The sequence below is a fragment of the Myodes glareolus genome, chromosome 22, assembly GCF_982192425.1.
Source record: "Myodes glareolus chromosome 22, mMyoGla1.1, whole genome shotgun sequence".
In the NCBI taxonomy this organism is placed as follows: domain Eukaryota; kingdom Metazoa; phylum Chordata; class Mammalia; order Rodentia; family Cricetidae; genus Myodes; species Myodes glareolus.
Genome location: NC_142047.1, coordinates 18705406 through 18777494, shown reverse-complemented (window position 1 = coordinate 18777494; position 72089 = coordinate 18705406). Strand labels below are relative to the sequence as shown.

At 43.8% G+C, this 72089-nt stretch overlaps 1 long non-coding RNA gene across 1 annotated transcript; it reads right to left on the bottom strand.

Annotated features, from left to right (window-relative positions):
- Nucleotides 1-22252: 22252 nt before the first annotated feature.
- On the bottom strand, nt 22253-29056 carry LOC146890283 (uncharacterized). Its single transcript, XR_014999160.2, has 4 exons — nt 28883-29056; nt 27590-27693; nt 26433-26468; nt 22253-23258 (listed from the first exon to the last, which is right to left on the bottom strand). It is a non-coding gene; the product is annotated as an uncharacterized LOC146890283 (long non-coding RNA).
- Nucleotides 29057-72089: the final 43033 nt, after the last annotated feature.

Genomic DNA, 72089 nt, shown 5'->3' with positions numbered 1-72089 from the left:
ACATTACCAATATTACTTATGTACATCCCTTAAATGATTCAACATTTATGGTTCTGCATTTGTATTCCTGTACTATACACAGTATAGCATGTATACATATAGTTTATGAATTCACGTTCACATATAAAACACGGGTGGACTATGGGCATTAACTTGGTACATTATAATCATTTATCTCTCTTTTGAATGTTGTACAAGTAACTCAACTTGATTATTTGAAAGCCCTAATGGATAGGGGCTAGATAGGCGACTCTGTGGATTAGAGCACTGGGTCTCATGGATGACCTGGGTTCAGTTCCCAGCTCCCACAAGGCAGCTGGCAACCATCTGTAATTCCAGTTCCAGAGGACCCAACGGCTTCTTCTGGTCTCCTTTTATATTGCACATAAGTGGTGCAAAGACACACATGCAGTTTAACACACACACACACACACACACACACACACAAATAAAATTTAAAAGTAATTTTTTTTTATAAAAAGCCCAATGTGTGAAGGTCTACCCCAGTCTGTATTTTTTACTATGTGACTGATGTTCAGTTCCTACAATGGTCTGTTGGTGCTAACAGCGATAACAAATGTGATCCTTCTGCAAATCCACTCTCAGTTCCCAGGACAAGAGAAACACCCTGTCCCCAAGAGGAACCTATGTAATGGTGTGTGCATAACTTCCTGATGGACAAGATGCTACTCTCCTCAGTAGCAGAGGTGATGACCACGGAGCTGCCCGCATCATCTATTTACCAAGAGCCACGTACTGTTCTTCATAGTGTCTGTACAACATTTCACTTAACAAGGACCAGGGCAGCAGCTCGGTAGATGGCCTGTGGTTTGTTGACCTTCATTGCAACCAAGAAGGCAGACAGTTAGATGAGTAAGACAACTGAATGGATACTGAAACTGTGGGGGATGAGGGGGAATCATGGGAAAGCTGGCTTCAAAATTGCATTCTGAAAATATCACTGTTCATCTGCTTTCTGGGGCTGTCACCAAACACTGTGACCAAAAGCAACCAAGGGGAGGAAAGGGTTTATTTCATCGTATACTTTCTGGTCACAGTCTGAAGCCCAGGGAAATGGCCGAGACTCAAGGCAGGAACTGGAAGCAGCAAGCATGGAAGAATGCCGTTATTATGCCAACTCACTGGCTCAAGCTCGGCTAGTTTTCTGATACATCCTAGACTCACCTGACAAAGGATGGCTCTTCCCGCAGTGGGCTTGGCCCTCTCACATCAATCATCAATCAAGACAATTTCTACAGACATACCCAAAGGTCTGTTGAGGTCGAGGTTCCTTCTTCCCTGGTGACTCTTGGCTGTGTCAAGCTGATAATAAAAACTCACTAGCACAGACCCTCTGGCTGTGACTCTTAGATCTCAGGGTCATAATCCATAGAACAAGGTCAAGTTTATTAAATAGCATAGGGAACACTACACAGAAATGCAGAGAGTGTTATAACAGTAGCTATCCAAGGGCACCGGCAGTGAAGGGAGGCATCGCTTCCTCTGGAAAGGAAATGAAAATGTCAACATATAAGGATCTTCTAGACTTCAACCCATGCAGAGAAGGATTTGAAAAACATAACAAATGATGTTTACTGTGGTCTTCTCTTATCTTGCCAATAGTAATTATGGGTACCAAAGGCTGAAGTCATATGTGATCCAGGGAACATGCCCTGTGTGTCCTGCTCTGCCCTCTCACATGTCAATAGGTATTTGGGTAACAAATGAATGAGTGAGACAATTAACTTAATGTACATTACCTAGAATGCTTTAAAAGGCTAAAGGAAGAATAAACCTGAGAAGCCAAACCATGACTGTATAGTGACCGGCATGGAAGAGTGGTGTAGGAGGTTCTTCTGTTTGTGTGTTGCTTTCATTGGTTGAATAAAGAGACTGCGTTGGCCTTTTGATAGGGCAGCCCTTAGGTGGGCAGAGTAGATGGAACAGAATGCTGGAAAGAAGGACAATGTGGCAGACGCCATGAAGCTCCGGCCTGAGATGGAGGTAGGTTAGAATCTTTCCCGGTAAGCCACGACCTCGCAGTGATATACAGATTATTAGAAATGGGTTAAACTAATATGGGAGAGTTAGCCAATAAGAGGCTAAAAATCATGGGCCAAGCAGTGTTTAAATGAATACAGTTTCTGTGTAATTATTTCGGGGCTAAGCTAGCCCAGCAGCAGGACAAAGCCTACCGTCCTTCTACTATAGAAGAGAATATGACAATGTGTGGCTAGAGACAGACGTTCTGTGGGAAGATTTCAGAAAGCTAGAAGCTGATCAACTTCATCTACCATATGAGAACCCTCTTTGCTGGTATATTATTGATACAGCCAATTTCATCACCTCAGGGGGCCAAATCTCCTAGTGGGCAGGGCTATGTTTAGTTATCCCTAAAGTAGTTAGGTACAGGGAGTCAAATCCCATAGCTACTGCACATAGTTCTATTTACTGAATGTTAACTCTGACTCAAACATAGAAAGATCCTAATTGTATCCTCCGTTCAGGATGGAAGATAGAAGAAAAATAAGGTTCAAACTGATGCTGCAACTCCACACGTGGGGAACGTCTGAATCACAGTTCTCCCTGGCATGACTACACACATGGGAACGTCTGAACCACAGTGCTCCCTGGCATGACTACACATGTGGGGAACATATGAATCACAGTGCTCCCTGGCATGACTACACACGTGGGGAACGTCTGAATCATAGTGCTCCCTGGCATGACTACATACGAGGGGAACATCTGAATCACAGTGCTCCCTGGCATGACTACACACGTGGGGAACGTCTGAATCACAGTGCTCCCTGGCATGACTACACACGTGGGGAACGTCTGGATCATAGTGCTCCCTGGCATGACTACACACGTGGGGAACGTCTGAATCATAGTGCTCCCTGGCATGACTTCCAGGCTGACTGAAGGTTGTCGCCCTAGGACTGAGCCTGTTTCCTATCACCGTCCTCTTTCCTTTCCACACCCCTGTGTCCCTGAGGTGCCAGCAATCCACCAGGGACCTTTTCAGTGTCCTCAAAGAGAAATGATGATGCAATCTATCCAATCTATCACTCCTATTTAAAGCTACAGAAAAAGAACGGCTGAAGCTTTAGAAGCAGGCACAGCAGGCTACTCTGAGGGAGGCAAGCCAACACAAGTATCAGAAGGTCAGTCTCTCAAACCCACCAAACACCTCAGTGGAGATGAACTTTCTTGGGGGATCTCGGGGCTATGATGGAGTAGCGAGCTTCCTTCTTTTTGAGGCAGAAATCTTGACTGGGCACACAGGTAACAAAACAACAGCCTTTGGCCATGTTGATATGCCTACATCTTACTTGTAAGGTCACGGTCTCAAGAGAACATCCTTCAAGGGCAACTATAACTCTTTAACCCCTGGGCTCCGTGCCAATCTCTCGTCCTTGCTCAGTGAGTTCTATCTGCCAGTGTAGACATCACCCAAGGGGGTCATTGCCATTCTCCATCTCATGGCACAGTCCACTGAAGAACGGTGACATATGACAACATTTTCGGAGAATCAGAATGACAAGGTTTTATTTAAGGGAGAGAAAAGGAGGAATGAAGAAAGGAAGGGGGGGAGCTCATGTTAATGAATTTATTAGGGCCAGGGCAAAGGAAGGGGGTTTGGTTACAATGTTAAAAAACATTTTTTCCTATGCTACTAAAATACGCAGAGGCTAGGCTCTCCATATTTGGTGGAGTTTGTGGGTTCTCCCTGAAGTGTGGATGAGATTCATTTTTTAATTCCATAACATTTTCTGTAACTGACATGTGATTATAATGCCGCCGTTCCCTTTAATGCAGTCTGTAAAAACACATTGATTTTATAGCTCCCCAAACCGATTACATTAATATCTGTGCATAATTAGTTTACACATTACTAAATTACTGACAGATTAAAAGTGAAATAGTGCAGTTCATACTCAGCGGCATAACTGCCAGAAAGGAAATTAATATGGATTCAAATGGTCCTCAGAGACCCACACTGAAATAGCAGAGATCTATAAAGACTGCTTGCATTAGGAAATTTCTATCAGCAACATGTTTGTGGTTGATGCTTTCCCAAGTCGGCTAATATGAGCTGAGCGGTGCAGGAAACAATATGTGAGCAATGCTTTGGCCCTTCCACGCTCAAGACTGCGTTTATTAAAAAGCAAACTCTACGTTGTGGTTATTGATGTCCAGGAAAGGCAAGCTTTCATGTTGTAAATGAACACTGCCTTCCCTTGCCTGTAATAACCTGAGCTCTCGGCTGCAGCTGTAGTATACACTAACCTAGCCTTCTTGTACTGAAGTACACATTTTATGGCCTCTCCAAGCCCCCGTAGAAGGTTTGTTTCCAGGGTGCCGATTTTATCCTGCATCCTACAGCAGCCTGGTTGGTCAGGTGAGGATGAGGTGATTGGAAGGGAAGCATGAATAAGTTAAGGAAAAAAGGATATTACCTCCATTTTTAGTCCGTCATTGATTCTAGTCTGCATCATGTGGACCCATCCTGGTTGTGGGAGCATGCAGCAGAAATGACTTATGTCAGAGCGTGTAGGAGGCAGGGAACTGTGGGAAGGGAGGAGCCGTGGATAAACTATCCTCCAGGACCCGCCCCCCAGTGGCCTACTTCCTACATCGCAGCCACACCTCCCAGTGTTCCTAGAACCTTCGGGAATTAGGCACCAGCTGGGGCCAAGAATCCAACATGCGAGCTTGTAGGGACATCTTTATATTCAAACCACAGCAAATTGTACGCCGATCCTCAGAATGTGCCTTTGGAAAAGTGTTACGTAGGCTCAAACTTTAAAACATCTCCTGTTTAGTTTTTTTGCTGCTCCGTGGATACCACAGCTAGTCAGCCCACCTACAAGGCCTCCAGGGTGGACACTTTTTTTTCTCTGCCTGTATTCGATACGAAAGGACTTCTGAACTCATTTCCCTACGGGAGATACCAAAGAGGATGCAGGTTATAATCCCTGTTCGAAAATGTGGCCGAGCGGCTCTGAAGGACAGGAGCCAGCACCTACCGCATGTTTTATGTGCCCCAGATTCTCTGTGTGGTGTCTTGTGTGGTCTCGCCACCGTAGCACGCACAGTACTCTGGTGAACGAGGCCTCGCTGCCTCCACTTCTTAAGGGATGAACGCTGCTCACAGCGGCAGAGCAACTTAGCTGTGTCCATACAGCGAGTCACGAGACATGGGTTCTTACTTCTTTTCCATTGGCCTCCACATCTCAAGCAAGTAGGGAGAAGGCAGAAACAGGGGAGGGGACCCGAAGATTCTGGGAGTGCTTAAAGATTGTTCCTGAACCAGGAACAAGATTCCTCTATTTAAAAGAAGCCATCCTCGGGAATCCCCAGAGCGTTCTATGCTGCACAGTCGTCTTCGTCAATGCACTAATTACCACTTGCTGCATGAAAATGATCCCCAAACTCAGAAATGTAAAAGGAAGTTCTCGATCTCAGTTTCCATGGCACAGGAATCTAGAGGCAACTTCGCTGTATCCTGTGGCTCAAGGTGTTCCAGGAGGCTAAAATCAGGGCATCTGCCCAAGGTGCCCTGTCTCAAAAGGCAGCTAGGAGGACACACTACCAACTCTACTGATGGCTCTTGACTTTTCATTACTCAGTGGCTGCTGGGAAGAGAACAAGCAGGAAAAAGCAGTAGGGGTGAAGGCACAAGGCCAGGGTCCTGAATGTGTCATCCTCTCCCTCCACTTTGACTGACGTTTGTACGTAAGATGCATCCTAGGTTTACCTGGACTCTAGGATATAAATGCCAGAAGGCAAAGGCCCCTGGACTCCAGCTTAGTTGTCTACCGTACCTTTGAATTCATTTTTCATAGAATGGTTTATTTGCTTCACAAACAAACAACTGCTGAATAAAACCATTTTTATTTGGAGGCAAAGATACACCAACAAGCAGAAAGATATTAAAAGAATATCTAGAAAAAAATAGAAATGGAAAAAAAATGCAGGTTAGCATCCCAGAAAACACTCTGCACACATGCTGTCAGTCAACTGAATGCTCGTAATAATCCTGGGAAGTAAGTAACATTATTATTCCCATTTTGCATATGGGGAGAAACGAGGCACAGCAACGTTAGGGTAACTTGGCCAGATCACGCAACAAGCAAAATGCAGAGTGGACACTCAACCCCATGGAATGTTATCTTCTGAGTCGTGAAACTTTGTCTCGTCTCTCATGAACATATTATCTGGTCTTGGGACCAATTGAGTCCTGGCCTTCAGCTGCGCTTCCCTGTCTAGAGCCTTCTAATTGAAGTTATTAGAAGCTGTGCCTAGCCTAGAGGATCAGAGGATGGGATTTTCACCTGTTGGCCATTGACTGCAGGGTATTTAAGCCTCCATGGTGCTGTTAAAGAGGGGCTTTTGTACCAGCGATTAGAGGTCAGTGTGGTGGTCTGTCTCTGTGTGTGTTTCCTCAACCTCCAGCCCCTTGCCTGAGGCTCGCGAACTGGATTCTAGTGCATAAAGCGCAGGGGGGCGGAGGGGGGGGGGTTCTGGTAGGATTCTGGAGAAAACAAATTGGACCTGACATGAGATGGAAGCAAGAAAACTGGCCGCTGGTTTCAAGGCTACCGCAGAAGCCTGAGTAGAAACGAAGGTGCCAGGAATAAGATTATGGCAGAGGCCGGAGAGAAGTGGCTATTGCTGACATCCATGTTAAATGAGAAAAGGGTTTGGTTTTTTTTAAGAATCATAACCATCACAGTCTGGCGTGAATGGAGAAGGTGTGAGAAGGGTTTGGGTATTTGTCTCTGCAGCAAGGGGAGAGAAAGAGAAGGTGTTACTTTCCACTGCCACCAGAGGAAATGGGGAAAATGATTGCCGAGTCACTTCTCAATGAGCATATGGTCACAAAAACCGGTTTTGTTGGAGTTCTGGATTCACACCTCCGAATGGAATACATCAGAAGCACAAATGGCTCCAGCAATGTCCACAGGAGGGGTCATCAGAAGGACCCTTTACTGGTCCCTCCCTCTTCCACTCTTGGTGCAGGGTTATAGCTCCTTTTGACACACCAGAAAGCTTCCTCCATCTAATGAATGCAAATGAAAAGGAAATGGATGTCACTTCCTAATAGAAGTTTTGAGAGGCAGAATGAGGTCTCCCACACCACTTCTCCCTCTGCCATGATCCTGGGAGCATGGTTGAGATGAGGCCTCTAGCTGGAGCCTTGCGTGACTGACTTGAAGGCCCTAAATCGGTCTAGCCAGGTGATATGGAGAACAAATGAGTAATGTGAGTAAGGAGGAGGATGTCTAAAGGAAAGAGGGGGAATGAGCACCAGACGGAAGAAGAATGAGTACTGAGTTAACCATACAGCTATGGTGCCTGGGAGCTCAGAACTGTGGGGCAGGCTGGTAAACTGGAGATCTCATCAGACACCAAAGTACCCTTGATCTAAAGGCAATCTGGATGCAGAACACTGTCCTTCTCAGGAGATTACATCTTTTTCTCTTGAAAGGCCTCCTGAAGGGATTGAGTCTTCCTGTATTATAGAAACAGTGTTTGATCAAATAACCAAGCATCACAGCCTGCCACGTTGACAACCACACACGACAAGGGAGGGATGCCTGCTACCACACCACTGCCCACCCACCCCTGTGCTGAGATAGGCTCCTACCCCTTCCCTTTGCAAAGGAAATGAAATGTAGGTTTCATAAATATTACAACTATAAGGGCTTTGCATTTTTTTTTCTTAGCAACACGAGTCTCCATCCATCTCTTTTTATGGAACATTGAAAGATGCTAGAGAGAGACAAGCACCTAGACATCTTTGACTTCTGCTCACCAGAGTTCACGAATCCAAAAAGAACAATCAACTGTCATCCCACAAAGTATGACAGCAATTCGAGTGGCCTCTTCAAAGGGCCACTTGGCCACATATGGGTTAATGGGGACTCAGGCTCTTGAGAGAACACTAATGAAGCAGTCACAGATGCTGAAAATGGTCTCACCTGGCTCTGGTTGCCATGGAAACCCATTTTCCTTATTTATGGTTTTTTTTTCTTCTCTTCCCTAAATTACTAATAGTAATAATTTGGCCAGTTATTAAAAAAGACAAGGAATGGGCCATGTGAACCCAGGCAAGAAATGAAAGGTGGGGGTGAGGAAAGTAGTGTTAAATAGAAAAGTGGTCGCATCGTTGCAACAGGCTCCATTAGCCAGCAGGGTAGCTCCTTCTCTGAGGTATAAATGTTTGGTGCTTTGGGGTAGAAGGGAATAGTATAATTCAATATTGAATGCTTTATTTTCTTTAAGAACTAAGGCTTCAAAATGAACTCCCTCCAGAAAAGATTTATGTATCAGTTTGAATGTGCGATTCTTACTTCTGCCGTCAATTTGTATATGCATTCTCATTCGTTACCACGTTCTCCTGACTTCAGAGCAAATCCCCAATATTTCATACTGTCTTGCTTTTCCTCCTGCATAATTTGAGGGTAGAAGCTTCTAGATCAGTCTTTAGTCCTTTGTGGTCATAGACTCCATGGTAAATTTCAGAAAACAATTATCTTCTTACATAATACACAGGACACGGTTGTGCACAGTGGCCCATCTCACAAAGATGCTGGACTTTCCAAAATCCATTCAAGGTCTTCAGGCAGATAATCCTATCATCAAAGAAAGGGATTGTGTGACTATTGGAGTCTCCACAGTTATATTATTTTCTTATCAACTATTTTCACCCTGTCTACTACTTTGTTATCTTACTAAGAACATCAGGGCTGTCAGGATGCAGTACTGAGTTCAGGCTCTTGATGCACCAAGACCTCTCATCAGAGGTCATCACCAAACTCTGGGACGACAGGAGAGGATGGAAGTGTGTACAATCAGACTGTGGGTGGGAGAGCCGGAGGAGAGCCAGACCTGAGGACTCCAGCTCCTCATATCTGTCTTCCCATTCCCCTTACAAGACCCTTTTCTTTGAGAAGGTGGAGTGTGGAAACAAGCTATGACTAGCTTGGCTGTGTTGTATCTCTCTCGTGATAATTGTAGAGCAGTATAATGTGTGACAGAAATCTATCAGAAAGAACTAAGGGAAGTCATATTTTCTAGCCCTATTAGAGTCTTGCAGGAGGAATGTCCTCCTTTCATCTCATTTCTGCCACCATCTAACAGCTTGCATTTCCCCATTTCACAGAGAAATAAAATTTCTTTAAAGTGAAGTGGCCCATTTCAAGACAGCTGTTCACAGGCTCACCAATGGCATTAGAGGTGAGGTGTGTGCAGGTGTGCAGGTGACTTCCTTACCCTTCATTACATCATAGTTCCTAGAGAAGGTGAGGCATCTGAGGAAGAAAGAGTGCTTCCCCAGAGGAGGCAAGCTGTCTAGAGCCCTTCTGAAAATGGCTACAGACAGGAAGGCCCAGTCAGTAGCCAGTTAGCATACTAGGAACCCTTCCTGTCGATGTGTGTGGTGGTTGGCACATGAGACTTGGAGTGCAATAAAGGGAAGTTAAAACTGTGTGTTGTTTAGCACCAATAGACCGCAGTTTCTCCACTATAGCTTTGTGGACATAATTGTATGTCACTGTCAGATCTTTATATGGATTGTGGAAATAATATATTATAGAACAAAATATGCCTAGCACCAAGCTTGGCTCTGGAGTGTGTGTGTGTGTGTGTGTGTGTGTGTGTGTGTGTGTGTGTGTGCATGCTCTATTGGACAGAAAAGGATTTCAGATACACCAAGATAGCCGGAATGAGAACAAACAATAAATGTAGATTCATACTTTTAAGAAATGACCAAATAGAAGACTCAAAAAGACGGAGAAGTGAAGTAAGGAAGTCAATTCAGGACCCTCACAAGAAAAATAACCAAAGTGAAGAAAACAGCAACATAGGAGAAAAAAGAAATGGAAAGACATGGAGGGAACACCCAGAAAGGAAGCTGAAACACCGAAGAAGAACCAGATAGAAATTATGGACATGAATGAAAGAACCAAATAAAAATAACACACATCAGAGATCATCATCAACAGACAAGACCAAGAAGATGATGGTTTCTGATGTGTGTTATTTCCAGACAAAGAATTCAAAGCCATTATAACTATGCCTAGTCTCAAGCAACTCAAGGAAGATATGAATTGATCCAAGAGAACAAAACAAAAGAGCTGAGTAAAATAAGAAAATCAATCCGCTACACAAAAATAAAATTCAATGAAAAAATAGAATTGCTGATGCAAACAGACTGAAATGATGCTTAGAACGAAAAACCCAATAATCCAACACGTAGCCTCGGTGGAAGCCCGAGCTGTAGAACAGATCTTATAGAAAACAGAGTATCAGTGTTGGAAGACAAAGCATATGAAGCTGGAAGGTCAGTTGTTGGAAGACAGGCTGATCCAAGGCTTTCTCAGAGGACCTGAGAATGGACAAAGAGAACACTAGTTCTGAGTCTTTGCCCAGGGGTAGACTTGGAAAGGTTCAGTGTGGTTCTGGGTCTAATGCCTCAAAGGAGTAAAGTTTTCAGCTCCTGGGAACTTGCCTTAACACTCTCCCACTCCACGAAGGTACTTGAGTTGCCAGTCCCAAAGTCTGTGTACATGACATGAGATGCACTTGAAATACCCTTTGTTCATTGAACATCATTACTTGACTACTTTCCTACTGACTTCATCCCACAACATGATGGTTCTCTGCTGACTCTGTCCCATTTTTCCTCTATAAACTGTACACAAGATGCTGTACTTCCTAGTAAACTTGCTTGCATGAAGTCGTGAGCTTTTTAAAGACTTTCTGACCCCCAAATTTCCTATCTTCTTTATTTTCTCATCTTTTGTTCTTTGGCTCAGGGTCCTGTCACTGAAGAATGATCTGCTATTCCAGGTCAATCAATAAGAAATAAAAAAAAGGAATGAAACGCTGGAAAATGTTGAGAAATGGTGAAAAGACCCAACTATCAAATTATGGGAGTAGACATGGAATAGCATTCTGAAAGCATAGTGAATATTTTCAATAGAAATCAGTTTCCCAAACCTAGAGTACAATAAGTCTACATAACAACAAATAGACAGGACCAAAAAAAATTACTTCCCAGGACATATTACAGTTAAAACAGTAAAATAAACAAGCATATTAAAAGCTACAAAGGGCAAAAATCAAGTTGTTTATAAAGTCAGACGCATTATAGGACAACTGATTATTAGACAAACTTTTAAGGCTGAGAACTCTTAAAAAGATGAGTCTAAACTTCTGAAAGACTACAGCTGCCGACCAAGACTATTATACCCTGTAAAACTATCCACTAAAGTTTAAGGATAAATATAAACTTTTCACAGTAAAATTAGACTAAAAAAAGTTATGATCACTGTGTCAGGTCTACTTAGGATAATGTAAGGAATACTTTGGGATAAAGAAAAGGATACACATTTAGGTGGCCACAAGGAACAAATAATCCCACAATAGTTAATCAAAAGTGGTCCATGAAAACACCACACACATACACAACCAAAGACAGGCATTGAGATCCAACTTTCATAGCCTTATTAATGGTCACAATTTCCTCAATAAAAAGATAGATTATCAGACTAGAATTAGAAGACAGGATTCATCTTTTGCTACCTCTAAGAAATAAATTTTACTATCACTAATAAATGTCTAGATATCACCTTTGGGTAAAAAGATGGGAAAAGGGTATTCCAAGAAAATAGAACTAACAAAAAAGTAGGTATAGCTAGCCTAATATCTGATAAAATGAACTTTAATTCAAAACAAGCCAGAAGTTATAAGATAGGTCCTAGATACTCATTAAAAGGACAATTCACTAAGAGGATATAACGGTTCTCAATATATATGCACCAAACACAGCATCCAATTTTATTACTACTAGATGAAATCAAATAACCCTCATATAATGATAGTGGGTAACCCCATTCTCACCAATAGACAGGTCATCTGAACAAAAGCTAAACAGAGAAACATTAGAGTTCAATGACATCATAAACGAAATGAGTCTAACAATTATCTACAGAAGAGTCTGCCCAAACACCAAAGAGTATTCATATTTCTCAGCAGCTTGTAGAATATCCTCCAAAACTGATCACATATTCAAAAACAAAGTAACTATCAATAACTACAGGAAATTTGAAATAATTTTTATATTCTATCTAACTAGAGTAGAATAAAACTATTTATCAAGAGCAATAGGAACTATGCAAAAGAAATGTAAGGTAATAGATACTAAAATATACACTATTGGATGATAAGTGGTCACTGAAGAAAAAAAAAGAAAAAAAATTAAATTCCTATAACTGAATAAAAATGAAACCAAACATACCAAAGTGTTGTAGAAACTGTGGATACTTTTGCAGAGGAAGATTTATAGAGATAAGTAATTGCTGACTTAAAAAATTCAAGACATTTCAAATTAATAACTTTATGATACACATTAGCCTTAGGAATTCAAGAATAAATCAAACCTCAAAGCAGAAGACAGGAAGAAATAATCAAAATCAGAATAAAATTAATGAAATATAAGCAAAATAAATCAATGAAACAAAAAGTTGATTCTTTGAAAAGATAAACAGGATTGGCAAACTGTTACCCAAACTACTCACAAGAAAAAGAGGGAAGACCCAAATTAATAAAATTGTAAACAAAAAGGGAGACATCATAATAGGCACCAATGACATTTAATAAATTATAAAGGTGTGCTTTCCAAACTCTATTTCACTAAGCTGGAAAACCAAAATAGTAGCAGTGAATTTATGGATACATATGGCATGCCAAAATTAAACCAGCAAGAAAAAATGATTCAAATAGTTCCATAATCAGCAACAGTATCAAAACAGAAATAAAAAGTTTCCCAACTAAAAATGCCCAGGACCAGATGGATTCACAGCAGACTTCCGTCATTCTATTAAGCTTCAACTAAGACTTGATATCAATACTACTCATTCTATTCCATGAAACAGAAAAAGAAGGAAGGCTTCCAAACTATTTACTAAGCTAACATTACCCTGATACCAAAACAAGATAGCAACAGAAAGAAAAGAGAGAGAGAAAGAGATGAAGAGAGAAAGAGAGAAAAAGAAAGAAAGAAAGGAAGGAAGGGAGGGAGGGAGGGAGGGAGGGAGGAAGGAAGGAAGGAAGGAAGGAAGGAAGGAAGGAAGGAAGGAAGGAAGAAAGAAAGAAAGAAAGAAAGAAAGAAAGAAAGAAAGAAAGAAAGAAAGAAAGGGAAAGGAAGAAATAGAAGACCAATTTCCATGGTGGAAATAAATGTAGAAATTCTCAATAAAACACTTTCAAACCAAATTTAAGAACACATCAAACTGATCATTCACCATGATAAAGTTGGCTTCCCTGCAGACTTGTAAAGATGGTTTAACATTATACAAATTAATTAATGTTTTCCATTACAAAAATAGATACAAAGAGAAAAATCATATAATCATTCCAATAATTGTAGAAAAGGGTTTTGATAAAAGTCAATACCCTTCTGTGATAAGATTCACAGAGATACTAGGGATAGAGGGATCATATTTTTAACACATCTAAGGTATTGTGTGGTGGTATCTTCCAAGATTGAAGCATTCCATCCTGCTGGTAAGCTTCTTAAACAGGAAGGCAGACAACTCCAAACAGCTCCAGGAAGTCCCTTAAATTGATGAGATTCACTAGGCCCCTTCCTCCAAGAGTAAGCAATCAAGATGGCTGACACTCTCATACAAACCAAGCTGCAATGAAGAGACTGAGAGCAGACCAGTTGCCTGAAGGGAACCAGAAACCAGCCAAGCTGCATGTAAGAGTTTTAGACCAACTGAGGAACTTGGAAAGGACACTCTCCAACTCAGTGAGCTGCCTGAAGGCTATGCAATGTGTTCCATGTTTCCAACTTTTACGAGCCATGCAACAATAGGCTTTGGTGATGCAACAGCCTTTGAGTCAGTTCTGTTCCTGTAAGTAACCCCAATAATACTCATCAGTTCACTAAGCTGAACTTTTGGGATATCTATGCTTAGATTTGTTGTGGACTCCCTATCTGAGGTGAGCAGACATAGGTGTTTCATCTCTGCAGGAAAAGCTTTGTCAAACAGCAAAAGGCTATGTACAGTACCCTTTGGTCAACATTATGCTGAATAAAGAGAATCCCAAAGCATTACCTACTCTTTCCACACCTATTCAAAAGAGTGCTTGAAGTTTAGCGTAGAAGGGGCTAAACCTAGAACCTGGATTAAGTACAAACCAAACCCAAACACACACACACACACACACACACACACACACACTTGTGTGAACACATATATTTAGTTTGAGCAATTCTGCTTTTAGAAGATATGGATTATTAAATGAAATTTTCAGTGCTAGGCATAAGATCCCTCTCTAATAGCTACTAGTTGGAAGCCCCTGAGGCACCCTAAACAACAGAGGCTATTGCCGTTCTTATCGCTTACCTGTCATAACTAGATGGTAGGACTCTATTGCTCAATACACCACTCATTTTGGACACTGGCCAGGTAACTCTTTCTCTTTCCTGGCTTACACAGCACCAAAAGATGTTTTGTTGTAGAATATTATTTTAAGGTGCATTACATTCGTTTGTGATGTGGAACATCTGTTTAATGAGGCAAAGATGTGTTGCATTTTTCCATGTTGCATTTGTTTAACTTTGTGAAACTGTGTTACTTTGCCTGTCTAAGACACCTGATTGATCTAATAAAGAGCAGAATGGTCAATTGTGAGGCAGGATAAGCAGGGTTGGCAGGCAGAAAGAATAAATAGAAGGAGAAATTTGAGAAGAGAAGATCAAGGAGCAGGAAAAGGAGAGAGGACACCAGCAGCCCAGTCACCTAGCTACACAGCAAGCAAGCCATGGAGTAAGAAGTAAAGAAAGTTATATAGAGCAATAATAAAAGCCCAGAGGCAGAAGGTAGATGGGATCATTTCAGTTAAGAAAAAGTGGTTAGAAATAAGCCAAGCTAAGGCTGGGCATTCATAAGAAAGAATAGGCCTTCATGTGATTTATATGGGATGGGTGGTAGACCCCTCAAAGAGTAAGAGCCAAAGAGTAAAATAAAAAAAAAATCTACAATGTTATGCAGATTACGAGGACAGAATGAAAACTTGGGACAATGAATGCTGCAATACTCACCTACCAGCAAAATATGTCTGCTGGTGTTAATAGTGACATGATAGTTAGAGACGTAACCAACCACTTTTCTAATTAATTATAAAATCTTTTCCACAGAAAAGATTGCATGCTTGGTACTATAATCCTGGTCAAAAGCCTATGACTGGCAATATCATAGTCTCTAGTGGGGGAACTGACTATTGTTTTATTAAATGGGCAAACTGTCAACCTACCTTATAAACATTTATATTTATACTTATAGATTTATGTTGCTCTCAGCTTCTGTCAGAAAGCTTCTTGCATAGGTAGTTGTTAATGTAAAGTTTCATAACTGGTCAAAGTGCTTAGTAAAAGTAACTGTGAACACTCAGCCATGGATAGGTCGTCTATTCTGGTATTTTTGCCCCGTCCAAGACTCAGAGAGCACGATGGAAGAAGAGGGAGAAAGAATATAAGAGCTGGCAGTTGGGAGAAAGAGCTGTAACGTGCCGAGTTCTGCAAATTTCATTGCTGTTGAGTTTATCACCTCCTAGCAGCTGTAGTGACCTACATTAGATAAATATAGTCAAATTCTGGCATGGGTGAGAAGGGGTTCCCACTCCTAGCCAGGGAGCTATTAGCAGTTAATGGTTGCTAAAGGAGGAAGAGTCACTTTCATTTGGAAATATGGCTACTGGTAGATGACCCATGCCACACTGGATGGTCACACATCCACGTGCATGCAAACAGGTAGCAATAATTGGACTCGAGTAGTGTTATGTCAATTACCACTTAAAAAGAGAATATAAATTTTGGGGAAATACAGGATTGGGAACAGCAGGAAGAACTGTGAGAAGGTAGTGCTGATGACTATAATTAAAATACATTGTACAAGTGTATGAAATAGTCAAGGAATAAATAAAACAAATTATTTGAAAAGCTAATGCTTCTATTAGGAAAACATTTAGAGTAGAAAACATGACCCAAACTTCCCAGAAGTCAAGGATGAAGTCAAGGATATATATGTTCAAGAAACAAAACCTAAGAATCAGAGAAGAGTGGAGAAAAAGTCAAAAGTTACAGGGAATGTATTGAATGGAATGGGAGAACGTCTTCCAAATCTGGAGAGAGAAAACATCCAAAGAGAGGGAAATTCGACCCCTGAGAGACCGATAGAAACACAGGAAGGAGGAACACGCTCCATGAGAGGAAGAGAGTAACCGAGGGCAGCCTAGACAGATCAAACACATCCAACACAGCAAACCCCTAATACTAACCAGAGAAAACAACATGTGCCAATAACCAACCAACCATAACATCAGTCAACAAATCACAGGAAATAGCCAACTGCTTTTTATAAGAACTTTATATGCAAATGGCCTGAACTCATCAGCAAAAAGACACAGACTGGGTGACTGGATTAGAAATAAGATCCTGCTATCTGTTGTAGTAGCTAAGGAACGTATTTAGCTGGCAAAGACGTCTGGAACCTGAGTCAGAGGATACAAACTTAACCACCAAATGTAAGCAGCAAAGAAGCAACACCATTATTATATCTGATAAAAATTGACCCAAAGGAAAGCCACTCAGAAGAGAAAAAAAGCCATTGCACAGTAATAAAGGACCCAAACTATAAAGAAGATACAACCGTTGTATTTATACACCAAACATGGGATTCTCAATGTCATGAAATAATCACTAAACGACATTTAAAAAAAAAGGTTGCAGAGGATCTGAGACAACACTTGTGGGAGACATAAACAAACCCCTTTCATATCTAGATAGATCTTATAGTTAAATTGTATTTAGGTCTGCAGTTATTTTCTTAACAAACACTTCTGAGAGGGCCATTGCTAGACTAACAAGCAGGCACAAATATAAACCATTGCATTTAAGAACCTATATTCATTTATCTTGTCATCATCGGTGTGTGAGGATTAATATCTTCCCATAGCTTTGCTATTTGTAAATATCAAAATGTTCAAAATGCTCCTTGGGTGATAAGTTATTTGACATTGCATTTTTAAATGAATTATCCACATTAATCTTTTTCTTATTGAAATACTGAGCATAGCTACATTACTTATTTTGTCCTTTCCTGTTGGTAATTTTTGGTAGGTTTTAATGAGGATATTTTTGATATTCATATAATAAACTATATTAATGGCCTTCATGGTCTGTCATGTATATACACATATATACATGCATACAATATATATATTTCGCCAATCCAATAGCGTACATATCCACCTCTGTATTCTTAAGCACTCTTTTTATATTTACAAGCACTTTTATGTGTGTGAATCTGTCTTTCTAACGGTATGATTTAGGATAACCTATGCTATTATTCTAAGAGAATAACTAGTTGTAACAAAACTAAAATTGAATAAAATATTTATCTTTTGCTGATTTTTCAATGTCACTTTTTGAAATCATAGTTCTTATATTTTCCTGGAAAGGATGAGTCTGTTGTTTCTTCGGTCCTGCATCAACACCCCACTGATTCAGATATTGTTTCCTAAAATGTTCTTATTTGTGGTATAACAACTTATTTCTCCCTTATTCCTTACCCAAATATTTTTGATTATTGCTATGGGTCAATTCATTAGCTTTGTGATTCTTCTATACGGTGAAAACATTATGAGCAACAGAGATTATTTAAACTCTAATTTGGAGACATTATAGTTAGTAGCGTGATGGAGCTATCGTCTGCGGTTGGGAGTAAGGGTCAGTATTTTTCTCTGAAATCGTATAACTGGACATTTTGTCCAATTCAGAAAATGAATAACTTCCTGACAAACAGCCCTTTGATACATTTTTAGTGTTAGAGAAACTGGGTACACAAATGGACTAGTTTTGGATTCCCCTTAAAAACATTTTTTTTTTGCAAATTTCATGCAGCAAATCATGCAGAAACAGCAGCAGATAGCACTGGGAGAGGAACTGGGGAGAGGAGTCTAATTTAGAGAAGAAAATGTTAATGAAAATTCGATCTGGAAGTGGTCCTGTTTGACTGACAGCTAGCTGGACAGCACTTGCTTCTTCAGATGTGGCAGCCCGGTTCCTTCCTTTCCTAAAAGAGCAAATGTTTGGTATAGAGTGGTCTTTTTCCTCTTGACATGTAAAGGTGTACATCAATGATCTTGCCATTGGTTTGAAAACTTGCCTAAGGCCGGAGAAGAAACAGTTTTAAAAGCCACATTAAACTGTCCCTTTTCCTTTTGGTTCTATTGCTACTGGAGGGGTTACTTAATGGCGAGAAAGTTTTCCAGCCGTGTAAGAAAGATCTGTCCCCTCTCTTCTGCAAAATGTCAGGAGGAGTTGATGCGATTGGGTGACAATGTGATGCTTGCACGGTTGTGTGGACTGTGCAGAGGACGGAGAGACAGGGGAGGGTGCATTGGCGAGTCCAGGAAAACACCCCAAGGCACGAGCAGAAATGTGTTCCCCATGATGCCACGCTATCCCACAGGTAACTCGCGTATAACCGGTCACTAGGCACCAGTGGGAATAAGACATTGGAGAATGCAATGCGTGGGCTGAAAATCTGGATCCACAGTTCTTTCATGGCATATCGACTCAAGATGCAAAATTCCTCACTGGAGATATTAATTTGGCATGAACCAAATGCTGGAAAGTTCTTAAAATATAGCTGTCCAAACCGAGAAAACTCAGAACTGATCCTGGCAATGACTTGTGGTGGTGTAGCTGGTGATGACAGCCCTCCAGAAGCAGAGGCAAGGGCACATGCAGCGAAATAGTAAAGAAATGTACCAAAGCTGGGGTGGTGGCTCACGTGCTGTGGGAGGTTGAGGTGGAATGCTTGCCGGAGTGCGAGGCCAACTAGAAGAGCCTGGGTGGAACCTTGTACAGAAAGCTAGTGTCTCTATTTTGTCGTAGACTTGCTTATACGTTTCTCTGCAGAGGAGGATGCTTAGCATCTCCCCAGAATCCCCATCCCTCCTATGAGTTTTCTGTTCACTCTCCTTCTCTGCGAGAATAGATATCTGAAGGACAGAAGACAGTTCACAGAAATGCCAGGACACGTGTCAAGCAGCGCCTTCAGTCCGGTACACCATTCAGACAATCTCCTTCTGCGTTCGAAACTTGTGAAATGGCTTGTGCTGAGTCCATGGAGGAGTTATGATTGACACACTGGGCGAGCACTGAGATGCCTTGGCCCCTGGAACAAACCAGATCCAATACTTCCCTTACTTAGTGCTGATTGTGTTAGCTTATCAGATTCCCTGGACTGGGACCATACCAAAAAGAAAAGTTTTTTAAAAGTATGTATGCGTAGATGTTGTATGAATATGTGTATAGGTCTGTTTGAGTGTGTAGGGACTCACATATTGTGCAAGTGTGTGTGTGTGTGTGTGTGTGTGTGTGTGTGTGTGTGTGTGTGTGTATGTGTGTGTGTGTGTGTGTGTGTGGCCCGCAAGATGCTGCAGGTCTTTTTCTGAAGACTGGATGGAGAGCAGATAGCCTGAGATCTCTGCTCAATGTGTTTCTCACGCTATCTGGGCCCTCCAAACAGAGCCTTCCTCTTCCTTTCTTGTCCTATCTCAGCTCCTTCATAGTATCTTTCCCAGACTCTCTCTTTGTTTATTGAAGCTGTATTTCTCCCTGAACTTGGAGTTTACCAATTCTGGGTCTCTATTACCAATTCCCTGTCTCTGCCTTGTGCACTGGGATTATAGGCAGTTGCCATTCCTACCACAATTTTATGTGGATTCCAGATATCTCACTCCAGGCCTCACATTTGCACAAGTGATTTATACGCTGCGCTATTGTCACAGTCCCTAGCCATAATTTCTACGTGGAGTTGCTATCAGACTTTAGATAACTACACATAGATAACAGAACCGTCCATAGTTGTTCTCTGGTGTCTGTGGGTATCCCTGAATTTGTACACGGAATAGATATGCAGATGTTTGCTGAATTTGGTGTGGATCTCCCTATTTACAGAAATTCAGAATGCATTTGTTTTACCTGGTGGCTATTAAATACTCTAATTGGGCTGTAGACTCGTTAACAAGTGTGTTGAAGTTGTGCATTATAATTTAAAAGAGTTAATTGAATACTAATCCAATGCGCAGCACAAAAAAATTATTTGAAACATTGCAAGGGAAGCCGGAAATCCCCCCAGCTGCCTTGGTCCTGTTAAATCCCCTTCCCTGTGAAACGGAGAAAATGAATATTCAATATTTTTTCCATTTGAGTCTCTTGACATTCTATTGATTCACCTTATTTTCCCAACAATTTTCTGACAGGTTTCCCAATGTGGATTCTGCGGGTTCTTTGATATTCATCTTGTGATTGCCTTTGAAAACGAGAGTTCTGGCTAAGTTTGGGCTGGGGCTTAGAACTCCAGAGCCCCAAGCCCCCTGCCTCCCAGAAACCTGCTCAGTGGTAGAATTTGCACTGCTTTACCAAGAGAGGAGGGAGGAAGTACCGGAAGTACGTGACACTTAGTTGTGTTGGTGAACCTGGGTACTCTTCTGGAGGGCGGGGTGCAGACAGAAGTGGGCAGCCTGTGTCTCTCAGCGGAACTGCAGGGGCAGGAAGAGCAAAGCCTACGAGGTCAACAACAGCAGTAAGAAGTACAGAGGAGCTGGGCCGGAAGGTTCTGCCCAGGCTGGGTTATAAAGGGAGACGTCCACCAGGTGAGGCAGAAGTGAGGAAAGAACCCATACCGGAAGCGTGCCAGAGGTGACAAGGCTCTCTGACCTCTCAGGTGCCTTCATTTTCCTTGACCTTGGTGAGTTTCTGAATCCCAAGGTCTGGCACATTTCACCAAGGCTCTGCCACCGAGCTACATCCCAGCCCTAACATTGTCTTTTTCTAAAAAATTTGACCTTGGTAAATACCAAAAGTTGAGTGTAAGTCAGGGTGACAAACGAGTCAAGTGTCTAACTGTGGTCTCAGCCAGACAGCCACGCCGTGCCTTCCGTGGAGCTTCTGCGGACGGTCCCGGAGTGGGTGTGAGCTCCACCCTTAATTTACATTTGTGGTTTCTTAACACGTATGTCCAGGAAATGCTGACATGACATGGTCAGCAGTAGCTCTAACAGGAAGAGATGAGTGAGCCTGGAAAATATCCGATTGGCCTCCCATCAAACCAAATAGGGGCCAGCTCGGCTCAGAGGAGGATGGGCTCAGTGAAGCAGCTGCTTAGCTACTTGTGTGTAATTGACCTCACTGACCTTGAAGTCTAGTTGAGAAAGATAGATGAAAGCAGATAGGCAGGCAGACAGACAGAGAGATGATAGACAGGCAGACGGGTGGTAGGTGGTCTTCGACACACCTCTCGCGCTTTGCAGTGTTGGATATCTGTGGAGTTCCATCATGGGGTTGTGGTTGCTGTGTTCGACTTGGGATTTTCATAGTCAGTCTCTCAGTCTTCTTCATCTTCAAGTCCCGGGTTGAATTCAAGAGCCCTCTCCAAACACAGCAAAGCTGCTATTCTGACCGTCCCAGCACTGACTTGGGCAAGCTGGCAGAGAGCAGACCAGGAGCCCCGACTTTCCTATCCATCGATCTAGCTTCTCCAGAGGCACCCTAGTCAGTTTCAGCGCAGCATAGTGGTACCCACTTGTGTTTGTCTCAAAAAATAGAAATAATCTAACATTCAGGCAAGTAGAAAGAGTTTCTGACTTGCTTTCCTAGGGTGAAGTTGGGATATTACAATACAAAGGTAAGTAATTCCGATGACACGTTATAAGAGCCAAAGCTATGTTTTTAAGTTGTAATTACTGCATCTAAGAGAGGCATGAAACAAAAATGCCTCTAACCTGTAAGCCCCTTGCTCACGGAGAGATGGTTCCTGAAATGCTGGGAGCTATTGTTTATGGGAGACAACAAGCCCACATGCTTTCCCTTCTCTAAACAAGTTTGTTTGACTCAACTACACCCTATGTGTTGATCGCATAGACAGGAAGTGTGTGGGCAGGAAACACGTCAGGATGTATGCTTGACCCTGATTGGACCTGAGGGGGATACAGTGGCCTTGCGAGTTTGCCTGTATAAGCCTCTGCACAATGTGACTCATCACCATTTCCTAAGAACCCTGGGAGGATCCTGGCCAGTAGTTAAATAAAGCGTGCATCAAATTTGTCTCAAAATGTGGTAGTGGTCTTATTCTCTCCCCGGATAGTTGACAACATGTAACACCAGATTTTATAGCTTTTAATTTCTTATCTCTTTTGTGTAGAGTGGGCCTCCATATAAGGCTCTGACAAGATGCCTCCCTTCATCTCGTCCTTTCAGGACAGAGACCATAGCTTCTTATTTGTTCACAATTCTTCCTGTGTCCCAGCTCAGTCACATGGGACCTGTCATAAATGCTGTTGACATTCAGCTATTAGTCACATTAACAAACAAGTATCAGGAAGCTACAAGCCAAGAGCCAGCTCTACCACTTGTTCCTGTGAATAAAGATTTATTAGAACACCCTCATATGATTCATTCCCATATGGCCTGTGGCTGCTTCCAGGCTAAAACGCAGCTAAGCAGTTGGAGTCAACACTACATGGTCCACAACGCCGAAAACACTTTCCGTCTATTTTTAGAAATTGTTCAATGACCCTGGCTCTCAGGCTCTGTGCAGGCTTGTTGTGGGTGACTGCCTCTATTTGTCCCAGAAATTCCCAGTGATATATGTTTAAGTATCTCCACCTGACAGACGAGAGAACAGGGTGGCGGCATCCGAAGCAGTGTGCAGTGAATCCGGTCCCATAGTCCACAAGGCAGCATGTCTGGGTCTCTCCAGGATGAGAAAATGGTCCCCTCTACCTTTCTTACCCAGTCACTGGAGTTGAGTGACTGACTTGGGGCTCAGGTTTGCTCCAGGAAGGACCTCTAGGAACCTGATGGAAGATGGGTAGCTGGGAATGCTTACCAGAAATCACCAGGGTTGCAGAAACCGGGAGAGTGAGGAGCTTGGCCACAGGGATAGATCTCCTGAGTGGACTCCACCAGACTGGATATGACCGTCTCTGGCAGACTGTTAGCTGTCCCCTGGCTCTGAAAGCCAATGAGAAAGATGTTGGACCTTTTCCTGAGATTTTCTGTCAGGCATCAGTCTCTACAGAGAAGGTATCGGCTATCACCTCCTCCCAGGATTGGTGTCCCCGCAGTGTGTAGAGACCCCAGGTGGGTGGCAGCGAGTCATCTGAAATCAGAAAAAATGAGGAAGATAACAGGGAACAAACAAATAGTCATAATATGGGTGAGGTATTTTGGGGAGTTGTTTTTAAAGCATGGACCTCCTTTCCCTTGTCTCGTTGTCTCTCCCCATAGAAAATGTCCTGATTTGAAAAGTTCTGTGAAGGTGACTGTTTTCTCTCTGTCACTGTGCTCGTGGTGGTGGCCGTGAGCTTTGATTATGGTACACTCTGGCCCTAAGGGTGGCCACTTAGCCGGCCAGTCTGAGGTTATTATGAGAGCTTGGAGCTCAGAATCCAGTCCTCAGCATCCATGGATTCAGTGTCTTTAACCTGAAATGCAACGCTGCTGTTGCTTACCTGCAAACTCGATGGAAAGTTCCAGAAATTGCATCTGCAAGACGTTCTGATTGATGAAGAATTTTAATGTATTCTATCTGACTGTCTGACTATCCAGTAGCCATCCTTCTGTCTTTCTTCTCCCCTGTACTTGTGTATGTGTCTGTGTGTTTGTGTATATGTGTATATGTGTGTGTATGTGTGTGTATGTGTGTGTGTATGTGTGTGTATGTGTGTGTGTGTGTATATGTGTGTGTATGTGTGTGTATATGTGTGTATGTGTCTGTGTGTTTGTGTATATGTGTATATGTGTGTGTGTATGTGTGTGTATGTGTGTATGTGTGTGTATGTGTGTGTGTGTATATGTGTGTGTATGTGTGTGTATGTGTGTGTATGTGTGTGTGTGTATGTGTGTGTATGTGTGTGTGTGTGTGTGTATGTGTGTGTGTGTGTGTGTATGTGGTGTGGTGTTTGTAGATCACAGAAGAAAGAATGACGAGGACTAGAAAAGACAAAGAAAGAGAGACAGAGACAGAGGTCGTGTACTAGCTGGGGTTTTATTACACATTTGACCAGGGGAGACACCAACAGTCTCCATAAATCCAGCAGGATGTACAAATTGGTGGCTGAAGTCCCCACCCTTTCACTTAATCTCGGCGCCTCATAATCTGCATCCCTAAAATTGGCCCAATGGTCGAACGGCTGCACTAAATTCTAGGGGAGTGATTGAGATATCTGCCGCAAGTGAGGCTGGGGATAGCTCAGTGGTAAAGTCTTTTCCTGTTATATGCAAGACCCCGAGTTTCATTCCAACACTACTGAAACCACAACAGAAAATACTCCAAAGTGAATCGCAGTTTACACTTTCTACTCAGAAGCCATTGAAAGTGTGTGTGTTTTGGTAACGAAAGACTTTCCAGTCCTGTCTCCCTTCTTAGTAGCACTTTGATCATCCCAGTTGCTAAGTTTCCTGAAGCCTCAGTTTACTCCTCTGTAAAGTGGGACTGAAGTCCTGTCCAGGAAGGGCTGAATGCAAAGAGCAACATGCACAGCAGGGTCTTCCCAGTGTTAACCAACGGCACTAAGAAAGAGTTTTCTAGTTTTCGAGCCCTAATAGTCAACTTGGTCAAATTGTTCCAATTAAGTCGCTTCCAATTAAGAGTTCTTTAATTCTTAGTCACTAAATAGTTAACAGTTGCCCAGTCCTGCCTGCAGTGTTGGTTAAGTCCAAACTTGGCCAATAACCTCTTGAAATGGAATATGAAAAGAGATAAAGTCGCTACACAGAGGGAAAGTTCCCAGGATGGCCCAAGTGACCGGAAGACATCTCAGAGGGAGACATCTCAGCTGCAGGGTTGCAGAGCCCATTGACCAAGTGCTATAAGCACTCCAGGGCATGGTACCTGCGGTGAGGGAGTCAGGGATGCAAGCAGAAGTCCCATCTCAGGAAACAAGACCCGGCCCACACAAGACTCTGCAAAGGCAGCCTGTGCTCTCCAGCCCTCTGACTCTGCCCCACCCCTTGCTAATTTTGCTTCTTCTCACAGAAGCAAGTTAAGACTGACACATGGAGAGAGATTAAGGAAAGATGGGAGAAAGAGAGTGAGGGAGACAGGGCCTTAATCACCTCCCCATCCCCTCACTTGCTCTTCTTCCTGGCGAATGAGAAAGCACAGCTCTCGCACACAGCAGCCATACACCATACCTGCTCTTCTGTTGGGCAGAACAGGGGCAGCCCTGTATGGCGATCCACGCCTGAACCTTTGGGATGTGGGTCTAAAAGACCCAGCCCTTCCCTGGAACTTCTTGTTGCTATGGCCCATTTTGCCCCTCGAGAGGAGCACTTGACAGAAAAATCTTTAAAACAACTGAAGCAATGGTCACAGGAAAAGAAAAAGAAAAGTTCGGGGACCACCCAAAGAGGGTATGCTACGTAACAATCTACTCTGGCAGGGTTGTTTATAGATGAACGGGGTGGGGACTTACAATGAGTGTCATTTTGTTTGAAAGTTCTTGGTACCTGGGATGATTCTCTAAGGCCTGGCTCAGTGACTGGATGCCCCACCCTGTGGGCTGTCCTGAGGAAGAAGAGGTTATATGGGTGACCAAAACCCAGTCTGAATTTAGAGAGCTAATTTCTGGTTCTGCCGCCTTGACCCCGCCATGTATCAGGGCAAATTACTTTGTCTCTGTCAATTTTGGTTCCTATCTAAAGACTTGTATTAGAGGGCCCTGATGGGGCACCGAGTTTAGAAAATAAACAAAGGAAGAAAGCAGGAAACAAGGAGAGAGGGGATGAAGAAGGAAGGGAGAGAGGAAGAGAGTGACAGAGAAATGGAGATAAGGTGGGAAAGAAAAGGAAGAAAAGCGGGAAGAGGGTAGAGGGACGCCAGGACAAACAGAGGAAGAGAAGGAAGACAGAAAGGGAAAGAGGAAGAGGGGGCACAGAAGAGAAATGGGAGGAAGAGGGAGGGAAGGGAGAGAGGAAGAGAGAAAGACAGAGAGGGAGGCAAAAACGGGAAGGGAGGAAAGAAAAGAGACAAAGAAGGAAAAAAAAACAGAAAGGAAGGACATTTATGTGGCAACAAAACACCTTGGCTTTTTTTTTTTCCTGAAATTCAAATTTGCTTGCATGACTTGTCTTCTCGGGCAAACTTAGCTGCTCAAGTCCTTGTATTCCTTTCTGAGAATTCTGCGCGGTTGGGGGAAAGATGGGGAGCAACTGAGTGCAGTGCGAAAGTGGAAATTAGTTATCCCATCATCAAACCCAACCTTCCACCAAGGCCCAGAGAACAGGGTCGGAGCAAAGGGCCCCTGGAAGTTGGGAATGGAGCTGCGCTCACCTTTGCTTCTAAGTGCAGCACCCACGCCGGTCTATGCTGTGAGGGAGAGTTGGAGAAAAAGAGACCTTAGGAGGGAGACCACCGCTCTGAAAGGGCAAGATGAAAATGCTAAGAGCCTGCCACCCCTACACAGGGGCCTTTAAAAAGCTAGCGCACCCAAGGTGTCACTAGCGGTCACCGGGCGGGGAGGGGGGGAGCTTTTTTTAGATAGACAATCTGCTGGTCCTTGTAAGTCTTTTCCCATTTATCTGTGAAGAGTTCCTGAATGGGGGACCCTTGAGAGCATGAGTGTTGAGTCCCCTGGGCCTCAGATTCTACCCTTAGGAAAGACCGCCCTGCAGGGTCATGAACTGGCAGGGAAAGGCATCCCGGTGTACCCTCCCTCCAGCTAGGGAGCAACAGCCTAGAGCCCAAGGCGGTCTCCGGGAACTGCTCAACCACTCCAGAGCACGGAGTGGGATGTGAAGACAGGCCTGCGGGTACGGCGCTGACAGACAGAAAGAAGGGGAGAGGTACTTCTGTGCTTGCACGGAGTGAAATCCCTCTTCTTTAGTGCTGGAAACCTGGGCGAGATCTCTGGGGACGGCCTGCAAACCTATCCATCTCCCCTTGTTTACACGCCCAACAGGTCTTGGGACACAGCTTCTCCTGCGCAGTTTTCTTTCCTGCTCAGCGTCGTTCGCCAGCTTTTTCTGGTTTTGTGCAGGAAAGGGCTGGTCTGCAGCTGGAACCCCAAAGAAGGAAGGTGCTGATCCCCTACACGTGACTTACAGAGGCCCCTGCAATGCACGGTGCTTTTGCCGATGCACCGCCGCCAGCAGATGGCGATGCGCCGCACGTTATGATCCTTATGTGGGACTGTCGCTGGGGAGGGGACCACTTAAAGGGCCTGATTCTGATGTTTTCTTTTTTGGTGTGTGTGTGTGTGTGTGTGTGTGTGTGTGTGTGTGTGTGTGTGTGTGTGTGTGTGTGTGTGCGTGTGTGTGCGCGCCTGCCATTCCTGGGCTGCAGCAATGTTTGTGGAATTAAGTAGTGATTTTCTTTAGTCTGTGTCATTCGTTTTGGTGGTGTATGTTCAGGCCTAGATGTTAGCGTTTATCATACGATGATTTTTTTTTTCTTGTGAAGCCAGGAGTTTCAAACACACATATCCTCACCCTCACAGTGTCCTTGCCAGCTAGCACAGGTCTGCACTTTCTGATCAGATCACTTGTGCAACTTCCATATTAGCAGCCAACTTGCTTGGGAAGACAAAGAAGTTCTGAAAAAAAAAATGTAAGTAAGAAGAACACCTAAGATTTTCTTTCTAAACAAACAAGGGAGTCTTTCTTCTCCTTCTTCTCCTCCTTCTTTTCTTTTCATTTTTTAAAATTGGGCTAAAATATATAAATAAATAAACCCTGAATTTTGTTAGGAGGAAAATCAAGACCTTTTCAAGAAAAGAAAGAAAAAGCCCTTGGCTGCTTTAAGACAGGGCTGTGTTTTGTGACTGTTGGAAACACATGATCATAAATGTAAAATTGTGACTGTGGGGGAGAACCAGGGTTTAAGGACCAAGTTAAACAGCGATGGAGCAAGTCAGATAGAAGGTGCCGATAGGATGGATTCACTATGCCAAGTGGCTCCATTGGTGAGGTTTCACTATGCATTTGATGTTGCCATAAAATTCGTCTTCTCAATGTAAACAAGGCCAGTCTGAATGCATCTCCAACAAGACATATGTAGCTTTGTTTGGGATAATGGATTTGATGGGAGTAAAAAACGGAGGGGATTAAATGGGCCCAGAAGGGATAAATACAACTAATTGACATCTTCTCTATCAGCATAAACATGGCTGGCATGGTAGAATGGGAAGAAACGGCAGAGCCGGGGGCCACTGCAGACCCTACTCCTAACTGACTGATGACGCAGGGGTGGGTTGAACTCTAAAGACTTTCCCTCTGCTCCCCCCTCCCGCCCCATTTATTCGGCTTTTACCATCCCCCCCCTTCTGTAGAGAGCACACAGCTGTACTGTCTTGAGCAGGGTAACTTCAAACTTCTTTTCCAGCAATGCTGCTTAAACCTTTGAAGCCTGGAGAAGAAACCCAACCGACCACCTTTTGTACCAAAGCACAAGGCTGAGTTCTTGTTCTGGTTTCCAACAAGGACGTTTGGTTATTACATCTGTGCACATGGGGATAATATTAATGGTCGCAATCCATATTTACTGCTTTGTTTCTATAAATCATGAACTATCGCTACACGCTTAGATAGCGCACAGACAGACACTAACACTAACGACTTTCAAAACTTGTCACCTGACACAGTGGCTCCATTTGCGATGATTCAGTATACTGTTTAACATTTGATGCCTCTCTACATCTGTTCCCACTTCTTTTAAGCTAAAGTTCAAAGATATTCTTTTTTTTGCAACCCAGTGTCACTTATTACCAAGTATGCTATTCATACCTGAACATTGTCAGCGTGGAAAATAAAACCGCCGGTCTGTGAGTCATAGCGATGTCTGAGGCTTGCACAGTATTGCCAACCTGGCAACCTCTATCCGGAATCTCCAGAAGCTGATTTGGGGATCAAACTTTAGAGCTGTCTTTCAAACAGAATCATCTCAAATCTAAAATTAGCCGAGGATTGCGGTTGGCGAGAAGGCAGGTCTCCACCCCCAGTGTGAGCCAGTGTCATCGGAGTGAAAAGGGGGGAAAGGAAAGAAAGGGGAAACTGTGATTGTTTTGACACACGCAGGAGAAGCTTGGTGTCGCTTCAGTTTTAACTTCATTTCAAATTATCTTCTCACTGCCTTGGTATTTCGGCATGGAGACAATCACATCCCGTCCGCTTTCTCCAAACCCGGCAGCTACGTAGCCAGAGTTAATGTGACTCCTTCAATCGTATCACTAAACATACTGTTCCAGCTCCATAGAAAATGGATGGAAATCGGAGTGGTTGGGCGCCGCCCCCCCCTCACCATTTCAATTTTATTTCTTTCCTTAGGTAATTTTCATTGTATATAAGGTGTGTGATCCCCTCCACCCCGGTAAGGAAAGCCACAAGGTTAAAAAAAACGCATAACAAATCTGCCCGAGGGGAGGCAGTAATGAAGATGGGGACCTGTTGACTACTTATGGGATACTGTGCACATGGACACACGCCCACACCAACCAGAGAATCCTCTTCTTAGGAAAAGTAAAAAGGCATGGTCTTTCGAAGAAGGAAAGGTGACCCTGGCTTTAGACGAAGGCCATCAATTACTCCCGACATCATTTTGGGAATTCCTTGTCACTGAGCTTGAATGGGGAAGTGGGGATGATTTGTTTTAACACTGTTGCACTGACACATGGAAAAAACAAGCCCCACCCCCCCACACACACCCGCTTAACGTTTGAAAAACCCGTATGTAAATGATTGACTGCCTTATCTTTACACCATTTGCCTTAACTTCGCTTCCTCTCTCTTCAGTCATTTAATTTGTATGGCTTCCAAATCAGAGTGACTGTCGTCTATTAGTCTCCTTGGTGACAGAGGGCAGGGCGCTGTTGTATTGGAGTTAATAAAGCAGAAACACAAGCCTAATTATTGGGGAGATAAGCCATGCTGCCAGGGTTTTGTCCTCTAGGGCCGGAAGTCTCAGGACCCAGACATTTTGGAGTTGAGTCTGTGCACAGGGCACACAGTTGGCAGCAGGTGGGGACACTTGTTTTCAGATTAGCGATACTGGTGCATTTCAACAATCAGCATCCCCCGAGGATGGGGCAGCACTGCCGGGGAGCAAGCCCATCATCATTAATCAAATGAGATCTGTGAAGGGGCACAGCGGCCTCAGAAATGCAAGGGGCGAAGCAAGTAGAAAATTGTGTTTCTGTTACAAGGGTAAGCATGTATGTTTAAGTACAGCCTGCATACACATACTTTAAATAGCTCAGTGTAGTGTAGTGTGTGTGTGTGTGTGTGTGTGTGTGTGTCAGTGTGTGTGAGAGAGGGAGAAAGAGAATCTTGTCAATACTTAACTTGTGGAAAAATTAAAATATGCATATTAATGTGCATACATACACACGTACATGATGTAACACACATATGTTAGAATATATGATGCAAGGATATGTACAGTGTAGTGATGAAATATATTGATGACTGAAAGCCTGCTTTATTGGTTATTGAAAGGTACAGTCATGGTTCTGTAGGCTAATACAAACATATGACTGCATCTTACCTATGCAAGTTGCTCGTGTCTGAGAAATTTTGCCAGCATAGGTGCTTTTTCGTTTGCTTTCATGGCGACTCCAGTGTTACCCATGATACTGCCTGTCTCCTGGACTCCCCCCTGCCCTCCACCTTTGAAACCAACAGACAGAAATGTCTTCCTGTGCAGCTGAAGTTCCGAACAGGGGGAGACAGTTTTAAAGAAAGAGAAACCCTTGATGCAGTCCCTGCACCTATCACGGCTGCACTGCGAGCTGCAGCAACGTCGAGGCTGGGTGGGGAGAGTGACTCTATTAGAGCAGCTTTGTCCAACAAATATTAAAATTGCAAAGTAATTTGCCCATTTGACAATGGCTAATGAACTTAAGCACGCAGAGTGAACTTTAATAATTGAGGAAATTGCGCAATTAAACTAAAAGCGGCTGAAAATTACAAATAAAATGAACTCTCCGGCTTAGCAGGAATGCTACAGCTCCCAGCATTGTATGGGTCTCAAGACAGCCTGGGAAGGAAGGTTCGAATGGCTGGACCTTTTACTGTGATGATCGACCATAAAGATATTGACCTCGTTTTTTGAAATGAACGGGATTGTAAGAATGCTTCTCCACGATATGTTTCAGAGTGACCATGTGGTTGGAATTACACAAAAACATCTCATTGGCAGGATACGTTTTAATTCTGACTTCGGGTTTGTGATCCTATCTGTTACTACTTTCAGTGTAAGCGGATTACATTCAGCAGAGATCCTTTTACCAGCCTGGCATGACTGTTTCATGCTATTAGCGTGTCTCCCCGTTCAGCCCCTGCAAGCCTGTGAAAACAGAAAACCATCAGAAGCCGCTTAGGTTCAACCAGGTTCGACTGTAGACACCAGATTAATATTTGATAATGTAGAAGGGCTCTTAATCAGATTTGCTTATTTTGCGACAGAATGTTTCTGCAATTATGATAATTGGGGTGCTAAATTTGTTTGTCTTTGTATCTGGCTTTGAGCATAATCTTCTCTCTTGAAAGCCACTCAATGTGGGGCTTGAGATTCCTACACAAAACCCAATTAATATTAAGATGACAGACGTGATGAGCTCCCAAAGAGACAACAGCTGAGCAGACTCTAACATTCGTAAGTACAGATACTTGAGTGATCAAGTACATCTGAGGGAGACACACAATTCAATAATCCCTTTTCTCAAGAAAGTCAAGAGCCCTGTGCGCTGCGAGGGAAATCAAAGGAACACATCAGAAAGAAAATGACGGCCCTGCCCCTGTAGTGTCTCTATTAAAATGCAAATGTTATGGATTTTTTCGGGGTGATGGGAACCTTTTCTGTTTTTATTGATTTCTTTTTATAGCTTGATGATTTCTCTAAGATTACCTTAAAAGCTTAAAGAAAAAAGGGCCATCATCAAAAGGTGTCTTACATGACAAGAGTGCAGGTATTTTGGCTAACACGATGTGGCCAAGGTGGAGTGTGTCCGGGGGGCTCGCCAGTGGGACAAAGTCATGGTCTCCCAGGGCACAGTGGAAAATTTACAGGCACTTCTGACCTACGTGGTCAACACAACCTGTCAGCCGCTGGGCTGGTGGGCCGAAAGCAGTTGCCTGCTGGCACGGCCTGGGTCTTCCCCAGAGATGGAGACTTTAAACACCGTGTTAACACAGGCATTTCCACCCTCCTCGTACAAAGCAATTGTCTTTACTCCCTGACCCCCAATTTCCCAACCTCATGGGCGACTCAGGATTTACAGCTCCGTTCATCGTCCGAGGGTGACATCCTAACCCATTGATTTGTAATCAGAAATTGGTTCCCTGTCACTTTAAAAGTGAGGCACTAAGGGGCAATAAAAACAAGGCTGTGGAGCTAAAAAACGGAGTTATGGGTCAGGCTCTTGGCCACTGCATACCACCTTTTAAATATATTTATTACATTTTTTTTATTTTTAATTTTAAAGAACCCTCTGTGGAGCACTTTAAGTGACCAGTGATTCTCTTTGGTGACTTATTGAACTGAGGAATCAGTTTTGTAGAAACTCTTTCACCTGCACTGAAAATTAAACCACTCATACAAAAAAAAACATCCACTCATACGGGGGTTGGGGGGACTGGCTGCATTTGTGCCAAAGAACATGCCACTAACAGCACATGGAGAGGCCGGACTGGCAGAAGTGCCACATGTTGGACACAGGCCCTATCCTCAGCTGGCTGTGCCCAGGAGCCACAAACTGAAACAAACAAACAAACAAACAAACAATAGTGGCCTTTGCCAGTGACCTAGTTCCAGCTGTGTCCTACTTGGGAAAAGGTGACAGTGGACAGCCCCCCCCATACACATATTTTCACATCCTGCGTGCCATAGGCAACTATCGGACGCGTCTTTCAAACCTTGGAAGGATCAGTAGGAAACTCAGACCATTGCCATTGTATAGTCTCCTACCTTGGGGACCAGCAGAGTTCCTCAACACAGGCCATAACTCTACAGACCGTCTCTGAGATCTCTATGGCTCCCCCCACCAGCCTCTCCCCTTGCCCTGTTTGTCACAAGGCAAGCTATCTGGCTCTAGAGTGTCTCCCCCAAACACACACACACACACACACCAAACACTTCAGGAGCAACCACGATGGGTCTAGCTGGACCACCTCGGCAGCAGCAGTAAGAACCCCACTTGCAGAGTCACGTGTCCCAAACTGTGAGATCTTTAAAACAAAATGTGTCCCTGTTGCCTTCTGAAGTTCCTGTTAATTAATATTCAAAAGGCTCAAAGAGGAAAAATGGATACCTAAATCATACATATGTATATGCCTTTTAAGGTTTATTATAAAGGCAAAATAACCCCTTACTTGGTTAAAATCCAACTGGAGTCAACATCCAAAGGTGACTGCACTGTAATCGTAGACATATCTGCATTATGTCGGCATGTTACTGCGCCACCGGAGTCTCTCAATAGTAATTATTATGCCAAGCGCCCTGTTGGCACAATTACACTAAAGCTCTAATTAGTAGCAGTAAGATTAGAACCCCTACATGTTAAATCTGTAGACGCAATGCTGAGTGAAGGATTTAAAACAGTTTCAAAACATTGTATTGTCTTTATTACAGTCTTTATACTTCAGTAAAGAAGGGTTTTCTATAAAGCGCACTTAAAATAATCTGGTCCTGTCACTAAAAATAGGAAAGATAAGGTAATTGCAGTCAAACCTAGTGAGTCGGCTTGCTACATAGGTGCATTAAATCGAAAATGACAAAGCTGGTGAGCTGTGGTGGGAGATACCTACTTCCTGCTGGACACATGGTATTTTTCCACCGCTCCCACTAGGAGAAAGCTCGGTGGCCATACTTAATCAGGGCTCTGTCTGCTCCGTGTGCCTTCATCATTACCTCGGAGCACCAGTCCCAGGCGGATGAGTTACATCCAAAAGGCTCTTTGCCCATCTGACTGCATCATCAAGAGATTACCTGTCTCCCCCTCTCCACACCGCCCCCCCCCCCGGGTCTATACCACTCTTGCTGGGAGCTCCAGGCTACTTCCTGTTTCCTCAGACACCCGCTGAGTGAGAAATTTGAAGTCTGGGGCCTGGGATGCAATCTCCAAGAAAAGAGCAGCTGGAGAGAGGACCTGAGGCTGGGCACTGAGGGAGGATGGGGTGGGTGGCGGTTCTCTAACACCCACATGAGCATCTGAGGAAGGCAAAATTGCCCTGGCAAATCATAGTCCCAGCTCAAGGCAGAGAGGAAAAGGGGTGCAATTGACAAGTGCCAGGTATTTGGACTGGAGAATTTTTTAATTAGACTTTGTTGTGAAACGCAACAGTCAAGACTTCATAAGATAGTGAAAGGGAGACAAATCTAGAAGCTCTGAGGAAGGAAGAGAATTCTGTTTCCTTTGCTTGGTGTGTAACTTCCCACGACTCTACCACTGTGCAGAAACAAAGGTGTCTCCATTGTCTGCATACACCAGCAGTTGGAGATGCCGGGCTACTGTGGGTTCTACTTCATGGCCACTGACCCATCCGCTCGCTCCACCCTGTCACCTCCTGAACAACCTGCTCTTTTCCCCATCGAGTTCCTGGTGGAAATGCAGTTTGAAACTCATGCGCGCATGCATGCACACACACACACACACAGAGAGAGAGAGAGAGAGAGAGAGAGAGAGAGAGAGAGAGAGAGAGAGATTAGAAAGGCTGCAGGACCTGGAGGCAAACTGAGTCTGCTCCCATCCTTCAGTTGTCCCCGTGGACATGAGAGTGGTCTTCTCAGTTTGGGTACACGACACGACAGGACAGTTCTCTGGAGCAATCCGTTTTCAAACGACTCCAAAGTCGAAAAACACTTGAAAACTTTTCCTCGGCCCTTCCACCAAGGCAAATGCATTATTTATTTCGTTTCTGAAATGCTAATCCAAACAGCGTTGGCAATCTTTAGGATGGAACTAGGAGACAGGACTTCCCAAATGTTACCAGAGCACCACATTAGCATCACTAAATACAGCTATTCCCCACCACCAACAATTTCCCATAATTACAGCGATCCTTAGTGAGGCCCTATTTGTATACCGTGCATACACAGACTTGAAACGGCATGGCCCGAGGGCTATAAAACTGTCCCTGAGGATGTAGAGTGGGAAGAGGGCAGGAGTCATAGGGTGGCCTCTGAATCTTAATAATTGTGTGTACTCAGACATACTTTATATCTAGAAGTGCTATTTACTGTAAAATTGAAGCTAGGGAGAGCATGGTCCTTTCTGGCGTCTATATTTTAAATTGCCTTCTCTTTCACAGCCCCAGACTGGAGAAAGGAAGTGAAAACATCCCCTGGCCTTATGGGTTATCTAATTGCTGTCATAATTCCTTTATTTATATGCGCGTATGTTTTATCTGCAAAAGATATCCACAGGAGAGCTGATCTTTTTGCAACTGTTATGGAACTATTAAACGTATATTAGTATGGTCATTTTTATTTAATGGAAACAAATAACAGTTAATCTTATTGGAAGGGTTAAGTGGGTTTACTTGGTGAAGAGCAAATCCCTTCGGATGCTTAAAAAGAAAAAGAATAGTTTCAGCTGCTGACAGATGGCCTTTGTCTGGGAGTAGCTGGGGACAGATAGTTTCTTTTTACACACTTATGAAACTTGTAGATATAGATGCGCGGTAATATGCAATGGCCAGGACAAAGAGCAAGCTCGGTGGACAGAAAGGATTAGATTTCAGATAAGTGACAGATGGCTGGCTTAGCAGAGTCAGATAAAATAAAAGAGAAACCACTTTCCATGGAAAAGTTCCATGCCTTAAGACAATGGGAGCACGCAGCAGCATCCAGCGCTTCCCAAACTGTGTTCAGGTTCTGGGTTCCAATCGCTCTTTCAAATACACAGTTTGCTTTTACCTTTTGCAGGAGACGTGGGATTACTCCTTCTGGGCCAAGCTTATCAAAGAGAAAGTAAGAAACCAAACATTAACAATCCGCTTTTCCGCTGGGCTGCTATAAAGAGTTCTTCCGTTTTCAGAAACCACGGGATATTTGCATGTGAGTCCCAACGCCCCCTACTCCTCCCCAGTGTGAAAGATTTTTATAAGCCCAGAGGTAAGAAATGCACGTTTTTTGCTTCCTCCATATGTACCATTTAAACTTATAACATCACCATAACCTTCGTCAAATAACCATGCAACATATTTAGTGTTAATTTGTCACACTGAAATTATTCATCGGTGCCTTGAGTGAGTTCGATAATATTTATGGGCTATGCCATTTCACGTTTTCTGGCAATACAGCTTGCTGGGTTTCATAGATTTACTGCGTCTGGTTTTTTATGACTGACATAGCAATAACCAGATTGCAAAGATATTTATGTTGTTTGTGGCTTAGCAAGATAATTAAAGGATATAAATTAATCAAGTGCAATTAATTAGAAACTTTATGCTCGTAGCAGTCCTTCTTTGCATGTATAATTTATATTTATTGATTTCCTGGCTTTCATTAGCCTATGAGATAACAGCACAACTGCATTAGAGAAGAGAATGTACAATTAGCGTGAGAGTGAGCCCTGGCATAATGGATAGATCAGCACATGTTTGGGGCAAGTAGAAAGCTTTGTTAACTGTCATAAGCAGTCACAATTGACGAGTGGCATTTCACTACATATCTCTCAGCTGATTAACAGCGTTTTTAAAGAGTCCCCTTAATGGGAAGCTGATAGGTCGGCTAAATTTACATTTTAATCAGAGTATTTATGATAGAGGCAGAGGGTAGAGGACTTTCCCCGAGGGACTGTGGTAGGAAGAAGGCTTGAGAGACTGTCTGCTCACCTAAGACTTTTCTTGTTTTTTTTTTTTTTATTTTTTTGTCTAAAAGTGTCTAGGGAATGATGGGGGAATAAGATCTCCAGGGGGTTCCGTGTAACAGCCCAGTTCACTTTCAGGAGAGAGGGCAAGGGGCACACAATGCCAGGACAAAATTGGCACTCTTCAGGATTTCTTCCCGGGGTATCTAGGGCCAGCTCCTGTGCAGTGGTAGCAGCTCCCCAGCCTCCTCATCAAGAGCTTCCACAAAAGAGAACGTGAAATCTTGGTCTGAGGAAGGACAGTCCCCTATTACCCTTCCTCCTCTTATTTCCTGAACTGAGGGCCAGGCTATTGGGCCACCCAACGGGCCACCATCCCACTGGAGAGTGTGCCCATGCACCACTGACAGACACCATTTGAACACAGAGTGGGGCCTCCTCCTGGACTGTAAACCATTAACATTGGGATTCTTCCCAGCAGAAACAGATCAGAGAGAAAACTTTCTGCTTAGTCACCCTTTTCTCTTCCTTCACAATGGGAGACAGGGGAGCTTCCTCCTCAAAGCCCCAGAAATCTGGGTTGGATATCTCCCTTCACCCTTCTGAGCAGTTATGTGTCCAAGCATCTTCACGAAGGCACACAGACTACTTCCTGCTCAGATTCATGACTCCTTACCACAGAACTTGCAAGGCTGAGTCTTTCTGTGCATTGACAGAATCTCTAAGAAGGGTATCATGGGTAACACACAGCAAAACTACCTCAGGCCTGCACAATTAGTAAAGCCACAAAGTGAGATGCATGACTGATTGGTGACCTGGCCCTCTGCAGGAGAGGACCTATTTCTTCTTATTCCCATATGGAGATGGGACAATAGGGTTAGACAGCTGTGTTATATGTTTAGTGGTAGTTCCCAACATGTTCTTTATCCTAAAGAATGTCAGGAGGCCCTTTGGAGAGAGAAACAAAAGTGCATTCTCCCAAGGGGGCTCATTCCGGATTCAGAGTCTGAGTGAGAAGATCTTCTGCTCTGTGGAGAAAGGGGTCTGGGCTTTCCCAAATCAGGACAAAGGCACCGTCCTGAGTCTTGCCATTCCTTCTTCCTCTGGTTTTGAGTCTTAGGTTGAGCCTGAGGGCTCAGGACAACCCCCACCCCATTTCCTAGTGGAATTCTGTGCTGCAGACCAAATATTGACAGAATCGTCCAAGTATCTCCTTGCCCCAGGGCAGTTGAGTTACAGCCACCAAAGTGAGGCGACAAGTCAGAAAAGACTTTGTATTTGTCTCAGTGGGAAGAAACCCTTATTAGACCCAGAAAAGAAGACATGAGCAAATATGAGATTAATATAAACGAAGGAGGGGTACGGTTTCTGCTTATGTGTTGATAAACCCCTTTTCCCTCTTTCATACTAATTATTATTATCATTATTGGTATTATTTTACCCCTCAATTGCCTTCGGATGTTATCCAAGAGGAAGAGCTCCGCCGTATTGTTTATTTCATGTAATAAAATGTATGTAATGATCATGATTAATGTTTGTTTATTGTTGTATCTTTGTGTTTTCCTTCCAGTCTCAGTGTGATACTGGTTTAATTAAACTTGGGAGAGGGGTGGGTGTGGGCTGGTGTGACAGGCTCTAGAAGTTTGCACAATAATGGAGAACACATTTGGTGGCTTTCACATGTCGGGGAAGATGAAGATGTTCCCATAAATGACTGATTCTGCCTGTTCCTTCAAAGGAAAGTCCATTCCTTATCCTTTATTGGGTAATTTACAGATAAATTTGTTGTGCCTCAGACCAAATGCTTTTATGTACAGAAATTGCAATGACAGTAGAAATTATGGTAATTGAAGAGTGCTCTATTTTAGGTTTTCCCCAGATCACAACATGAAATGATCATCAGTGTCTTCCATGGCCATAATCATGCCCTAGATTCCAAATTATTTTTTATTAGTTTGTTATGTAGTTTAACTGTTTGTTCAGAGAATACCGGGGCTGAGAAGAAACAGGGACGCATCCCTGCCATGAGCATCTCTCCTCGGGGACAGGCATGGTGGGGGGCGTTGTTTTTGCACTTCCCATGCCCCCAGAAGCCTTTGCCAAGAATCTTCTGCTGTGTTTTCTTAATCTCTTTGGCAAAAGCAAATGTGGATCTTCAATGGGAGCCATAGTTACAGAACTTAGAAAGATATCAGTCTGTCTTTCAAATACTTTACGCTGCATTCCGATATGGATTCACCTAACTCAACCGTTTCTAGCACAATTTACTAAGCATTTTAAAGTATTATTCTCTTTACCATTTCAAGAAGGCAGGTCACAACTTTTAGTACATCAAACTGTGACATGCATACATGCATATGTCATAGAATACACATACATACATACTTGCTGTACACAGTTTTTTTTCAATGTGCTTTTTCTCCTTTGGTAATATGTGCATAGTCTTCATGCTGGTATGGAAAGTTTTGTTTTCATTGGAGATATTCATGATGACTCCAAATTTCCCTCATTATAAAAATGTTATATTAATATTCTTGTGGGTAAATATGTACGTGCATATACATACATATACTCATGTTATTTGCACATATGTAGATTGTGTGAGAAGACACAGGCAAAGAGAAAATAACTCTTAAGTTTTTCACAAAATAAAGTCTTTTTATCAAAATTTGGACAATTTAAATTTGGGGGATAGCCTACCAGCTAGGCCTCTGGAGTCCTGCCAGTTTGGGGCTCTGTAGAATATGTACAGGGTGCAGGCTCCACAGCCCTAGCTTCAAAGGATGTCATTCTTTTCTAATCTTTCTTTTCCCCCCAACTTTAAGTTAATCATAAAGATATTTATCACTTGGGTTTCCTGCAGTGAGCAATGGTCAGCAGTGCCCTGCTGAAGCTTGCTTTCCCATTGAATGGTTTTTTCGTATTATTTACAGATCCTGATATTAATTAACTTCTCATGTTCTTACAAATTTCTAGCGTTTACCTAAACTCCTTGTTGATTAAAAATGACTTGCTTTGTTCTCAAGAGATTAAAGTTTGTTCTGTTCTACAGGGTCCCACACATGATTTTTCTGGTCCCGTTTGACACAGCCAGATGAGAATGGGGACTTTATGAAGAAGAAAGACGTGGAGTTGGGGACGTGATTTGTCCAAGTGTATTCTGCTTGTACTGGGGGTAGAAAACACCGTGGTTCAGAATCAGATCTATTCTTTTAGCCACCCTACACTAGTTCTCTGTGGATAAGATCATGGCTGCACTCCATAAATAGGCATCAAAAAAGTGCATGAATAATACGGATTTTCTGTTCCACTCACCGAGAGCTACGACTCCCACCCCATCACCTGCAACGCCCCTCCTCACTCAGTGTGAAAGAAGCCCCATGGCAACCCTTCACAATGCCTCTCCAGACACACTCTTGTTCAGCCTTCCCAGATGCTCTCCACTTAGACTGCTCCTAGTCTACCGTCGGATGCCAGTGGTCGGTGCCTGCGGGGTAGCATCTATCAAAGTCTACTTTGTGAGACAGGTATTTATGTCGTGGCTCCCTCCTGCCCTAGAGAAGATTTTCACATGTTAAGGGTCTGCAGTAAATTAATTGCATTAATCACGCATCTCCTCTTGTATCCTTGTCCTGGCAATGTCCTCCTCACATCAAGAGGGAAAGTCGATTTGTCTGCCTGAAATCTGGAATGGTCTTGACTCTTGCTTGGGGAAATAGGATGGAGCAGAAGGGGCCTTGCTACCGAGAAGTCTTACTTGCTTCTGCTCTCACTGCCATCTTGGTAGCGTAGCACTGATTCCGTGTGAATAAGCCAAGGCTGGCCTGTTGAAGGATGATGGCAGGCCACACAGAGGTGAGAACTGTAAGGAACACACCCTGGGCATGTCAGTCCTCAATTGATCTACTAGGTGACCGAAGTCCCCACATCACCTTGGAACTGGAAGCAAGGAGTCTGGAGGTCATTCTCACTTTGGGAGATACACATTTGGAATAAAAGCCATTGTCACATTTAAGAGCAATCTCAGCTTGAAATGTGTTGAGTCACCAGCTTGGGCTGAAAAAACTCATCAAACAGCCAAGATCTTTATGAACAAAGTGAACATTTTGTTTGGCATAAGCAACATTAGGTAGTTCACTCTGTTGCAGCAGACAACTGATAAGAAGCCATTCCAATATGGATTGAACATGGTCAACTGTTGGCATGGTGACTACGACCGAAAGAATGACAGAATTGCTGGGAAGATGTAGGGAAAAGAGAAGATCGCACACCATTGGTGGGAATGTAAGTTAGTGCAGACACTACGGAAAACAGTGTGGGAGATCTCATCTTCAAAAACATTAAAGACAGTCACATGACCCAGAAATCCCAGCAGTGGATATGCAAAAGAAGTAGTGGGCTCAGTAGGTTGGAGAGCTCTCTGCATTCCTATGTTTATCACAGTACTAGCTCAAATGAGAGCTATCCACAATGATATATGGAATTAGCCTGTGTCTATCAACACATGAGTGGGTAAAAAGAAGAAAAGGTGTGTGTATATGTGTGTGTAAAATATATTAGAGAATGTTGTTGTTTTGTTTGTTTGTCGCGACAGGGCGTGCACGAATACAGAATGGCTGCAGAATAAGGATGGGGAGATGGTGCACAAGTTAATGAGATAAGTATTTTTTAATTGCCCAGAACAAGTGTGTGTAGAGAAACAGAAGGGAGATGAGTGGCTACCTGGTGCTTCTGAGGGTCCTTTTGTATACTATAAAAGTGACTCGAAATCAACGTGATGTTGGTTATCTAACTCTGTGAGCACACCATAACCCTCTGAATTGTGTTCTTCAACTGCGTGATTTGTAGATTGTGCGATTTATGTCCAATAAAGTGATATTTTTAAAAAGTACGCTGTAGCCAGGCATAATGGCCCACAGCTTTAAGCCTAGCCCTTGGGAAGCAGACGCAGGAAACTTCTGTGAGTCGGAGGCCAGCCTGGTCTACACAGTGAGTTCCAAGACAGCCACAGCCATACAGTGAGAACCTATCTTGAAATTAGCAAAATACAAAACCAATCAAACAAGCAAACAAAAATAAAGAGCATTGGTTACATAATTTAAAGTCTGTATTTTTTTCTCTTTATTCTCCATAGAGATGGTTCCCCATTAGGGACAGGCTAATGAGTAAGTGTCCTTTTCCCACTTAGGGAATTGTATAAGAAACATGTGACTATTGATCGCCAATGCTCCAGAGGTTTTTTATTAACCATGTTTAGATTTTTTTCTATGAAATGGAAGTCAGTTACTTGACTGCAGTTTTAGTTAACATGACTGCAGTTTTATAAACACGAAAACAATAAGATTTATAAAAACAGAGTAATACAGCGGAGCACATGTGCCCTGTTTGTTCTGAGGATGAGCTTCAGAGGTTGACACATGGTCCACCTAGCCTGCTAGCCCAACTCCTCTCCTTTACCCCCACCCCCACCCCATGCAATGGTGTTAGAGGGAAGTGGAGTGTTTCAGCTTTGGGCCCAGGGCTGGGGAGACAGTTGCAGCAGTTAGAGTGCTTGCCACACACCAGCATGAGAACTAGAGTATACATCCCCAGAATCCATTCATAAATGTCAGGTGAGTGTGGCCGCCCTTGTGCAATTTCAATACTCGAGGGGCAGGACCAGCAATCCCCAGGGCAAACCAGCTAAAACCTCAGGCCTGCACATAGACACAGACACAAATGCACCCACACACCTGCACATACACAGAAATCCATGTACACACATGCATGCTACACACACAATCACAAGCAAAAGTGCCTAACTGAGGCTTCAAAGAACCCTAACCTTTTTGGCTTTTGCTTTTGTTTCTAGGTTTTCGGAGATTTCGGTGCTGATGAAATATAGTATTATATACAGACACATAAACTTAAAGATAGTAACTAGTTAAGAGAGAAAGCAATGATGAACACATTGCATGCTACTAAATTATTACAAAGATCACAAAGATAACATTATTATGATGTTAGTTCTGACACCACAGCCCTCTGAGATCTGCCTTAGTGGCCACTTTGATCCCCAGACTGAAAGATTAGAAGGAAGGCAGCATGGGAAAATGAATTTCGCTCACCTTCCTGGACGATATGTTACAACTGACTTAAAAAACTCAGTGTTGGTCAGATACCCATCACTGTGTCAAAATATCTGCGATATGTCAGCGTAAAGGAAGATAGGTTTGTATGTGCTTCTGATCTCAGAGACTCACGTGTGTATCTAAAATGCCACGGAATGGGTTAACCTCTTTGGGAAGGTTCTTACAGGTTTCTTTTGGGGTGGGGAGGGGTCTTTCCTCAGTCTACCGACTTCACCGAGGAGGGGTATTATTTCTGTGTCAGATTGCTTAGGGAGCACAGATGGCCATATCTTCCTGCAGTCATTTAATGCCATTAAGTCCTGGCTCATTAGGAAAATAAATATCCAATTATAAGAGAGTGAAAGGCCTTTTGTAGCCACACCATCACCTGATGTTTATTTCTTATTGGTTTTTGTTTGTTTGTTGAGTTGACTAAATGGCTCACCGAGCACAGTGGCTTAGACATCCATAATCTTAGCGAGAGTCAACAAGTCCCCTTTGACACCTTCTTAATTATGTTCATCCCAGAATGAAGTCTTAAACATAGGAAATAAAGCCCCTGTGGCTATCTTTTGCTTCTAAAACTGTGTTAAGATGTCTTGGGAAATCACGGAGGTTGGTTCTTTGGCCATATGAGGTAGAAAGTTCTAGAAAGGATTAGGTGTGTTTTTAAAAGGTTGCTACTGGCAACAGGTCTGGGAAAGGCACATCAATCAGAAGGGATGGTTAGCCTTCTTTTGCTGATCCTGTGTGAGTACAATGTGACCAACCTGCCTAACCCAGAATGTATAAACTTTGTGTGAAGTTCTTAAATATCTGTGGATGTCCACATGACACACTTGACCAAAGTCCTGGAGGTCAAAGAGTCAGGAGTCCTCTGTCATACTTTTCATATTATTTTAAAATCTTGTATCATTTAACTGAGCTTTAATAGGAGTCTGGTATCTTTTAAACATATGTCTTTTGGTTATTGTTTGGTTTGTTTGCTTGTTCAAGACAGGGTTTCTCTGTATAGCCCTGGCTGTCTTGGGATTCACTCTGCACACTAAGATCTCTTAAATTCAGAAATCCCCCTGCCTCTGCCTCCCAAGTGAAGCATATGGGTTTAGATCAGAAGGTTACATTAGCTTTACCTGTGAGGTTTTTTATTTTATTTTTAATGTATGTTTTGTTTGTGTTTCTTAATTACTAAATATATTTACCTAATATATTTATTCAGCATATTATTACTGTATGGCATGTTTATTTTGTTTTGTTCTACTATCTCTCTCTCTGTTCTCCCTCTAATCATCCTGCAGCCTCCTCAAGAGCTCAGAGGCCCTGAGAATGGGAAACCACAGACTGAGGTCTCTGGAACCATGACCACTTAGAAACCTTCCTTCTTTTAAGCTGATTTGTCTCAGGTATTTTGTCAAAGCAATGCAATCTGCCTACAGTCAGTCTTAAGTCAGAAGGAACATTACTGATCTCTTTGAAAGTAGGCTGGATGTCTTTAAGTACAATACATTGCCATTCCTTCCCGTCTTCTTCTTTGACACAAGATGCCCTTGTCAAACGTTTTCACTTCTGGAAATTATGAATGGCAAATTGGCCATGGTCATTTAAATCCCCTCTTGTCTGATAACTTTCTTTTTTACACTCTTGTTTCTGTAGTCAATGTAATCAGTTTCAGACAAGATAGAGTCCGTGTTTTCACTAAAAAACAAAAGGGGGTGCAAAATGAAAGAACCATCTTTGGAAATGGCCATATCAAGTATGTCAAACTATTAAAATTCCCAAGACTAGACACTCTGGTGAAGGCATCTGATGCCACTGCTTACACAACTTCTAGAACTTTCCAATGGAACAAATAGTGAGTTCCCAAAATTTGATATTGTTTCATATCCATTCTGACTTTAAATTTCCATTTCTTGTGCCAGAAGCAGACTCAGTTGCTCTTGAAAGAGTTCATTCTGTGCCCTTCCTCAGTTTCCCACTGTGCTCTCTAGACATGTGGCCCTACACAGTGGTCCACCTTCCTAAAAAAAAAGTTGGATCAGTCTATTACAACAGCCTTTCTGACTGCCGCAGCCTCCACTGGCTGGGCAGAAATCCTTAATGATATTCTCTTAGTCACAGAATGACCATTTGGAATTCAAACCTTTCACTGAAAATCTGTTTGGAGAGGTGTCGGCCCACAGATCCTTCTCTCTGTACCTTGACTTCTGGGCATGTGGCTTCCAACCATAAGAGCTACACTCCAGGCCCTGGAAACAATAACCGCAATGTTTTCATCTTGTGTCTCTTCTGAGTGTTGAAGAAAGCTCTTCTCTAAGATTTTTAGTTGGAATGGAGAATTGGATGTTCTCTTTTATCTGTCTGTCTATCTGTCTGTCTGTCTGTCTCTCTCCGTGTGTATGTGTGTGTGTGTGTTATACACACCTGTTGTTTGTTCACGTCTGTGCACATATTTGCCAAAGTCGGAGGCTGTGATGTTGGGTGTCCAGAGAGCCACTTCTCCCTGCCCTCAACCTCCACTACCGGGGTTACAGATGTGGCCTCTGTGCCCAGTGTTCAGAACTGTGGTGGGGTCTCTAACCTCAGGCCTGAGCAGCAGTCACCTTAACTGAGCTGTCTCCTCAGGTCCCGGTACTGCTTCTTAGTGCAGAACCAGCTGTCTTCATGAGCTTGCTAACTCAAGATCCATGGGACAAGAACGGACCAAGAAATGGGTGAAGCCGATGTTATTAAAGTGACCGCTTCAGAATATGCTGCTGTTACTGAAATGCCTCATGCTTGAGATATATAAGGAAGCTAGTTCTCTCTCTCTTGACACAATATCTCTGGGCTAAAAATACTTAGCAAACTCGGCTTTTGAAAGAGAACAGAAGATTTAAAATAATATCTTATTCTCACTGATTTTTTCTTAAATTATAAGCATTTATTATATGTTTTTACTTTTGCATGGATTCAAGAATAATCTATCATTATTTTGCCATGCGGTAAATGAGAAGATGGTTGCGTGATCAAGACCTTGTTTAAAAAGTCATTATTTTAGAATAAGGCTATTTAATCAAGAATGGTGCCGAACAAAGTGGCTCATGCTTATAATCCCAGAACTCAGGAGTCTGAGGCACATAAATTGTCATAAATTTAAGATTACTCTGAATTACAGAATGAGACCCTGTCTGAAAAACAAAGAACGAAACAATCAAACAACAACAAAAGACAAGCAAAGAGAATGCTCTGTCTAAGGAAGTGAGGGTTTGTTTCACAAAGCTAAGAAAATCCTTCCAGGTACCTGAGGCCAGCACTTGGCATGGTGTGTGTGGTTCCAGTCTTCAGGACAGCTCTTTCTCGTTTGCTAAGCTGTAGCACATTTTGGAGAGAGAAATTTAGCATTCACAAGTACTGCAGGTGAAATCTGGTGGGGAGCATTTCTTGGGCTTGGCTTCCTAGCCTCAGGATAGCAAATAATAGCGGCTTATAAAAGTCCAATCTAATATTTCATATGGAAACTTCCAGAAAAGCAAACTTAAGAAAGGCTACGTGGGAAATTAATGGTCTTCCTGCCCTTATGTAAATAATCAGGCCAGAGTTAATGAGACCAGTCTGATGTTGTGATCACGACCCACCTTGCTTTGAGGGGAGAGGGCAAGGAAATTTGAAATAAACTGAAGAACTCATGAAGGGTCTTCATATGTGGGCTGCGGGGAGTGGTCCAGGTTTTCCCATTCTACCATCATTGCTGTGTTGTGTGGGATCTAGAGACACGATGCAATGCACTGACCCTATCTGCTAGCTTATGACACGGGGCCTCAGGCTGCCTGGGGAACACTCTCAAAGAACATGGTCCCCAGGGAAAAGGCTTGGCGCCATTGGCAACTGCCTTTCCACATTTCCCAACTGAGATGGGAGCTGTTCTTTGACTTCTCCTTTGAACCGGTTGTGACATCTGCATTGTTCCCTCATTTTGTTTAATGACTTAAATAAAAATTTTGACATGTGTTCACTGTATAGCTGTATGAGAGTCAGAGTTTTATCTTCGTTCTCTCTCTCCCTCTTTTTTGGAAAATTGCCTTTTAACAACAGTGAGCTATAATCACATCGCCTGATGGCTGTGAGTGGGTGAGCATTTCTCCCAGCAGGGTTATGCAGATGCAAATTTCTTCCCTCTTGGTCTTTACTCAGGACCATTTTCTCTTCTGCTGCTAACAGCAAATGTTACTTCCTAAGCTTTTCCCATCCTGTGTTTCCTAGCAGGGCTCAAACCTTTCCACAGCAAGGGAGTGCACTGACAGTCAGAGTGTGACCTTGACTATGACCGGCACAACCGCACAAGGGTGGAGAGATTCACGGCTCCAGGCAAGGCGATCTGTGAGATCCAAAGCCAGAATTCTGGTGGGACAGAGAAATCACCTTCTGCTGGGTTTAAGCAAAGAATAGTCTAATGGACCATGAGTGCTGCCAATCCTGAAGAGAGGCCTAGCAGAGGAAAATGGAGCTGAAATGGCAAGAAAATAAAATAAAGACAGGAGACCAAGTCTCCCAAAGTATGTAATCGCAACAAACTGTTGTTGTTTTGCCCTGTGTAAAAGAGAGTGTCTAACCCCTAAACACTTCTAAACCTAGTTCCTCACTCTTAAGTCTTTCTTAGAATCAAATGGGGGAAGATTTCCAAATTGATAGCACAGCAAGAAGACCCCTGTAACGCTAGTTTCACCCTTATCCTTTCAGTAAACATAGCACGAAGTCCACATCATTTTGAGATAGATTTCTTTTGTTTTTAAGTGTGTGTGTGTGTGTGTGTGTGTGTGTGTATACACAAGTGAGTGTAGTACCCCCATGGTCCAGAAAAGGGAGCCAGACTCCCCCATAGCTGGAGTTTCAGGTAGTTATGAGACCTTGATTTGTGTTCTGGGGACAGGACTCTGATCCTTGGGGAAAGCAATATATGTTAATAATTGCCAAGCCATCTCTCTGACCAGAAACCATGAATTTTGAAAAGCAAAATTGTAGACTGAACTCTTCGTCCTTGGCCCTCCCTAACTCTTGTAATGTGTAAGATGCAGTTAGGGGGGCTTTAAACATTAACGCAGCAACATCTTTCCGGCCGGCATCATTCTCAAAGGCTTCCTTGTCCCATCAAAGTCCCAGCCACGAAAGCCCCGTGTCCAACCCTAAAACTCCGTCATTGTCACTGCAGCCTTAGGCAGACAGAAGGCGCACAGGGCGCTACCTGGCCAGCTCCTGCCAAGGTAGACGCATCTCCTACGCAAACAATGAAGCGGAGTAGCTCTCACAAAGTTAGATTCTAAATCAGTTATGAATAAGACACTTTTGCAGGTCTTCCTTAATTCCATTTTGGAAACTGTAACCAGACAGGGACCAAAGGAAATGAAGTGAAAGACAGACTTGGTCATGTGGATTACACATGAATATGTATGACCGGGAAACACAGATGCTGAATGCTGAGAGAGAATTCCCACTAAGGTGCCTGCTGAAAGGCGATCAATAAGAAAAGCAAAACTGGGCAGTGTTCCTCATAACTTTGTATGAGTTGCATAATAAATAGCAGTTTATTGTTGGCTAGCTAAAAGATAACTGTTTATAGTTTATCAAAGTTGAACAAAATGTTTGAGAATCTATGCTTAGGGATTATATAGCCCCTCCCCTGCCCTGTCTCTCTGTCTCTCCACCCCACGTGTGTGTGTGTGTGTGTGTGTGTGTGTGTGTGCGCGCGCGCGTGTGTGTTGGGTACAACATGATGCAGAAGCACCGTTGTCAGCTCACTATGTCAGGGTTTTGCCTGTATGCTGTATTTCAAGGAGTCCTTTTAAACCTGTAGTATGTCAGATTCCAGATGATACTGAATTCAGAAAGGAAGTCTATTGGGTTTCTTAAAAAGGATAAGCTGGGTCCAGGTGGTGGCAGCACACACCTTTAATCACAGCACTCGGAATGCAGAGGCAGGCAGATCTCTGTGAGTTCAAAGCCAGCCTGGTCTATAAGAGCTAGCTCCAGGACAGCCAGGACTATTGCACGGAGAAACCCTGTCTTGATAAACAAAAAAAAAGAAAGAAAGATAGTATAACCTGGAACTGACAATTACATGCAAAGGGAAGAGACATCAAACCTTGATAGAAGTATTCTTCATTTTACTTAGAAAACGTTGCAGGTGTGTATAACCATACCACATTGAATATATAAACATATATGTGGAAGTTTATGTGTGTTTGTGTGTGTGTGTGTGTGTGCGTGCATTCTCACCTCTCTTTGTAAACCTTAATCTTACCCTGCAATGCAGCATAACCAAGATCAGTCACCTGATTTCTTTGTCGATGTGATGAGCACATTAACTAAGGAGGGTAGAATCCAGAGCTTTCGTCTCTGCAAATCCTTCTGCTCTGACCCTACATATTTTACATTCGACAGCTCGCACGTCTGTGCCCTCAACAAGATTACAAAGTCTCAGTAGATATCTGACTTCAAAGAAAAAAAATTAATGAAATCTGTCTGCCAGTGTAAGAATGATCATAAGGTGGCCGCAGGATTTCTGTCTGCAGGGCCGTCTTGAAACTCTGTGAAGTGAAATATTACTGTTTGTCTAACTTATGGGTAAAAATATTTTAAATAAATAAATGTTTCCTTGGAGCTCAGCTTACAACACAAGTGTATTTGATGCTGGGACTGCCAGGGACTGGGACTCACTGAATGCATAATGCTGCCCTCCTGTTTGATATGATATTGTGGGAAAATGTGCAACCTCCCTTCAGAAGAAAAACTGAAATGTTTTGGAAGGACTAGAGAGATCTTGTGCCAAAGTATGTAGCCATCTCCTGTGGCAGAGTTTTAGGTGCTGGATAGTTTTTCAGCTAGATATGTATCAGGTTTAATTATAATGTTAAGTAGGTCTCCTATTTTGACTAGACACCCTTACAATAAATAAACCCGATTCATATATGCAATTTCATCCTGAGTGGTGTTTCATAATCCAAGATAAGAATTATGATTTGTTTTGAATTATCATAATGTGCAACCATTCTAAACATTTCTCAGGCCAGCTTCTTTCTTAGCAGACTGTTGGGATATTGTTACACAGTGATCCCCCACCACCATCTTGGAAAGCTCAGAGGCTCAGAGGCTCAAGGTTACAATTACACTACATTCTTTGAAGGTTCTATGTACCTGGGTTAAATACGGCTTTCTGCTAGCACTGGTCCCACTTAGCCAAGCTGTTCTGCCTCAATTGGCTTCAGCTCCTTGTTGGACCACAGTATCCCTGTGTGCTGCCAGTAACATGTCAATAGGATGTGGCTCGGACTACCTTTAGGATTCTGTGACCTGGGCAGTCTTGCTTAGTGCCTAGTTAAGACACTGCCATCACTTTGAGAATCTTAAAACCTTTTCTTAATAAGGAACCATAAAAACTAATCTTCCGCAGTAAAGTATGATATAGAATCTTGGACTCTTAGCCCTCCACACACAACATCTTACACTTACCCTGGCTGTGCAGTGACCCCCAAGAGTGACCCACTTTATGTCACCAGCAATCTAAAGAACATGCATGATCACAGAACCCCATGTTGTAGAAGTGCCCTTCCAAAGACCCTAGCAAGTCTACCTGCTTTCCTCACTCCTGCCATCTTGGTGATCACACCTCTCTTAGACATGAGGTTACCCTCCTTATCCCTGACGTTTCAAAGGCCTTAATTGGAAGTGTCTCATCCAAGTTGGGTGCAATCACTGCGAAGACCTATAATGTCACCGAAGTCCTCACTGTCACGAAGTATGGCATTCCCACCTGCACTTGCGTTGTAGATGAGACCATATGTATGAAGGAAAGGGAGCTAGATGGTGTGCCCAGTAAATGTGCCTCCAGGCCATGGAATTTCATGCAAACCACAAGCCACGTCCCTATCCGCCCCGTCTACCGCAGCAACAGCGCACAGCCATACTGGTGTTGTGTCAAAGCATTTTGCAAGATGGCAGTTCTTCTTCTTGTACTTTCTCCAGCTCTCAAGTCCCCCCGAGAAGCCACAAGCCCTGAGAGTGAGCCCCATGGAAGTTTTTCTTTTGCCTTATTAGCCAGGATTGGGGTGCCTTTCGCTTGCAAGTTCACACACATTCATGCTCCTAGCTTTTCTGCTGTTTTCCTTGGTCTTGGTCTTGGGGTCTGAAAGGCACCTCCAGGACAATAGAAATCTCTCAGCACTACCCACTCTTCCTGCTCCCTTTTGCTCCCTGCATCTCATACCTGACTCACGGTAAGGGCTTTGTGGTTGCTGTTTAAATCAAGTCACGCACGAATTTCTTCCGTCTTGGTCATAGACATCTGAGGCTGCACCTGCTGGAAAGCCATTATCTAATCTTTCTGGGAGGTTTAGCACTGTCTCTAGTAAACCACTCCATGTTTACCCAGAATGATGTAAGAGATCCTTCGACTCTGAGTGTGAAGGCCATTCTGCACCCGGCATAAAGAAGAGAGTTTGTGGAGGGAAAGAACGGGGGCAAGGAGTCTACTTTTTGGTGGAATTCCCTCCGAGTGAGCCTCCCACTCTCCCATTCCCTCCAAACTCCAGCGATCATTTCTTAAAACACCGAGTAGAGGTGCTCGGAGCTGAAGCCTCTTTGGCACGGATTTAATTGCAGGCTGACAAGGAAGGTGGCTTTTTACAACGGTGCCATCAGACACCACAGAGCCAGGCGCGGAGCCACAGCAGGGAAGGATTCTTCTGTTGCTGTAAAATCCCATCACAATATTTGAGAAGTCTGGCTTTAATGTAGTCTTCGGGCAACCAGAGATGAGAACATGTTCTGTTCAAACACTAGCTTGACTATAGAAAGGTGGGGTTGCTATTGCCTCTGGGCGTGGGTACCATCATAATAGTGCCATGGATGCTGTTCCCATAAACAATGCATGGATCTGGAGATGGGGAAGGGGGGTCACTTGATAGCCATTAAAATTCTCTTTCTCAGCAATTTGTCAAAAGACTATGCATTGAAATGTTTCCATATCTGAGGGTACCATTACTTATGTCAATGGAGCAGGGGAAAAAGTCCAAAATCAAGGAAAAATGAAAAGGCTGTGAAGTCATGATCACCAAGCTTGGCTATGAAAGAGAACTGACTAAAACACTTGCAAAACCCTCGATGCATAAGAACAGCAGACCATTTATCTCCGTCTCTATAAGGGGAACTGGCTATTGATATTTTCTAGAACCTCTCAGGTGAAGTCCAACACGCTATTCAGACTGAGGAGCCACCGTGCTCGACGGGGTTTGGGTGGGAGAGTCTTCAAGTCACACTCAGATGGACGAACACTCAGGTGTTACATGGAGGCCTCACAGGAGCTGTCCCAGAGGTCACAGACTCGTAGTTTATGGTGGCAGTGACTGTTCTGTGACCTAGTGACCACAGAAACTGTGACCCAAACAAAGGAATGTGTAACAGGGAGAATAGCTGCGAAATTAATCCTTGTAAATCACAGGGATCTGGAAGGGGGCAAGTGATTTAGATGCCCTGAAGCATCCATTCGAATGTGTTCATCCCCCTCTGCTCTGACCTAAAGGAAAAAAGAGAAAGAAGGAACCAAACCAAAGGTGTGGAGTGGGGAGCTGTGTGCCTCAAATTTAACTGCAGCTTCACTTCCTGCCCCAAAGTTTGCTTTTAGGAGAAAGGAAAGAAGAGGAGAGGGGGCTGGTGGGGTGGGGGTGGGAAGAAAGGATTACTGCGCACTCACCATTTGCTGTTTGTGAGAGCTTCCTGGGCAGGATCAAGGCAAATGTGTGAAGACAGTAAAGAGAGAAGGAATCTCTGTTCAAACGCAGGGTGCGCTTCCTGATGTCTGGCGATAGCGGTAGGAGAGAGGTCTCTACTTTCCACGCAGCTGCTCTATCTGCAACTCAGTTTGGAAGTGTAGCTGGGGTTCTCAGCAAATGTACACTCCTGCCTGCAGATTCTCCCAACTGGAGAATGGGTGAAGTCTGTGTGAGAGAAGCTGAGAAGCCGTGCTGGGTTGGGATAGAAGCTGCCTATCTTCTCGTACCCTACGGTTGCTCTATCATGGAATTAAATCTGTCTTAACTCCTGTGCTTCCAATTCTTCTGCCTTCCTTCTAGAATTTCTTCACCCTTCTGTTTTGGTATCTGCAAAGCAGAAAAGAAAACCATGATCATGAAGTGGGCGTCCAGTTCAAGATATAAAAATTCAAAACGAGCATCTTAAGAAAGCAGAGGGCCCGCGACCAAGTGTGTTTGGTGTTTGACTTCCCTTTAAGAGGCCAGGCATTCCTCTAGGTTCCAGTCCGCTGGAGTTTTCAAGGGCCCTGGCATTTCTAAGTATCACAGGCCATACCTCATGCTTCCTTGGGTGGAGGAAATGTGAAATTGTTGTGTTCTCAAGGATCCAGAGAGCCACGGGGGCCACTGGGTCCATCTCAAGGATCTATGGGAATGATTCCTGGCTCTAGAAAATCCAAGTGCCTATCAGTTTTAAAGTCCATCTTATGATGCATATCCCATAATCTAGCATCGTGCCCTGCAAACACGGTCTTACCAAAAAAATTCCTTCAACTTCTATAATTTGGTAGAGAGGGAAAAATGAAATCCTTGGTTTTTAATTCTAACACTAGGTAAATCTCTTTTTAAAATCCACTTACGACGCGGTAATAAATCTACATCCCACAAACTGAGTTATTTGCACAAACCCTGGAATTCTAAACCTCTGGGTGGCTGGAATCTGGGACAATTACACCTAAGGGCCAGACCTGCAGTAATGCCCCAAATTACTTTCTGGAAGGGGTGGCCAGGGGGCTCCCATGATTTTAAAGGCCAAACTTCAAACCAAATGTTTCTCTCTTTATTGATCTGCTTTCATCTCCCTTCATTGCATTTCCTGTTTGGCTTTTTCTGCTTCTCCCCCGCCCCCCACCCGGGTGGTGAATGCTCTCAAATTGGTGATTGAAGGTCTTGGAGGTGCTGTTTACAAAGGCTATTAATGCCCCTGTCCTCATTTCCTGTTTTACCGCCAACAAGCCTGACACAAAGCCCTCCTTGGTAGACACTAAAGTGCTGGCGAGGCCCCACTGAGCTTCTCAGTTTGCAGAGAGCTTGGGGCTGCAACCTAAGGCGCCTTCCTTCCCTCCACACCCAAGAAGTCTCTGTAGATGCTTGGGGAAATATTTTCGGAGAACAATGAGATTCTGCAGGAAGGAATCCCTGTGGAATGGTGGATTATTGACAGGACTTACATAGCCCTGGCATCTTGTACCAGTCTTGCGTGGATATGCCTATGTGGATTTCTTTTTAGGGCCACATCCTGTGACCTGGAATCTTGGGGTTCCCTCGGTCATAGGTATGAAAACAGCTTGGAATCCACAGTGTGGTGTTCCACGAACTGCATATAACTCTTTTTGGACGTCAGGGCCACACCTCTGAAATAATCAGGTGGTTGAGTTTTTCAACTCTTGAAGCTTAGGGTAACATCCAGGCAAGCAGGTACTGGACTCAGCTACATCTTGGCTCCAACTCAACTCAGTCACCTATGAGAAATGAAAGCTTTTATGATGCTTCGTGACAATAAAGCATGTATGTTTTTATCAATAAAGTACCCAGCTCTTGTAATTCTTTTAGCCACCCGTAAGGCTGCACTTCCAGGTTCTGAAGCTGGCGCATGTACCCACTGCGTGCGCATGCGTGGGTCGCCCAGCATCTGTCACAAAAGCCCCTGTACGCAGGCGCAAGGCTTTGCGTCGCCCGTCATTAGCGTCTGATGTAGGCACGTCTTTCCCTTCGTGCGCATGTGCCAGGAAGCCTTTAAAAGCTGGACGGGCCATTTTTACCGCCCCTTCTTTCCACGCCATTTCCCCGGCCTGTGAGCAGAAACCCATTTAATAGACTCCTACGTGGGTTCGTTTACATCTCGTGTCCTCTTCTCATTTCCGCCGGACATTTTTAGCTCTTTAGGTTGTCACCAGCATTACATGAGCTAATAGATGGCAATGTTAAGGCCTATGTACTCAGTAAATTCTAATTATGTCCTAAAATGAGAACTGTCAGGTCAGGGGGGATGGTTAGAGTGTTATATACCCCAGTAGCACTCTTTCAGGGGTGTGTTCAGATTCTGTGCAAAGAAAAGTTCAAGCAGTTATTTCAGGGAGAGCAATGTACTTGTGTACTCCATTAGTACTCCACGCACCTCCATGGTTCCAGTCTTACCGAGGGTTGTGGGAAGCGGGGCACAGCTAAGTCAGCTCTTCGATGTGACTGATGGATCTTGCTGCATCTGAAGCTCCTTGTCCCCTTCCCCACAGGACAGAACAACTAAACCAGATGTCTGGTGAAAACGATGTCACAGTGTAAAAGAGCCTCAGTTCTGCCCGAATGGCTAAGATTTGAAGGGAAAGCCACACACCTGCTATGTATGCTGTTATCAAGAATAACTAATGTCTTAGCGTGAGGTAGAGTACGTTATCACCCTCCTCGCTGTCTGTCGTCTTTCCTGTTGTCAAAGCTTCATCTGAGAATCACTGCCAAAGATCACCCTTAAGTTCTGTCCTGTATCTAACTATCTACTATCTATATCCATTTCTACATCTCTTTGAAGCTGCTTTCAACATGCATTTAAAATTTCAAAATAGTTACATTAAATTTTTAATGAGGGAGAAAATCATCAAGTAAAATACCAAGTTAGAAGAAATAAATAATAAAATATCCATCATTAGCTTTTAAAGAGATAGATACATTTAATATTTGGGTGTCTTACATGTCTGGCCAGCCCCTTGTTCCCTCTTTTTTTTTTCTCTTTTTTCTTTTTTCTTTTTCTTTCTTTCTTTCTTTTTTTTTTTTTTTTTTTGGCTTTAGTAGCCAAAGGATTTCCACATGAGGTAATCGGCCATGATGTCATTCCCTCGGCACCATCTCCTCAGTCACATGCACCAGCATCCACCCAAAGCTACTCAGACAGTAGCTATCAATCTTTGTCATTCTTCATTCTCCTATCCATCCACAGATATTTCTGCTTGTTCAGATTTGTGTGTGTGTGTGTGTGTGTGCGTGTGTGTTTGTTTTGCTTTTGCCAAAGTAAATGGTGGCGGTTAATCGCCACATCAGTATTTACTGTGAGATGGTTCTGTATTGTGCTCTTAGGAAGGAAATATCATTCCTTGGGTGTATAACCTTTCAGCCTTGCTAAATCATACATTCAAATTATTTTCCAGAACGAACCAACTACTGAGTCTTCCCTCAGAGGTGTGTAGTGTGTCTAATGCTCACGGGCTGGTTTTAGATATAGACAAGCACTTGCAAACTTCGCCAGTTTGTTGGGAGCAAAATAACATATTACCGTGCCTTGAATTGGTGGTTCATTTTTTTAATCTCTAGTGACCAGCATTTTTCCTATTTGTTTATTAGCAATATATGATTCTTGTTTTTGAAGGGTCTAGACAATCCGTCTACTTTTTTCCCCTGTGAGATGTTTGTCTTTTCATCCTTGGTAACAGTTGCTTATACGTGTGGTACACTTCCCCTTTGTCTCTCTACTATCTGCCTATCCCTCCCCCCACCCCCACCCCCACCCCCACAGACATATTATTTCTTTTGTTGAGATGGTTTTAATTCTCTTTCTAGAGTTTTTTGAGTAACCAAGAGTTACTGGTCTTTTCTTGCAGGCCTTGTTCTTTAGTTTAAATTCTTGTTTAAATGCTTTAGCCTTTTTTCACCAAAGTTTCAAGAAATCTTTATGCAAAAATTTCACACCATTGCCGTTTGCATTTAAGTGTGCATCTGCCTGAGACTGGCGTTTGTAAAGAGGAGAGAAGGAGCTGAAGTTTTTATTTTTGCGGAGGGATAACTTCATTGCTGTGGCTTCCATGTTGGTGTGTCTCCATTTTTGGCATTTGCTCTTGGTTCATTGGTTCACTTGCATTCTGTAGGTGTACTTACTATTGGAGTGTCTTAATTTCTGGAACTCTCCCCAAAATCAACCTCTCTTAATCCATCTCTGGAGATTTTTTCATAACTTGGGAATCATTTTGTTCCTTAAAGCTGATAAACACTTGCTAAGAAATGTTCTAGAAACAGAGTTCTTTGAGGAACACATTCTAACTGTGGGCTCTTTGTAAAGACTGCAAGACCTTGGTTTTACAACCTTCTGGGCAGGAGAGCCAGGTCACACATGTCATCTGCCTGCTCAGCTGTCTATTGAACGGCTAGACTGGCATGCCAAAGAAAGGTCATTTTATCTTCCCTGAACAATGACTACCCAGACCCTTGCCCTCTCTAATTGTTAATTATCATTTGATTAGAGTTCTCACAGGACAGGCCGCAGGGTGTGTCTGCGTCATTTTCCTGTGTATTCCCCTGGTGTCCAGGGGACTCCAACCTCTCCATGTATTTACTGGTAAATTATGCATTTTTTGGAAAAATGTCTGTTCATCTCTTTTGTCCATTTTACTATTAGTTTATTTTATTTAAATTGGTTAACTTCCTTTCTTTATATCTCAATTCATGGTTTGTCAGATATGTGTCTTTCTTAGGTTCCAACACATTCTGTAGGTGGCTTTTCACTTCCTTGGAGAATATTTATTATGATTTTTATTTATGTTTATGTGTTTGTGCCTTCATGAATTTATGTACATTCCATGAGTGCAGACCTTAGGGTATCAGAGGACATCAGATACCGCGGAGCTGGAGTTACAGGCCACTGTAAGCCACTGGCCATTGGGAGTCACCTCACTGGGATCCTAAGAATCAAACTTAGGTCCTCTGCAACAGCAGCAGCGGTCCTGAACTGCTGAGCCATCTCTCCTGCCCAACTTTTCACTTTCTCTTTATTGCATACATTTATGGGGTGCAACCTGATGTTTTATATGGGTAAACATTATGGAACAATAAAGTCACATTAATCAGCATATCAATCTACTCTGATACTTACCACTTTGGGTGTGAGAACACTTATAATTTTCTCTTTCCAATTTCTGACTATGTTATTTTATTAAATATGGTCGCCACAGCACACAGGAGATCTCTGTCTAACTAAATTCTGTGCTTTCACCAAATTGTATGCAACGCCCCCCCCCACATACATCCCCTGATAATTTTCTCTCTATTCTCTGTACCTATGAGTCCCATATCTTTAGAGTAAGCATGTCAGGGAGGCCAGGCAGCACCTTCCTTTTGTGCCTGGCTCATTCTCACTGAACATAATAACCAGGATCATCCACGTCAGTGTGAATGACAGGTTTTACTTTGCTTCGAGGCTGAGAGTTTTGTACTCTCTGGGTCCTGTTTTCGAAGCTATTGTTTAAGTGTGTGTATGTGGAGTAGGTAATGTATTCTGCCATACTTCTGAAAGCAGGAAGCCTTTTGACTGCTATTGTTCTTTCTATGCCGTAAGCTTTTTCAAAAGTACTCATTGTACAACAACATAAAATATTTTTAATGTGTGCAAATAAATTGTTTTCTTATACCTCATAGATGCGTGTTCATGTAGTCTCATTTGTCCAATGAGACAAGAAAAAAAGATTAAATTCTCAGACATGTTGGACAATATGTCTGTTTTTATTTTAGGGAGTTGTGCAAACTCTGTTTGTTATCACTGTTAGTGCCTTAATCCTAAGGGAAGGCCAAAAAGTCTTGGTTAGAAACGAAGTTGAACTACGCTGTTAGAGTTTCAAATAAATGAAATGAGGAAGGGGAGGGCCAGCAAGGTGGCTCAGCAGGCAAAGGAGCCTGCTGCCTAGTCTGGCTACCTGATTTCCACCCCTAGGATCAAGATTCATCACTGTCACATTTCAGCTTGTTTGTCCAAAATAAAGTGACATGTTGTACCTTCAGACACGAACTAACTGGGCAGCCCCCGGGGTCAGCTCTGCTAGTCTTACCGCAGTGATGAACGGTCCCCCTAAAAGACGTCAGAGCATTCCTCAAACCCTTGACACTAAAGTATCCTCAATCCACAATATAAAAAATTTATATATTATCAGACACCATAGTTAGAAGGAGGAACAAAAGACTGGCAGGAATTGCAAAGGCAAACACTGGCTAAACGGTGGAGAGGGGAAGATGGTACCAGCAGTTTAATAGATTATTGCTAAGCAAGAAAGGAAGGGAACTTGTCCTTGGATGACATTGTTGACTCGTTTGAAGAGGATGTTCTTTAAGACACCAAGAGACCTAAAATGTATTTAATTGTTGAAATGCTAAGAGCAGGGGATACATGTGCACCAGTGACCATCCTGATCCCAACTGCATTTGGACTGAGCCTGCAATAAATTGTCAGTGCGGGCCTTTGGTTTCACTTAAGCTAAGGCGGAGTGTCTGGTTTCTACCAAGTAAATCACAGTGTCGTTGGTCCTTTACTTTCCACCTTGTGTATAAGTAAGCTGCAGGATCAATTGGGAGGTGGAATCAAGCTGCTATTTATTACCTTCAAATGTAACACCCATCTTAAGTGCCCTATTCCCTTATGGCTTCAATGGATAACAGCGTGATGTCCAAACAACAGAGAAAACAGCTTTACAACGCCTGGTGTGTGTGTGTGTGTGTGTGTGTGTGTGTGTGTGTGTGTGTTTTCTTTGACTTCAGCCCAGATGGATTTACACAGTATACAACTTTCAGAACCTAAAGAAGTAACTTAGTGGCTTTTGAAGAAGGGCGTGTAAAAGAGGGAAAATTTCAGTATTAAATCTTACCAGAAGGCATTCATGACTAGACCTTTTTTTTTTTTTTTCATTAAAGAAAGAAAAAGCATGCAGGACTCCCATTGACCCACCTATCCTAACTTAACATTCCAAGGAAAATAAATAAAAATCTTATGTCTGGGGAGAAACATTTGGCTTTGTGGGGTTCTGTCATCTTGCTGTGCTTAGCCAGGAGACCTCTGTCTGATTTATGGGTTTCAGGAAGAATGCCTTCTCACGCTGCTGGAGGGCTGAAAGGGCAGAGACCCAGCGTATATCAGGAAGGTTCAGCCTAACCCTTGTGACCTACACCCGCCTTTCCTGATGCAAACACGAGGGGCTGGGGCCCTGCAAAGACCTTTCTCTGCTGCAGGGCCCAGATCACAGTTGTTGCTCTTAGACTTGGGTCTTGGCTTGTGTCAAAGCAGTCATTACGGGGACTTGCTGGTGACTGTACACAGTGCCCCTACCGAGCGTGGTAGGCACTGTAAAATGCCCCCAAACTGAGTTAGACGAAACTGAAGAGAAGCTGACAGTAATGAAAGGCTGGTGACAGCCTTGATCCCCATAAATTCGGGTTTTATTAGGGCTTAAACTTAAGGTTAGCCAGGAAATGAAGGAAAGAAAGAAGGAAAAATCTGAAAGGTGGTCCGGGGCTTGTGGCAACTCTCCACACCTCCCTAGCTGCGCCTGGGCGAAAGGGCCTCGTTTATTCCCTTCCTTTCCCCTTCACTCCCTTTCTCTCTCTTTCCTTGACTTCCTCTTCCTCTCCTACCTCTTCTCCCCTCCTCCGGATGGGTATTTCTCTCATGACAAAATAAATTTGTTAAAGAAAATCCTCTAAGATTGTGGGGTCTGTCCCACCGCAACTTCTCTTTGTTCCTACGTAAGTCTGAACTGTAGGCTCAAATCTTTCGGCTTCATGTCCAGTTGTAAATAAAAGAACATTACCGTATGCACTGCAGAGGTGCTCATGACAGAGTACAATTACGTGTGCGAATGTGTGTGCCTGAAAAATTTCCTCCACCCCCACGTTGTTCCCTTCAGACACTCAAAAACTTGTCTAAAGCAGCTAATGTGTTCTGAGATTTATAGGAAATTTTATTATCTCAAAGATAAAATAAAAATTTTACATTGTATACAGTCAAGGGCAGACTTGGAGAATAAGTGTAATGCCCTTAAATTATCAGGAACCATGACTTCTGGGTAAAGGCTTTGCAACCTTCGTTCCCTCGGAAATCCCCAAGGACTTTTGACTCGAAGCCATAAAATTAGAGAGACGTTTATCCAGAGAGACTATGTTCTTGGGGTTACTTGAAGAGGAGATGGTGACTGTTGTGGGTTGTGGAGATGGACAGAAAAAAGAGAGAAAGAGAGAGAGACAAATGATTCATTTCTTATCGCAGTCAGCCAGCGTTAATTAAAACATCATTGCAGATGTACAGCAGCGAGCGCAGTCTGCTGGCTCAGGAGGCCGTGCCTATGGAACGTAAAGATATCCTGGTTATTTATCTGTTGTTTGGATCTTATCCTTTGAATCCTGCTCCACCCCCTCATTTTATTACAGGCCCTGTGTATACTCCACCATAAAGTGGAAAGAAACATATGGGTCCTTGTTTGAACTTCTGTAATGAATCCTTCCAATATATTATTTCCTTCAAAAGTTATTTTTAATTTTATTGCAGTCTGTTTGTGTATTCTCCCCAACAATTGCTTGGACAGAATTCCAACTGGTTAAAACGACTCTGAAGGGTCCGTCTCCCTTGAGGAAACCATTGATTTAGGGGATGTGCCAAGCAGGAGGTGGCTCAGTCGGGCGTCCCTCCCTTGTTGTGCTGGTGGCCTCTCTGCAGAAGGAGGGTGGATGGGTTTCCTTTCCAGAGTCCCAGGCTTGTTTTTTTTTTATTATTATTATCAACAAATTTTCTGCCACCAGTGAATCTCTTTCTCTTTACCTGCTTACACCATGCTCACCCCTCTGAGGCAAACGAGCCAGTGGCTTCTAAGCCACCCACCTGTCAGGGTGACTTCACAGACAGGGTCTGGGACACAGGCACAGTTGAAAACCATTTCTTCAAGAATTTGTTTCAAAGTTGGAAATTTTCATATAAAAATGTGGGTGTATGGAATAGCTGATGGATTTCCCCCTGAGCGTGGAAAGCGCTGTGTGAAGACTTTCTCTTGACAAATTAGGAGAACTTGGCAAACTGGAGCCTCCTCCCTACAGGGCCTCCGGCTCTGCTTCCCCATGTGCTAGGATGCAGATGCAGGACCAGGCTGCTTTGTACCTTGGTCTGCTGCAACTGCTTTAGCGCAGGCCCAGTTGGCCCTTCCCGGCTCGAGCATCGGCACTCTGAAGTAAGCATTTCTAGAGACAACTATCAGAAGACCTTGTAATTTTTTTGCCCGACTCCACAGGCAGTAAAATGGCGGACTAGGTGAGCTGAGAACAGAGCTCACGGTAGTTTTTGTTTCGTTTTGCTTTGGTTTTAAATTTTTTAAGCTTTTGACATTAATATAATTACATCATTTCCCCTTTCTCTTTCCTCTCTTTAACCTTTCCCATGGACTCTCTTTGCTCTCTCTCAAATCCATGGCTTTCGTTTCTTTAAGTTTACACAGACACACACACACACACAGACAGACACACACACACACAGACACACACACACACACACATGCGTATGTGTTTTCTATTTTCACAGGCTTGCAGTGAATGAACGGGGAGACATGCTAATAGCATGAGACAGTCATGCCAGGCTGGTAAAAGGATCTCTGCTGAATGTAATCCGCTTAAACTGAAAGTAGTAACACATGCGCACACGTAACAATTCCTAAATAGATAATTACAATCGCCCCAATCAGAACAAAGTTACTTGCATGTCTATGGTCTCAGGGCCCTGCAATTGCACTGCATAGCCAACTTGAGAGCCTTCTCTGAGGAAGATTTATTGTGGATTTGTAACAGAAGCATCACGTCTGGACTCCACTGTTGCGCTTACAGCCCTCTTCATGCGCAGGTTCTGTGGCTGTGGATTCGGCTCATCTCAGTCTCAAATATTTCACTAGTGTGTCGTCTGTGCAGAATGTACACAGACACCGTTCTTGCTGCGATAAACAATACAGTTAGCGCCTTTTGCAGAGCGCCTCCATTTTGTGAGGTATTGCGGGGCTTTAGGGACCATTACGACATTCGGTCAAGATGCCCACAGACTGTGTACAATAAAGACGGTACCCAGCTTGTGTTTCTTAGGTTTGGTGATGCTGGGAAGGCTGTGTGAACTGTGTCTCCTATCTGGGCGAGTGATAAATATTCTGCTCCATTCTTGTGACCCTCGGCAGCCACAGCAAGCCCCTGCCACTATTCAGGCACCTGTTCGTGATGTGAACAGCTGGTGCCCTACGGTGTGCAAGGTTACTGGGATATTATGTCTAGTAGGGTGAGTGCAATACATTTATATCTGAAATATGCTGTTTTCAAGTTGGGGGGGTTTCCTAGAATGGAACTTCAAGGTGAGTCAGTGATGCACTTGAACAACCCAGAAGTTTGGCATCCTTTGTGGTCCCCGAACCCGTGCTCCACAAATAACAAGTGACAGCTGCAGCTATGGACATTCCAAAGGGATACTGAAAATCCTCAACCATGATTTTATTTTCTCAAATGAAAACCCTGTGAATAGAAAGTATGCATAATGTCCTTTGAATTTAATATTCAAAGGGAATCTTAAGAACAGACGGACATTGTGGGCGGGGATGCGTGAACCTGGAGCATCTGATCCTTCCAGAGGTTGCTCCCCTTTGGTACAAGAACTCTTGGCTTAGTGAGACGGTGCTATAATTTCTATAACAATTGACCCATCCATAGCGGTTCACACTTAATAAATGTATACGTTTTTTTTTTTTTTTTTTCATGATGTAGACCTCTGCAGAGACTCGCAGTGAAAGGAAGCGGCTTGCTTGCCTGGACACCTCCAGGAACCAGGCAAAGGGCTTTTCCATCTTCAGCGCAGTGCCTGTAAGATAGTGTTGTCTCCATTACATCCACTTGGATGTAATGAAAATGCGGATGAGCCCACAAAAGAGGGGATTTGCCCTGTACCCCACCATAAGCCACTGACTGCTTTCCCACTATGTGGATGCGAAGAACTGAACTCGACTTGACAGCAGCACCTTCCCAGCACAGCCATCTTTCCTTTGTCACTTCAGTTGACAACACCAGGACACTAAGATGTGAGGCCAGCGCTCCAGGTCTTTGAAGCAGGCAAAGCTCCCCTGTCAGCAAACTCTCTGCCGTCTCCGAGCATCTCAGCATGGCGTCTTGTTCTCCAAGCTATGATCACCTTGGGGCCTTGAGGACGAGGTTCCCTTCTTGGCTCTGCTAAACTGGGCCTGATGCACACAGCTCCCTGCATGGCCTTGTCTGCAAAGTGGGGGGGAAATCCAGCAGCTGGAGTTCCTTCCTTGTTTCCACAGAAATAGATGCTCTCTGAGCTAGGTTCAGAGAACGGGAGAGAGCTGGTTCCCTCGCATAAGGTTCCTTGTCCTTTCCAAACTCAAGACTGGTTCCACAGGACGAGGCTGAGTGGCTGATACTTAAAGAGGCCTTTTGCCTAGGATACTTTGCAAGAACTATATGTCCTTAACGATCTCCCATGAGGCATGGAATGTGTACTGCTTGTAATAAAGATCCTTGAGTGGGCAGAGCCTGTAGATTGGGCTGACGTTTGAAAGTGTGATTGTTCGTTGGGGGCCAACATGGCTGTGGCTCCTGCTCCGGGTCCTGCCATCCTCTCAGCCCACCAGGAGTCCAGATTTTCCTCCCAGAGAGCATGGCAGGCCATCCCTGACCCTCTGTGTGGTCTGCTGTGGAGAGAGCTAAATGCAGTGCTTCCCCAGAGAGCAAATTCTCTGCCTGGTCCTGTCACAGCCCTTAGCATGGCCAACCTCTGTGGATTTCCCCAGTGTTAGAAAATGTGTTCACTTTCAAGATCTCAGTGAGCCTTTAATCCCTGATAAAACTTTTGCATCCTACATAGACTTTTCCCAAACTGGGAGGCTCTATAAGGATGAAGGACTTTGGTACAAAAGGAATTCTACGCTCTAAAAATGAAGCCACCAAACTTCTCCTGTTTTTATTATTATTATTACTATTATTATTATTAGTGGAACTGCAAATGGTTGAGAGTTGGACCTTCCTGAAAGGGACAGGACCTTCCTGCAAAGAGCAAGAAGACATGACATCACAAGTTTAAGGTTGTATTGATGAGGACAGGTGACAGTGGATACCTTGACAAATGCCGAATGCTCCTGATGTCTCTAGTCAGAAGCTGATTTTCCTTCAGGTGGATTCCCAGTGTGAATGCAACAGGCTTCCTGGTGTTGACTGAAAGATCCGGCCATCGCCATCGCTTCTCCACGTCCTGAGGCCTCTGTGAAACCCTCTGCAGAGATGGGCGGAACCCTGAAAGGGTGTGGTGGTCAGGATGAAGCAGGAAGCTCTCTCCCCTTCCACCGACATTCTGCTGCCAGCACAGTCGCAAGGCACAGCCGACCGCCCTTGGGAAAGGCTCCCTTTCTCCAAAGCCAAGGAGAGATGGAAATAATGTAGCATGGGCTCTGTTAGAACAGCCAGACAATGCTGGCCCTTCCCTTCTCATCTAGAGATAGCTAAGCAACAACTCAGAGGGGACAGATGTCCCAAGGAACGCAGCCAAGAAACAGAAAAGTCGGGACTGAAACTGTATCATCTGATGTCTGGGGACTCCCAATCAGGTGCCCTGTATACTGACATAGGCAGAAAAACAGGACACATTCCACCTATGGATTCTAATGTGTTAGCAATAGGTGGGGAAATCCTGACTTAAAAGAGCTCTAAGGAAATACCGTTGTCTATTAATGTCTGCCATGGGTTCAGAGAGAATAAAAACGGCCTCACTAATGATATGTGCCTGTCATTTATGCTTTATTTTTTTTCCATCTACTTTGAAGATTCCTCTTCCACTGAGGTTCAACTATGATCTAGCTCATAGCAAATAGGCAGCTCAGAAGAGAAAAGACAGCTAAAGAACCCAAACTGGGTCTGGCCTGTAAGGGTGTGTACCTCACAACCTATGGTGTTCACGACCTTAGGCAGCACCAGGCTGTCTAGCTACGATCTACTTTTTGCATCCTCCACTTTGCCTGCCAAAATCTGACTTGCATGCTAAGCTCCAGCTCAAACGCCAGCTCTTTTGTCAGGAATTCCTCTTTTAGCTCTTGAGAAACTTACTTAAAAATCTCACTCTTCACTCTTGAGAAACTTACTTGAAAATCTCACTCTCCCTGAAATGGGCATGCAGTTCAATTGGTAGAGTGCCTGCCTACTGCGCCTGAAGCCCCAGGTTCAATCCCCAGCACCATATAACCCTTACATAGTGTTCGTCTGTAATCTCAGCATGTAGGAGGTAGAGGCAAAGGAATAGAAAGGGAATGGGTGAGATCAGAAGTTCAAAGTCACCCTCAGTTACACGGGGAATTTGAGCCCAGATCTGGGCTGCATGAGATTCTACTTCAAAAGATTTTTTTTTTCGTTTTCCTGTTCCGTGCTTAATCTTCTCTGCCAAGTATTCCCGCAGATAAGAAGGTTTGTCTCTTTCCTTACAGACTGTAGGGCCATTGAAGGCAGTGCCCATTTGTCCCCCACTCTTTCTTGTTAATCTACCACAGGCCACAGCCCACCCTCACACTTCACCCTCCCCTCAGCCACAACACCTCCCAAATGCCAGCAAGCGCTTTACGCAATATACAGACAGCTGAGTAAACGGGAGGTGAGGAGTGCAAAGGTCATTCCCCACTGCCCCGCTGACTCCATCCATCAGGACACCCTGTCCGAGGGGGGCCACCCGCAAGGGAAATCTGATGGCAGCCTGCATTGTATGGGGACTTGACTTGTGTTTCGTGGCGGTTGAGTGCAGGATGGTTAGCAACCCGGCAATGACTGCCCGTCTCACAAGATGCCCCGTGCACAGGTAAGAAACTACTTTGAGCTGGTAGACGTGAGTGGGACCAGGCTGCCTGCCCTTCTCCTCATCTTCAGTCTTTGACCTCAAAATGTGGACAGCAGCTATGTTACATGGAAGCCTAGTGATGTCTAAAGAACACAAAATGCGTGTGTATTTCAGAATGGGGAACCTTGTGCTTAGTTAAGGGTAGCTGGCACTATTCATTCAAACATCATCAGTAAGTCTATTATATCCAGATGTGAGCTGTAGGAGGAGTCACGGGTGTCTTCCTCAAGTGGCCTTGGCTGGACATGGGCAGATGTGGCAGTGCAGCTGAGTACCTCTTCATACTTTCTCCCAAGGATAGTGTTGGGATTATCTGCTTGGTAATAGGGTCTCGTTTGGAAATCTGTCCATCATTTCTTAAAACATGTAATAGGATCCTGTAGTGTTCCCAGCATTGGGGTGGGTAATGGGGACATTCTGCATCACCCCATGGAGCGCCACGAGCTGAGACCTGGCTGAGGCTGCACTTTGGAGGTGTAGCTCCTGCCATCTCCTTTCGCCTATCCTAGCCCGCTCCTGCTTGTGCCCACAGAAACTCCAGCCGCCTTCTCTCTGGTGTTTGCTGTGGTTACATGAGGTTGTCTACCTCTGGAATGTGCTATGGGAAGAATTCAGATGGCTGTGGTGGCTTCTCTGGATACAGCCTTTTCTGACAGGGATTTCTTTGAAGACAGTTTAGATATGTAGCTACAAAGGTCTTAAACTTGCAATGCCCCTGCCTCAACATCCTCAGTGCTGAGATCAAGGGTGTATGCCATCACATCCGGCTAGCAATCTGTAGGATTTTTCTAAATCAGCTTCTGGCCTGGTACCATCCCCACAAACAAGCTAGTGTTGAGGCAGTGGCATTCTTCTTGGGAAGCAGCATGTAGCTTTCCTCATGGAATATTCCTTTATATATATGAATATGTGTCACTGTTGATTGGGTTGGTAAAGAAGCGGACTGGCCAATAGCTGGACAGGATAAAGTTAGGCTGGAGAACCACACTAAAGCCACTGGGAAGAGGAAGGAGGAGTCAGAGGAGTCGCCAGTGAGACAGGAAGAGGAAACAGCTGACAGAATGTACATTAGGAGAAATGGATTAATTGAAATTTTAAGAGTTAGTAACAAGCCTTAGCTATTGACCAAACATTTATTCATAATTAATATTAAGTCTCCCTGTTGGTTATTTGGGAACTGCCGGGCAGAAAAGAAAAGTCTGATTACAAGCCTCCCCTTAGTGTTTTGCTCATTTGATGACCAGTCCTGGAGCAACTGGGATCACGATGGAGGTGCCACAAAAGGTGCTTCCCCAGGAGTGTGATGTCTTTTCCTCCCAGGCTCGGCTTCTCATCTTTTCTCATTAAGGTCATTTTAATATCTTGCCAGGAATCTAAAGTTCAAGTGTGTGTGTGTGTGTGTGTGTGTGTGTGTGTGTGTACATGTTTGCTGTGTGCATGTGTGAATATATAAGTGTATGTGTATGTGTGCAGGCAGTGGCTGTGCTTGTGAAATGGCATCTGTTTGGTTTTCGTAAGGGAGTCTTAAGAATGCTCGAGAAAGATCTGGGTAAAGAGGATCTTGGGACTCCATTCAAGTAATGACAGTGACAGTAACAACAGCAGCCATAATCACAGCGGCAATGGCCACCTCTTCAGTCCCCTCTCCTCCAAGGCAGCAAGGGCCTCTCTCTACAGAGCGCATCCCACCCACACAGCTCAGTGAGGTTCCTGAAGATACAATGTTTCACTAATCCCCGGGGAGTCATAGAGGCTTCTACTTCCAGAGCCATTGGTCTGGACTGAACACCTTCCTCATGTGTGACATCTTAACTCTTACAACGCCTTTCAGTGGCCCCCACGCTGAAAACTAAGGCCCAGAGACAGGATGCAGTTTGCCAAGAATACAAAGCAGCCAGCAACCTGTCAGTACATCCTAGATCACTCTGTCTCAGCTCCTATGCTTGGGGCTCCACAGACCGTCTCTCCAGATAAATCCCTCTGCTTTGTCCGTTTGTTTGCTTTCTGGAGGGGAAGGGACCACTCTGTGTCTCCATCGGAAGCAATTGCTTCCCTAGACAGCTTTGTCATCTTTCTTGAGCATCCAACCTGTCTACCATTTGTGAACACTTGTGCCCGGAGCATCTTGTTTTTCTCCCTCAGTGCTTGCCCTGGAAGTCCGAGCATCCTGGGAGTGGATGTCCACTCTGCAGGTTCTAAAGGGAATATTGTTCTTTCTGTGAGCTTGCGGGAAGTGCCCGTGCTCGTGGACCACCTGAGGGTCTCATGCAGATGTGCTTCTGTTGGAACAGGTCTGGAGGAGGGCAAGACAGCTCTTGGCAGCACCTGGATGATGACGTGGTTGGTGTGACTGCTGCTTCAGCATGGTTCATTGTGCACGCGCATTTCCGGGCTGAGGAGATGGCTCAGCCCTTAAAGGTTAGGCTCACAACCTGTAAGAGCAAGAGCATTTCTGCTTATCTTCCTTGACCTTGACTCTTGGAGCAGCCTTCTGACCTTGTGTCTCTATACCGGTCTCAAAAGGCTTAAATTTACCTTTTGGTTCTGGCCAAAAGGGTCTGCCAATGGGAAGAGATTACTGCCGCCTTCATGGGTGAGTCAGAAAATCCAGACACCCTGCCTCTCCCCGGAAGACAAAAGCAAAGACCCCGAAATACTGTCTGTGTTCAGGCCTTAGGTCTTCCCCCCACCTCAGCCCTCACTCCTGAGCGAGTCCTTTCTGCTTTAGTATTTCATATTAAATCACAAGCGATCACCTCCAGGTCAGTTTCTAATTCCTCCTGAGGTAATTGACCTAAACGAGGCAAGGGCCGGACAGTTACCCAGCCCCGGGGGCTGGCCCTCCCCTCACTTAGACCTCAGACAGAGCTTATTTTATTCCTGCTTTTACAGGGTGCATTTATTATTGGCTTTGGGGGTGCTGGTGACTCCTATGCCCAGTGTAGGGGTTTATGTGGATACTGGGTCTGATTGCCCTTTAGAAAGGGTCTGCTTTTAATTAAGCCTTTTTCCTCCAGTGGAGCATAGGGCTTTTGTATTTCAGTGCTTTAAAAAGAAACATTTATTATCAGTTCCTAAATGATCTTTATTATTATATATCCATAATTGTCTCCATGCCTAAGACTTCCTGTCTCGGTATAGCCCCACAGAAGATGGAAAATCCCCCTGTCTTGGAGGGGAGACAGCCTTGTATACCCAAGGCCTGGTGCCCTCCTCACAGCCTTTCCTTGGAGGGAGGCAGGATTTTCCAAGGAAAATGACAGGCAGGCATGCCTCCACCAGGCATTTTGGATTCCCCCTCACTTACCCCATTCCCTCACCCCTGGGTCTGCCTGATCACACCAAAGTTTGACAACCAGGGCATCCCTGGGCCTTATTGAATTGCATCAGATTTGATTTCCATGTTTGTCTGTTGTCCCTAGCAAGATTCATGCAAGCCATGCTTGTGGATTTGACTCAGCTACTGTTGTTCATGTACTGCTCACTGCATGCTAGACATTAAGAGCATACGGACAAGATGGCAAATGTTCTAGATACCCTCAGAGACTACAATCTCTTTAACATATGATTTAATGACAGCAGTGGGAACGGTGGCGAAAGGAAGACTTATAATGGGGCGTTGGCCCATCAGGAATTGCAATTTTTTTGAGACCAGATACTATGTTCTATCCCTTTGAGCCAAGAGGTGATCTTGACATTACCATAAAATGAAGATGCATGATATTGCTTGCAAACCCCAAGGATGGTCTCTCGCACCCCTTTCTCTGGCACAGTGAGAAGCCATGGGCACACCCTGACTTTCTTCCAACTCTGTGCCAAGCATGTGCCTCGGGCACTCCATATTCTTTGTCCCACTGGACCTGAAAACTAATGAACCCCATCATACAGACACCTTTGCCAGTCAAGTCCCAGACAGGATCTTCCAGGGTAGTTTCTCCATGGAGCCAAAGGCCGGAGGAAGCGAGAAGTCTGCTATATATTTCTGTCAACATTTCTGCAGGGAGTAACTTCTGGCTCCCCAGCCATGTGTCCCTACTGTTAGTGCTGTAGCATAAATAATAGGTCAACAAAGTAAGTCTGTCTTCTAGTAAAAAACCAGATAGTTTCATCTCAGGTTCTAACCTCAGAGGCAGCTCGTGTTTTTCGTCTCTTGGTAACACCCTTCGTGCTGCGATAGTTATTGGGGAAAAAAAAATACTGTAGCTAGCGTCTAAATAAAATTCTTCTCAGTTCAAAATCTAGACTGTTTTTGTTTCCTTGATAGGACAGAGGTTGATGAACACCTCCCCTCTGTCCCCCGAAACTGCCATTTGGCCATCAGCTCATCAATCCCTATCACATGCAATTGCTGTGCTGTGCGAAAACTCGCTTTTCTTCTGTTCCCACAGTCATTTCTATGCACCTGGCCTCAAGTGTAACTTCTGGATAATTGCTGGCGCAATGTTTATGGCTTTCTTTAAGCCCCGATGTTCTACCATTCACAGGTCACCGTACCAAGATGAAGATCACTACTTAGAGAACAGACTAGAAACCCACAGTGACTGTCCCTTGAAAATTCAGCACAGCATAGATCACAATTTGCTTAGGAAAAGAAAATAAGATTTTTGGAGCTAACAAAAGAAGTATTTGAGTGATCAGAAGAAAAGATCCTGGCAGCTTACAATGCTGGGGAAACATCTATTTTTACAATCAAGAGGCAAAGCTATAAACTAGGGCCCACTGGGCAGAGTCCTCCAAAGGTTCATCGTAGACTAAACTGGCCCTAGGAGAAACTCACACTTCTTGATACAAGACCAACTTCATCCCAAAGTTGAGGAATATTCACACAAATACAAAATTATTAAGACCCAAAACCCAGAGGATAAATAATTCACAATACAAGTGTTCAATAAAATCTTGTTGGGCATGCAACAAGCAAAAAAAAATAGTAAGCATAACGGGAATGATCAGCTAGTCTAAAGTGACCTCAGGGTGACACAGATGTTTGAGTATTACATGAAGTAATTAGACTGCTTATTATAACAGAATTTCACCTGGTAAAACATGAGTTAGGGCTTAGAAGACAGGAAACAGATGCTAAAACACCTCTAGGAATGGAAACTGCAGCAGAGGACATGGACCACTTGCTGATACAAATAACAGCAGATGGAAGAAGAGCGTGGCCAATGTGAAAATAGAAGGATAGAACTAAATGCTCAGAGAAGGCCGGCGTTTTAACCTGTGTATCAGCTCAGCGAACTGCAGGACAGCTCCAGATGAACATGTGTATCAGCGAAGCGAGGCTCTGCAAGGGTCAAGACCGAGGAAGTCACATGGGAAATCTCTGAGGGAGCGATGACGGAGAAATTCTTCGCCTTTGGTTCTTCCTAT